At 50.4% G+C, this 70,719-nt stretch overlaps 1 protein-coding gene and 1 pseudogene across 1 annotated transcript; both read right to left on the minus strand.

The window, feature by feature from the left end:
- Positions 1-33,056: 33,056 nt before the first annotated feature.
- CCR7 (C-C motif chemokine receptor 7) lies at positions 33,057-46,841 on the minus strand. The gene is made up of 3 exons (XM_036081468.2): positions 46,781-46,841; positions 40,009-40,058; positions 33,057-37,230 (listed from the first exon to the last, which is right to left on the minus strand). The coding sequence occupies exons 1-3, from the start codon at positions 46,788-46,790 to the stop codon at positions 36,151-36,153; spliced, it is 1,140 nt and encodes a 379-aa protein (XP_035937361.1). The 5' UTR covers positions 46,791-46,841; the 3' UTR covers positions 33,057-36,150.
- An 11,336-nt stretch (positions 46,842-58,177) lies between these two features.
- LOC118528838 (nucleoside diphosphate kinase, mitochondrial pseudogene) lies at positions 58,178-58,521 on the minus strand (annotated as a pseudogene).
- Between the last annotated feature and the right edge of the window lie 12,198 nt (positions 58,522-70,719).

Here is a 70,719-nt window from a genome sequence, read left to right on the forward strand (position 1 = left end):
TATCTGTTGGTCTGGTCCTGCCTCTGGTCCTGAGAGAGTGTGAACGGCCCCGTGCACCCTGTCCTCACTAGCATGACAACTCCAGCTCCGGTCATCAGGCTTCAGGAGGGCAGTGCTGGTAGGGGAAGGCCTACTCTATGCTGTCTTGTCCTCAGAGGTGTATGTCACTTGTGTTGACTGCTTCCCAGCTCAGCTCAGCTACTGTCCGGAAGTGTCACACGGAGGGCTTCCTGGGAGCAGACTACACGCTAGGTGCTGGGGAAACAAAGATGAAATAATGTCCCTGCCCTCAAAGAGCTCATAGTCTGGTGGAGGGGGGCAGATCTTCGGTGAAGCAATGACTATTTCATGACATCCTTGTCCTACAGGAGGGCGTGTAGGCCCAGTGGGGGAGATCAGAGTGGGCTCTCCAGAGGACACAGGCCTGCGCTGAGACTAGAAGGGTCACTGGCCAGGTGGACAAAGCAGAGGCTACTGGGTTGAGAAAGTGGGAGCACAAGTGCAGAGGAATGGGTATGTGAGGTGGAATTAGGGATAATCTGAGTAGTTGGAGCAGATGAGGTGGGGCGGTGGTAATGATGGCGTGGGGACATGAGGAGGGCTGGGGCTGATGCCCTACATGGAAGCCTTTGTGCATAAGCAGGTGTCCTCGGGGCAGTGAGGAGGCATGAAAGATTTCGATCGAGGGACTGACACAACCAGATCTGTGTTTTGGAAGGCTGGTCTGGGATGGCCCAATGGGGGTGAGGAGGGCAGCCAGGGGGCCGATGTGACCTGGGTGAAAAGGGCGGAGGCGTCCTCAGGCTGGTCAGTGGTGGCATGGACAAGGGAGGGGCAGGACTGAGGGACTGTTGTCTGTTGGCTGGGGCAATGGGGAGAAGGGAGTATGTTTGTGGCTTGGGTGACAGGATAATTGGGGTACCGTTCATCCCAACTGGAGGTTTAGGTCTGATGGCGGGGATGGGGACTCATCTGAATTAAATTTAGGACTTGATGATTTGAGGTGCTCATGGGACATCTACAGGGGGAGGTCTGGGTGATGGTTGGTTGATATAAAGATTTGGAGACCAGGGGAAAAGTTAAGGCTGGTGTTAGAGATCTTGGGGTAATCCCTAAATCAAATGCAGATGAGTTAAGGGACCACAGAATGCTCTGGAAGCGGTACAGGATGACTTTGGCAGAAATGGTCAGTGCCCTGTCCGTATCCCTCTGGCACTGCAACTCCGAAACCCCGCCAGATGGCTTTCTCTGCAGCCGGAGCGGCCCAGCCTATGTGTAGCTATACCCCAGGAGTATGGAAGCCACAGCTCCCGCCCCTTAGGAAGTGCGCCCCTCGCCATCTCCCAGTGGTTCTCGGCAGGATGGAGCTGGTTGCCCAGGGCTGCAAGTCAGGCCCCACCCCCGCTATGGGCTTCTTCCCCTGCTCTCTGCCACTTCCATTTTCCTACCAGTGCTTCCTGGGCTCATCTCCCAAGTAAATGACTTGCATGCTCATTCTTGTCTTAGAGTCAGCTTCTGGGGGAACCCAACCTGAGACATCGGTTTACTGAAATAGGATGAGGGTCTGCTGGTTGGAGTAACCCCTCCCACCTACCAGCACCCTGACTCTCAGCGGACCTAGAGGTGGCTTGCGGGTGTGTTCACCTCTTGTGCCTGCAGCACCAGGACAGCCAGGTCGAGGGATTGCTCAGCAAGCTGTTGAGTGTAGGGACGGATAAACCCACGAGTGGCTTCTTGCTTTTAGGATCAAGAGCAAACTCTTCAACAAGTCGCAAAAGGGTCCTTCCTACCTCTCCATCCTCATGTCATGCCATCCTCCCCTCCGCTCGCCGAACTCCAGGCCCCTTCCCTCTCCTCGCCTTACATTTTCCACGCTCCTTCTCGCAGACGGTACATGCGGTTTTCTTGGCCTCCTCTGCTCCTTTGTCCCATCCGCCCTCTGCCCCAGGGAAGATGTCCCTGACCACCCCTCTCCAGCCCAGCCCAGTGGGGTCCTACTGTTCTATTCTCCCATAGCACTCTGTGTATCTCTGCATGCTCCCTAGCAGACACATTAGTTACAGGCTTCTGGAATTACTTAAATAATGTTTAGACTGGTATTTTTCAAATTTTTTGGTTGTGACCCACAGTGGGAAATATATTTTATGCTGGGACCCAGTTCACATAATACATAAATAACCAAAACAATGCTTTTCCTTACTATGTGGGATACACTGATACTTTCCATCCTGTTCCATCCCGTCTCATTCCATTCCATTCTGTATTTCATTTTTAAATGTGCTGGCTGTGACCCACTAAATGGACTGAGGTTCGCAGTTTGAAACTCATCTGGATGCTAAGCTGGATGCCTGTAAACTCAAGATAGTAGTGGCCAGATGCACTTAAAAAAAAAAAAGATTTATTTATTTATTTGAGAGAGAGAGAGAGAGAGAGCATGAGGTGGAGGGGCAGAGGGAGAGGGAGAGAGAGAGAGAAAGAGAGAGAGAATCTCGAAGCAGACTCCCAGAGGGAGCCCGATGCAGGGCTCCATCTCACGACCCTGAGATCAGGACCTGAGCCGAAACCAAGAGTCAGACGCCTAACTAACTAAGCCACCCAGGCGCCTCCAGATCCATTTTTACTCAGCACTGTATTTGCAGGGCATAGTACAGTGCCCGGCACAGAGAAAGGTCCTCTATCAATATTTGTTGAGTGACCGAATGATAATGTATGAATACATATGAATAAGTGAATGAATTGTCTACCCCACCCAGACAGGAAAGTGTGGCTTTGATCAGATTCTTCCGTTACTGAAAAAACCAGCCCACTTCCTGTGGCTTTGATCTGCAGCCTTCATTCTAAACTGCCTTGCCTCAGCCAACAACTCCCCACAGCTCATTTCCTGCTTTTCGGCCACTTATCTCTCTCTCTAAATACTGCGCAGCTTTCCCTTTCCGGGTGAGTGTGCACGCCCCACTGAGTTCCTTCTCCCCACACCTTGGGCACAGGGTGGGGCTGACCTCCTGGTTCAAGTACTTCCTGAATCCCAGCCCCCTGTGGTACAGGGCATTGCTAGGTCAGGTGCGTCCCTGGGTTGGGCTGGGCATTGGTCCACATGCTGCTGATGGTCTTTGGGGTAGGAGCGGCATGAGTACGGTGGATAGACATTGATGAAATTACAAACTGTGAAAAATACCCTGAAGGAAAAGCTGAGGTTGCCTTGAGGATATGTAACGGGAAACTTTCCACTGGGGGATCAGGAAGGGCTTCCCCACGAAAGAGACAGGTTAATCTGAGATCTGAAGATGACAGGATTTAGGCAGGTGAAGAGGAGAAAAGGGGGAGAAAGAGCTGGTAGGGAGGAGAATGTAAGTGCAAATGTCCTGAGGTAGGAGTGATAGCAGTTCACATGCAGTGCCAAAGGAAACTCAGTGCCACAAAGAATGAGGGGCTTACAGTGACAAAGCTGGAGAGGTAGCCAGGCATCAGGTCCTGGGGGCTAGGTTAGAGATTTTGGATTTCTCCCAAGAGCAGTAGGAAGCAACGGTGTTTGAAGAAGTATAATGACCCTGTGTTTTGCAAGATCCTTTGTCTATATTATGGCTGAAGGATGGAGGTGGTGGTCAAAGTGAGGAAGCCAGGAGACCAGTTTGGAGGCTGTGTCATCTCCGAGACGGAGTGGGGATGCAGGCACCTGCCCGGCCTTAAGAAATACTGTACTTAGTGGGTCATTTATTCATTCAACACTTTTAAACACCTACCAGGCATCTGCTCTGTACTAAGTGCCTTGAGCCAAAGTCAGGCTGGTCTCTGCCTTCAGGTAGCTCAGTCTTTCTGGGAGGAGAAGCTAGAGATATCTCAGCCAGGTTGAAAGTATAAAGTGCTCTGGGAGGTTCAGATGGCATGTGCCCCAAGGCACATGCCCAGAGGGAGAGTGGGCACCTGGAGTGGGTGCTCTCTGCAAATGGTGTCTGAGCTTCTGGCAGGGAGAAAGCAGGGTTCTGGCAGGGGAATCCATTAAGGTCTCCTCTCTACTCTGCCATCATCTGCAGGACTCTTGACCCCAGGAATCTACCTGGCACCCCTCCCTGAGGAGACCCTGGAGTAGGGGAGCCTGAGGGTATGAGAGGACAGGGGGTTTCCCCAAGTGCCCGGGGCAGCTGCGCCCACCAGGCCAGGTGAGGGCCCAGCCCAGTTCTCACTCTCTTCCTGCCTCTGAGTCACTTAGCTTGGAAGTGCTGTCCTTTGCAAACCTGCTTACTCACAGTCTCCACCCTCAGCCCTGCCCTTCCCTGAAGCAGGGAGTCTTGGAGGAGCCCTGAGATGTCTTAGCCGGCAAGCCTGACCTTCTACCCCAAGTCAGGCCTGGGTCTCCCCCTGGGAGTGGGAGCTCCCTGAGGGCAGGGATATTTCTTTGCCTTGAAACGGAGGCTCCTGCAAGGCCTCGAGGAGTGTCCTCTCCCAGAGGCCCTGTTGCCAGTAACTTTCCTGCCATCTCCATGCCCCTCAAAAGGCTCGGAGGGTCTCTCCCAAAGTCTGAATGGCAAGTGGTGGGATGGGTTTGTGGGGCTGCAGCTACTGCCTCCCTATCTGTCCTCTGGGTGCTGAGGACTGGACTGTTGGGGGGTTCCAGCAGGGCTCGGGGCTTGGGCTGTGGGAGCATTTGCCGCCTTCGAGGTGCTTCCCCACTCTGCCCATTTCATCCATAAATCCCCATGGCCCACTCCCTGCTGGGCTGGGAATGGAGCAGGATTTATGGGACTGCTGGGGATGCATGGTGTTCAGGCTTCTGATCTCAGGGTGGCTTTTATGTCTGCCTTGGGGTGCTGACAGCATGCACTCCCTCTCTACCTCCTGCCTGGCCTCAGGGGTCTACTTCTTAGACCAGGAAACAGACCTGCATGTGGAGAGGAAGAGCTACTTTCTGGAAGGTCAGAAGGAGAAGAGACTCTGCTGACCAGCACCAGGGCCTTGGGGCAGCCCCACCTTTGGCCTCCAGGGCTAAGAGCTCAAGGTCATCCAATCTAGCCCCCTACCTTCCTGCCAGGGAGGGATTCTCTCCAATGTGAGTTGTGGGCTGAAGCGCCCTCAAATTCTTGCTCTGGTCTTACTGCCTTTGGGTGTCTAGTCAAACCTCCTCAGACCACGGGGAGGGGTGCTTGGGAGAATAAGGTACCTGCTCCCCCTGCCCTTTCCCCCTGGCATTCTGCATCTCTGGATGGAGTATCATGGGGCCGTGGGACTTTCAAGAAGGTGATGGGTTTTACAGCCGTGCAGAGGTGATGAAGGGAAAAGGGAATTAATAGCCAACAAGCATTTACTGGATTCTTCTACAACTAGTGGGGCGGGAGACAGCTCCACAGGCTTCAATGTGCAGGTGAGTCCAGAAGACCATGTGGGACCAGGGAGGCACAAAGGGCTGTGAGAACATCTGAGGGCCCAGGCACAGCCTATGTCTTTGAAGGCCTCAGAAGTATCCCACACAAACTCCCTTCTTGAAGGACTGAGGGAAAAACTTGGGAATAGCACCCAAATTTGGCAGGGCAGCACCACAGGGAGTAAAACAGAGATGTTCAGGGGCGCCTGTGTGGCTGTCGGTTGAGCATCTGACTCTTGGTTTTGGCTCAGGTCATGGTCTCAGGGTCGTGGGATCGAGCCCTGCATCGAGCCCTGTATTGGGCCCCGCGCTCAGTGGGGAGTCTGCTTGAGATTCTCTCTTCCCCCACCCGCCCCTCCTCATGCTATCTCTCTCTCTCAAGTGAATAAATAAATCTTTAAAAAGAGAGGGATGTTCAGAAAGTTCAGATACTGAGGGGGGAGGTGTTTGGCGGAGATGGCCTCAAGGAGAAGCCACATTTTCAAGACTTCTGAGATCAACAGTGGGGGGAACTCAGGAGCAGCAAAGGTGAGAAAACTGCGCTGACCCATTCCAGACCCCGCCTGGGAACCTCCTAAATGGACAGGGGACTCCTGGTTTCAACACACACAACAGAAAGGATTGCAAACAAACCCTGTTCAAGGGTATTCCTAAGCAAGAAGGTAGGAGGCCAGACGCTTTCTTCAAACAGAGGCCTGCCAGTAAGTGTGGATGAGTAAAACAGTTAAGTCAAAGCTAATCCAGTTGAAGGGGGTGGGCATTGAAGAAAGGCATAGGCACCCCAACTGCTTGGCCTGCTCCGTCCTCCTGCCCATCCTCCCCCCTCTCATAGGTTCTGTACAGCATGATGTACTCCCACCTCCTCCTAGGCAGTGGCGGAAGGCTGTCCTGGGTGTTGGGTTGTGGCAGAGCAGGAAGAGGTCCCTATGGGCTCCTGCCCAGAGCTCTTCTCTTTATAGCGTCTGTCATCACTGCCCGCACCCCTCCATTCACTGAGTTCCTTCTCTTGCCAGATCCTGCAGGAAACCATGGAACCGCCCAACGAACCCATATCCAGAGTCACTTGGTGGCCCCCGAAAGAACAGACAGAAGTGTCAAAGCCCCGTCTGACCCACGGTTTTTGGGTGGGTTTGGGGACGTGGGAGTGAGCTGTAGAACTCTCTACTCCTCCTGGGCAGCCTGGGTTGGCTGCAGGGTGTGGTGGGGCTCAGAAGGTCTGGGTGTAAGCCTGGTCCCAAGTCCTCTGCAGTTGTGAAACTTCGATAGGCCCCAGTTTTCTTGCTTGTAAAATGTGGCAACCCTCCCTGCCCCACCAGCCTCTTGTTGTCAGAGACAGAGTCTCCACGTTCTGTGACAAGACACCCTGAGTAAATTCTACTCTCAGGAGTCCCCCTGGCCCACTCTGACCCTCAGTGAGCGTCCCTGTGCATCCTCCTCAGTGTGGGAGGTGTCCTCACAGCCCTCTCCCTGCATTTCCCCGGGATGAGTAGCTCTGCATGGAATGTCCTCCCACACCGTGAGCTGTAAGAAGTGGACCGTGGCTGAGTGGAACTCCCTGTGGTCACCTCACCTACCTCCCAGACACATACAGACACAAACACATCCATATCCTGAGGTCTTGAAGAGTTTGCCACACCCTGGGGAAGGCTCTCCACAAAGCATTCCCTCAAAGTCCTGAGTCACCCAACTCCTTCACTCTGGGCACCCTGCTAACAACTGGTATTTGTGCTTTTAGTGACCACATTTCCCTGTGCACGGGAGCCCGCAGTCATGGTGGGGGCAAGTCCCCGTTCTGCCACTCAGCAACGGCACGCCGCTGGTCACAGGTTATTTGCTAACTTCAGGTTTTTCCATCGATAGAGTAGAGATGATAGCACCAACCTTAGGAAGTGGCTGGGAGACTTAGACGAGACAATATGTGTGCGACAGGGTGGAAATTTTTAGGGCATGAGTGTTCCTTCCCAGGGGTTCCCTCCTCCCTGCGCATTGGAGCAGATTCGGCTTGGCTCACTCCTTTGCTTTGCCCCCCTCAGCCTCTAAGGACGGTGCCGACTTGTCAGAATAATCGTTGGGCAAATGTGATGTAGAATGGAGAGGAAAGTGGGTGGGGGCAGGGCTAAGAGAGGAGGTACGTTTGAAGGAGGAGAGGTGGGGAGAGCAAGGAGAGCTACACAGCATGGCTGTGGCTCATGAATCCCTTCTGTTGGGGTTCAGGCATTCAAATCAATGAGCTGAGTTATTTCAAAATTATCATTTTTTTGGGTTGCTTTCGTGGATGATAATACCGCTCGAGACTGGACCACTTGGGTGATGACCTTGAAAGTGATATATATGTCAAATGCTTGGCACATGGTAGGGACACAGGAGGCCCCAAGCCCCTCTGTTTTGGATGATGCCTGTGTGCATGTGCACTGTCTGCCACACTGGCCTGGGTGTTTCCTGGATGTGGGTGTGACCACATCAGCCTGGGAGCTATGCTTTGTCTCCCCACCCCATTAGACTGGGGGCTTTTATTTTTTAAGGGAGGGAGAAGGAGAGAGAGAATCTTTTTTTTTTTTTTTAAAGATTTTATTTATTTACTTGAGAGAGAGAGAGAGCAAGTGAGAGAGCAGGAGGGGGGGAGAGGGGAGGCAGAGGGAGAGGGAGAATCAGGGAGCTCGTCGCTGGGCTCAATCCCGGGACTCCAGGATCATGACCTGAGTCTGAAAGCAGACACTTAACTGACTGAGTCACTCAGGTGCCCTGAAGAGAGAGAATCTTAAGCACGCTCCACGCCCAGTGCTGAGCCTGATGTGGGGCTCCCTCTCACAACCATGAGATCATGACCTGAGCCAAAATCAAGAGTTGGACACTTAATTGAATGGGCCACGCAGTACCCCTAGACTGGGAGCTTCTTGAAGAGAGGGACTTTGTATTCTTCGTTAGGCCAGCAACTCCCAGTGTGGGCTGTGTTCTTCCATCCACCCCCAGGCTCTGTGTGAGGCCCTGGAACAGGGTCCTGCTTATAGATCGTGTCACATCTCTATTTTGCCTGACTAATGGCCTGACCCTGCCTGGGTGGGAGGTGAGGGTAGAGGGAAGGAGAGGGGAGAGGTCCAGGCCCAAGATGTTTTCTTCTGCCATGTGCTGCCTGGGAAGGTAAAGAGAAGAATAACAGGGAAAGCATCCCGCCCCAGCCCAGCCCCAGAGCAAAACATGTCATTCTTGAGAATGAAAAATCCTATCCGCACCCAGTAGGTTCCCATAAATCCAGGTGAGCTCTGTCTTGTCCTCCTGACTGTCTCACGGGGCAGGGCAAGGGCCAAGCCAAACCAAGGTTCGGTCTCGTGGAGTTGAACGTGTTTACTTGCGTTTGGCATAGTGGCAGGGCTGGAGGCACAGATCATTATGACAACAGCTCAGAAACTCCTGCAAGAAAGGAACGAGGTGTTTGCAACGTGGACAAGTCCGAATCTGTCTGTCTGGGTCATGGCTTGGTTTTTGTGTCTCAGCCTGGCTGTTGTTTAAGGCAGTCCACAATCCGGTTTAGTTTGTCGCAATTCAATTATTTATCTGTTGAAACATTTATTGAATGCCTACTATGTGCCAGCTACCATATTGGGTGCTAGGGAGGAATCTTAAGAACAAGATCAGGATGCTGCATTTAAGGAATCCTTCGCCAGAGGGACAGGGGTGTGCACAGCTCTTTCACTTGCAGAGAGATGGGAGCTACAACAGAGGTGCGAACAATGAATCTTCTGGTGGGTGGGAGAAGGCCCTGTCAATGTGGGAATGTCTGAGCTGAAGTTTGAAGACTGAGCAGGTTCTCAAGAGGTGGAGAAGGGGGAGGTGGGTATAGCTCGAACAAAGTGGGGCATGGTGAGTAGCTCAGCATGAGACGGGAAGGAGGAAGAATAGTTAGCATTTATGGGGCACCTACTAATCTCCAGGTTCTGTGCTAGGTGCTTTGCATGTGTATTATCTCATTTAATCCTCCCAGTAATCAAGGAGGTAGGTATTGATGAGGAAACTAACATTTGGGGAGAACAGATGATTGAACCAGGTCAGAACCTGGATTCAAGTTTGTGTGAATCCAAATAATCATGTTCTTTTTACTAGACCAGTGGTTTCTTGAACATATTCTATGAAACTTAGGATTCTGAAGAGGTGCTTTAGGGACATGTCTGATTTTAGTTTCATATTTAAAATATATTTTCATCAACACACACTCAAATGTTGTGTAATAAAAAAAAGTTTTCCTTCCATGTCTGTGCATATTTTTGAATTTCTTGTAAATGTGTCATTGATTAGGAAGACTGCACAGTCTGCTGAGGTCCATTTGTGTAAAATTGTGAAAGACAACACACTCCCATGCCCACCAGCCTTCATCACAAGGCAGATGGGACTTCTAGTCCATGATGGTCAGCTAAATGCACATCATCTTCTTTTTCTTCAGAAATATCTTAGAAGAATAATAAAAATATACACCTTTCCAAAGAAAAGGGTTAGGGGAAGGGTATCTGTGGACAAGAGAAACCTCAACACATTTCTGGAGGAGTGGTTTGATGGAGGAGTGGGGACTGAGGAAGCAGGATAGAGGGAGCTGAAGTCTGGAATGCACCTGTCAGGGTCTGCAGCCAAGCTGGGGGCTGACGTGCCCACAGAAGCCTGAAGAAGCTTGAGACTTGGATTTGCTGGGTGCAATGGAGGGTGGCAAGGGGGATATGTGGCTGAAGATGGGGGCTTAATTGAAAGTTTGTAAATGGGACAATCAACTTCCTTGACCCTTGTGTGCAAAGTGCTCAGCCAGGCATGCAGAGTGCTCAGCTCTACCCCGTACCCTTATATTACTCCTTCCCCCTAAAATGGAGAGTCTTCTTTAAAGAAATTGAACAGTTTGAGGAAGACTAGGAAAGCTGGATTTGAAGGTGGCATCCTCCAGTAAAGCACATCGCAGGCTGACATTTGGAAATCCCAAAGCATAAAGACCAGCTTACTCTGAAACAAAGCCTGACATTCATCTCTTCTTATCCATGTGCACAAAGCTTCCAGGAAACTTTTCTACTGCTTGATTCTTAAATATGAATGGACAACCACAAGCCAGAAGCTATTTAAGGAAGCCTGAAATATGAAATAGAAAGACAAAGATAAACAAACTGAAAATAAGACCTCTGAGGCAATCAAAACAATTTATAGGTAGAAGCTAAAAAGAGAATTCAAGAAGGCACTGAATTTATAAAACATGAGTAGTGTTAAAAAAAGGGAACAATTAGGGGAAAAAATAGTCCTGGAACATGAAAAATATAACTAGTATTCAGTAGAAGTATTGAAAGTTAAAGTCAGGGTAATCTCTCAGAAAATAAAGCATAAAGTAAAATAATCAAAATTTTATTAGAGAATAGATAAGAGAAAAAAAAAAAAAAACAATGCAGGAAGTCCACATTTGATGAGTAAGTATTTTAGGGAGAAGCAAGCAGGGGAGAGAATTTTCAAACAAATAATTGAACAGAATTTCCCAGGCCAAAAACACTGAAGTCTTCAGACGAACACAGCTCATCAAGCCTCCTGCGTAAAGAACACAAAAGATTTAGAAATTTCTGAATACTCAGGAAGATGAGAAGGCATCTCTTAAAAGTTTCCAGAGAGAGAAAAAAGTAACCTATGAAGGAATGAAAATCAGAAAAGCACCAGATTCTCACCAGTAGTGCTGGATGTCAGAAGACTGTGGAATAAGATCTTCAAAATTCTGAAGGAAAATGATTTTCACTTTAGAATTCAGTACCCAGCTAAACTGTTTATTAGGCACCAGGGCCAATCAAAGACATATGGAGACAGATAAGGACTGAGGAAGTTTACTTGCCACATGCTCTTTCTTAGGAAGTTATTTGAGGATGAGGATGGGCTGAAGTAAAAACAGGGGGAAACCAAGAAAGGGGAAAACATAGAATTTTTGTCAGCCTGCAAGTTAGCTTGGTATGTGGTTTTAATTAATTAGTTAGTTAATTAATTAATTAATTACTTTAGTATGTTTTTGTTAGGTTTAGGCATCAGGGTTATGCTAACTGTAAAATGAACTGTTTCCAATCTTTTTTAAGCTCTGACAGTGTTTGCACAGGGGATAATCTCTCTCTTGAATGTTTACCCCCCTTCCCAATAAGCCCAACCCATTTAGATTTTTATTTTTAAAAGTTTCCTTCCTTCCTTCATTCATTCATTTATTCATTCATTCAAGCAATCTCTACATCCAACGTGGGGCTCAAACTCATGACCCCAGGATCAAGAGTCACATGCTCCACCAACTGAACCAGCCAGGCGTCCCCAGATTTTTTTTTTTTTAAAGAAACAATTCTTTGACAATATTTTCTATGTTTTCTTTCATCATTGTTTGGTGACCTTTGTGGCAGGTCCATCCTCCGTACTGCTATCCAGTATTCGTTCTTAGTCTTCCTTTATTTGAAAGAACTCAATTTTGCCAAGTTAGAAATTAAATTTCAAAGGTCCCCTTGCAGAGAGGTAGGGCAAGTGACACAGTTCAGGCCAATGAGAAAACACATGTGTACTGAATGGATTTCCCAGGTAAGCTATCATTTTCCTGATAAAAGGGACAGACTCGCCTGTCCCTTTGTCCTTCTCCCTCCTGCCTGGAATATAGATGGCTTGCCTAGACGTGGAGTAGAAATCCTGTGAGCATGAGGACAAAAGCCACTTGCTAAGAAAGTGCAGCAGAAAGACAGAATGAGCGCTGGTCCGGGGTGCATCATGGAGCTTCACACCAACCCAGGACTGCCCACCTCTGCATTTCCTGTTGCATAGGAAAAATATATCCCTTATTAGTTAAGTTCAATTTTCTGTGCCTTTTTTTTTTTTTTTTTACCCCCCAGCAAATTCACCTTTCAATTGACACCATCTTTAACCTCAGAGCTGCTTTCTGGAACACAGAGGTGTTTAGGTTCTATGAAAAGGTATTGAGTGAATTGAAGGCTGTCATTAAAGAGGACAATTTTCTCTTCTCCCCATTCTCCCATCAGCCCATAAAATAGGAACTTACATCCTCTTGAAAGTATTGGGAAGAAACCTTTCGACTTTCTCGCCACCCCCTTCCTGGTTCCTCCGTGTGAGAGGGGGAATGACCTCTTGGGTTGGTGGGGCAGGGAAAAGGTATCAAGGGTGCATTGCTCAGCCTGTTCCTGGCTCTTGCTCTGGGACTGACCTACCTGCAAGTGACATGTTGCTCTCCCTGCTCCTGCCTCCTCCAGGCGATGAGCAGCAGGGCAGGCCCGGCCCTGGCCCGAGAGGGCTTCAATTGTCCAGCTGCTCTGCTGTGAGTGGGTGGGTAAGGTCAAATCACGGGAGAAGGAAAAGGAAGCCCATTTGGGTCTTGGGTCCAAGCCACATCCTCTAATCCATTTGGACCAGCAATAAAGCTGACATTTTAATCCCTACTTGTCTCCTGTGACTATTTCTCAATTGGATCAGAACTTGGAAAATTGAGGGGTGTGATTAACTAGCACCCGCAACACCCAACATCTGTTGAATAGTTAGCCCCAGTGGGAAAAGCCACAGTTAGATGAAAACAGTGGTTTAAAATTTTGATAATCATTACACAGTCCTTCTCTATACTTAATTGGTTATGTCTTTTGATCTCACTATAAAATGTGTATCACTTTTTTTTTTTTCAGGGTCAGAGGCTGGATTGAGAGCGACAGGCCTCTTCTAGGTGTTGCTACCACTTACTTGCTCTTACTTGACTTTTTGGGCCTTCAGTTTTGCCAGTTATAAAGTAAGTGTGTTAGACTAGGTGAAGGATAGGAGCCAACCCAAGCTTTAATATCCTTTCATTCATTCAACCTAGTTTTATTGAGTAGCTAATTAACGTGTGTTGAACATTGCGCTGGAGGCTGGTTATACAATATTGTACAAAAAAAATGATGACCCCGCCATCTTGGGGTTTAGAATCTAGTAGGAGAGACAGACATCAAATAAGCACATAAATAAATGTATAGTTGCAAGTATCTCACTCCTCATCAAAACAATTTGAATAAATGAATGACTGGATTGTATATAAACTTCCTCCTGGGTGTCACTTACCCACGCGCAGGGAAAGCCTTGCTGGCTGGTCCGACAGTCACACAAAGTGGGGCCCCAGACTGTGTCAGAAGCACTGTGCTCAGGAAGACATAGCAGAGAAGCTTCCAAAGGGCCGGCTTTTTGGATTAAAAAATGGCTAAGCACTTTTTTTTGAAAGTTATAAACTAATAACATGCTTGTTATAAAAATTCAAGCAGTACAGAAAAAATAAATTGCAGGGAAAACATCTTTCCTTCTCTCTCTCCAAGCTCACTTGGAAATAGAAACAATGGGTCAATGTGTTTCCTTCCAGCAAGCTGCACACCCAATCGTAGGCTCCTGGAAGGCAGGGACGGGACCTGCTTTATTCACTGCAGTATTCCTGGTGGGTGCTCAGTAAATATTAGTTGAATGAGTTAACACATAAGTAATAATTACACATAAAGGCTCAAATACAGGTTTTGTAGAAGATCAAAAAGGGGATCACGCGATGTATGCATGTTTCCTTGACCTTGTTTTTTTTTACACTCAAAAGTCTATAATGAGGGGCGCCTGGGTGGCTCAGTCGTTAAGCGTCTGCCTTCGGCTCAGGTCATGATCCCAGGGTCCTGGGATCGAGTCCTGCATTGGGCTCCCTGCTCCGCGGGAAGCCTGCTTCTCCCTCTCCCACTCCCCCTGCTTGTGTTCCCTCTCTCACTGTGTCTCTCTCTGTCAAATAAATAAATATCTTAAAAAAAAAAAAGTCTATAATGAATCTCCTTCTATGCATTGATTCCTAGTTACACATTCTCTTTGTTATGGGTGGAATTGTGACACCCCCCCCCGCCCCGCAAAAGGTATGTTGAAGTTCTAATCCCTGGTACCTGGGAATAGGACCTTATTGGGAAATAGGATCTTTACAGATGTGATTGAGTTCAGATGAAGCCACACTTGATTAGGATGGACCCTCATCCAATATGACTGGTATCCTTATAAGAAGACAAGAGACAGAGCTGCTTTCTGGAACACAGAGGGAGAACGTCATGGGACGACAGAGACAGAGACTGGTGTGATGCAGCCCCAAGCCAGGGAGCGCCAAGGATTGACAGCCACCCTTGGAAGTTAGGAATAGCAAGGAAGGATTCTGCCCAGAGTCCCAGAGGAAGCAGGACCCTTCTGACACCTTGATTTTGGACTTCTAGCTTTCAGAATTCTGAGGCGATGAATCTCTCTTATTTTAAGCCACTCTGTGGTATTTGTTACAGCAGCCCTAGGAAACGAATACACTCCTCTTGAAGGATATTTAGGTTGCTTCTAATGTTGTGTTGTAATTGTGCCATTTTCTGAGCAGTATGGCTGGGCCCTGGTCCTGTTTGGAGAGGGGAGCCCTAGAATTCGTTCTTTTCTCCAGAAACCCCTCGGAATAATCATAGAATCCAGCCTCGGGGTCCTCAGACTTAATTCATACCTTGGCAGGGTTGCCAGATAAAATACAAGATGTTTGTGTCATATTTGAGACAGACCTATTCTAAAAAGTTATTTGTTGCCTGCCTGAAATTCAAATTTAACGGGGCGTCTGTATTTTTATTTGCTGAATCTGGCAACCCTAAATCTTGGGGCTGTGGGCAACCCACGCTATACCTGAAGGAACCCAAAGATCCTGATTTTCTGCAGGAATTCTGGAAGATTTTGTCTTCCAGATCTCTGACTTAGATCAGAGATTAGATTAGATCCCTTTGTCTTAGATCTCTGATTCTCCCCTAGCATTCTGCAAGTTCTTAGTGGAACCCAGATGTCCTGCAGGGCCCGCCTCTCCCAGAACCAAGCTGAGCCTCCCTCCTGCCCACATCAGAGAGATCAGTGCTCCTTTGCTCCTCTTCTCCCCCGGCTTTTCTCCCTCTGGCCTGCCCCCTCTCTTCCCCATTCACCCCCACTGGGCTTGGGCAAGACAGACATGGACCCGGCCCTCAGGGAATTAACTGATCAGTCTCCCGTGTGCCCAGTGAGATGAAGAAGGAAATGCTGTGGGTGCATGTGACAGCAGTGGGCAGGGTCTCCCAAACCTGTACTACTTAACAAATCCCCCAGGGCTTGTTGGAAATGCTCTTCTGAGTCAGCATCAGAGATCTCCAGGGAGGGGACCTGGCCTAGTGTGGATGCTCAGGGGACGCCCCTGCCAGGAGATGACATCCAGGCAGAGGCTGAAGTTTCGGTAGGGGTTAGGCAGGTGAGGCTTTGGGGCAGTTAGGGGGTCCAGGAGAGGCAAGAGCACAAGCTCATGCAGGGAGGAAGGCAGGTCTGGCCTGTCTGAGACCAGGGAGGAGCCGCTGTGGCTGGAGTGCACAGGGCTGACGAGGAAGGGGGAGTCGAGCCTGAGAGCGATGAGGCCACTCCCGGCCAGGCCTCGTTGGCTTCCGCAAGTGTCTGGTTGCCCCATCTTCACATGGCTACCCTGCCCCTGCTCAAGTCTGGAATGTACTCTCTAGGCTGGGCCTCTCTGCTAGGTGAGGTGGGAATCAGATTCCACGACAGCATGGACCTTAGCTCCGTGGGGGCAGGGGACGTTGGACGGCGGCCTGTGAGAAACGGGTGTGGGAGTTTGTTGGCAGATTTAGAAAATCTCCATATTAGACAAGTAATGTCGAAAATACTGTTTTTGTTATTGAGAAGATGCTCAAAGTGCTGAAGTATGTGGTAGGTATACCATGTGTCCTTGTGTAGTCCCCTCCCTCTGAGTGTGGGCTGGACCCGGTGACTTGCTTCTAATGAATAAAATATGGCAAAAGTGAAAGAATGTTACTTCTGAGGTTAGGTCAGTAAGGCCCGTAACTTCCACTGTGCTCGAAGCCCCTCTCTGTGACTGTCTCACTTGTGCGGCTGAAGCAAGCTGCGGTCTTAGGAGGGGGCCATGTGCAGAGGAGCCCCCCCACCAACAGGCGGTGAGGAAATCAAGGCCTTCGGTCCAGCAGCCCACGAAGAACTGAGTTCAGCCAACAACCACGTGAGTGAGCTTGGCGCTTTCCCAGTGGAGCTTTGAGCTGACCCACCTTGGTGGCCGCCTGAGAGAGACCCTGAAACAGAGGACTCAGCTAAGCTTCCCCTGGATTCATGACCTTCAGAAGCTGTGCGATAATAGAAGTTGGCTAAAGACACTTAAACTTTAGGGTAATTTGCAGCAATAGGTCACTAATACCAAGTATGATTTGGAAAAGGCCAGCCACACTTGTCACCATCCTAACATATATGCTCATGTAATTTGAACTCATGGTGGGCACACTAATTTTGAAATCTTCTTTTTTTCCCCCCACTTATTAATAAGGGAGAGATATCGTACATCAGGGTCCACGGTCTGTGTATGCGTCCACCAGGGTCCAGCCAGAAAACAGAAACCGCCCCAATTACCTTTGCAGAATTTATTTTATTTTATTTTATTTTTTTTACCTTCACAGAATTTAATATGAAGAATCACATCACTTAATTCTATCCCAACACAGTGTGAAAAATGAAAATCACCTATAACCAATAATCAAAATCACTCTGTGAAATTCCTCTATGTCATCAGGATCTGGGGCCTCGGAAACTCAAAAGCCACGAATCATTTAGCTTGATATTGTTGCTGCATTTCAGCTTCTCTGCCATTTCCTCGGGGGCGGTGGAGGCTAAGAATCTATTTTGAACACGAGCAGAGATTTCTCTCCCTCTCTGTGTCTCTGATCAGCGTGATTAGTTGAATTCGCTAGTGGGGAGGGGGGTATGATGGTGACAGCGTACAGTAAAAGCATTCCCCATTTCCGTCACAGGCAACCAGCTGCAGTTTTCCAGGCCTGATTGCCCATTGTGTTGATGTCCCAGTTTACTAAACCACTTCCCTACTCTGGTTCCCAGTTTTTGACCTTTAAAGAAAAGACTCCAGTGCACACATTTATGCAGATAACACTGGGCTTCCTTTGGAATTATTTCCTTGGAATAAAGTCCTAAGGATGAGATTATTGGGTCAAAGGGAGAGAAACAGCTTTATGGGTGTTGCTCTGAGATGTTTATTGCTTTCAAAGGAACTATGCCAACCAATGTCAACAGTTTAGAACATATGAGGGGGTAGCTTCAGGGCAACAAGCTATTCATTCCTGGGAAATCAACTTCCAGGACCTTCGAAAACTACCTCACAGACGAGGCCAGGGTGGGGTCCTGTGCTGAGAAGTAGGAGGTCTGCAGGTCTCATGCCAAGGGGGCAGAGCAGTTAACAGTGTCAACCGTGGGCAACAGGTCCTGAGTTCAAACTCTGACTGTGCTCTTTAATCTTTCTGAGACATTTTTGTCACTTATCACACAGGAATTATAGCAATACTGAACCTCGCAGAGGTGAGATGAGGATTAAATGAGTTATGACATGTTAGGTGATCAGGTCAGTGCGTGGGACAGCACATGGTAAACACTGAATAAATATTATTATTTATCCCTCATATTCATCATTATTACCATTTCTATTATCTAGTGACTGAGGCGCGGACTTCATCCTTTGGTCCTGTTTCTCTAGTGACTGACCACCTCTTCCTCTGGGCTTCTGCACGAGACCCCACCAGGCTCTTGCGTTGTCCCCGAGGGTTTCCTTGTCTCATCTTGGCTTTGAGACCTTGAGTGCAATGGTCTCTGGATGCCCCCTTGTGGACAGCTGGCTTTCTCTTGTTCTCCCCCCCACCCCCCCAAAGGGGAAAACCAGCCCTGCATGTGTGAGGGACCAGATACCTGTGTGTGTGTGTGTTTGCATGTTTGTGTGTCTCAGGGTGGGGGAGGCCTCCATTTCTGCAGATAAACCAGGAAATAGCACGTCATGACATCCTCCTCACTGGCTAAAAAGGTGATGGGTCTCTATCTACTTATACTTATACACCAATGGGAGCTGCTTGTCCTGGTTTGCATTGTGTGTACGTGTGCATATGGGCGTATGCTCAATACCACTCTCTTTGTCACAGGGGTCTCAGGGGTTCCGTTGAGACTATCTGGTTTGAGAAGTGAAAGCACTGTGTAGACATGAGGCCATTATTATGTATAAGAGCACATATAATCACTCAGTTTATCCATTTGCTCATTTGGCCTTTCAGTTCCACGGATACTTACTGAGCGCCTACTATGTGCCAGGTCTCCCGAGGTGTGGGGACACAACAGAGACAAAGACAGAATCTGTGTCTGCCCTCTCCCAGTCTAGTGGGTGAGACATGAGTAAACCACTGCAGTACAGGGAAGAGGTAGAGATGCCAAGGAAGACTGCCTGGAGGAGGTGACGTGAGCTGAGCCACGAAACTGGGGATGCCATAGCCCCTCCCCAAGCTTTGCGGCAGAGGGGTTTGTGCAAAGAGCACTTGCGGGGTTTTAGAAGTGCAGATTTTAACCCCAACTCACTGAGCTAGTCCTTTTCTTTAGGCCTGTTTCCTCCTGGGGTAAGCCAAGGGTAAGTTGGCCATGATATCTACAGTGTCTGTCGGCCTTGATGTTTTCTGATCTTTTATTCCCTCAGCCTGAGGAATGCTCTTTCCTTCTACTCTTCTGTCAGACTCCACCCCCTTCCTCACCAGACTGAGTGATAGAGGTTGATATACCCACGTAGGCTGTGTGCACACACACCCACATGTGTGCATGTGTGCCTTCATTTCCCACCCCTGCCTTGCTAGAAACCCCCGGGAGGGTCAGAAGTGACCTGACAAGGGCGAGGTGGAATGAAGGTGAGGTTTTCTCCTGGGGGCAGAGTGGAGGTGAGAGCTCCTTCTACTTGGCCAGGTCACTTAACTTCCTGGAGCCTCCTTCCAGATCAGCCCAGGTTTCTGGGGTGATTCGAGTTGGCATATGTGCAGTGCCCCCCACTCTGTGTAGGACCTAGCAGGCTTTTGGAAAATAGGAACTAAAAAGCATTTATATTTAAGTATATCTAGTGTGGCTCAGACACCTGTCTCTGCGGGGGGGTGGGGGGGGGAGATGTGACTAGAACACCACCCTAAACCTTCCAGTGACAGTATCCTGGGGTGGGGGGTATCGGACATGTATCAAACTCACTGTAGGTGACTCTGCTGTCTGGTTCCAGTTAGAATGAAGCTTATTACCTGGGTAACTTGGGCCAAGTTACTTAATCTTTCTAAGTTTTAGTTTCCTCATCTATAAAATGGGGACTCACCAGCAGCTCCCTCATAGAGGTGATGTGAGGATTAACTGAGATAATGAATGTGAGAGCACTCGAGAAGGTTGCTGGCATATAGTGGGTGCTCAATACATTGGTAGCTCCTTGTATTGGTCAGGATAGGCTAACTGGTGTAACAAATAGGCCCAAGAATGTGTCAGGGCTGAGAGATGATAGAAGTTTGGTTTTTGCTCCTGTAATGGTCTCAGGAAATCCCAGGTTGGCAGTGGGGCTCGTGTGGAGACCGGGTGCTGACAACTCTGCCAAGGTTGCTTTGGTCATGGGCATCTAGGCAGTGGGTGCGGAAGAGAGTGTAGAGAAGGCCCATCACCTACTTACCCGCCTTGGCCCCGGAGTGCATTTCTGCTCACGTTTTATTGGTGAGTCACATGGCCTCATCTTTTAATTTTTTTTTTTTTTTTTTAAGATTTTTATTTATTTATTTGACAGAGAGAGAGAGTACAGGTACGCAGAGAGGCAGGCAGAGGGAGAGGGAGAAGCAGGCTCCCTACTGAGCAGGGAGCCCGATGCGGGACTCGATCCCAGGACCCTGGGATCATGACCTGAGCCGAAGGCAGCCGCTTAACCGACTGAGCCACCCAGGCGCCCCACATGGCCTCATCTTAATGCCACGGGGGTTGGGAAATGTCATCCTGGGCTGGGAGCCACTCCCCAGTGTTGACTCTGTGTACGACCGAAGGGGAGGCAGACTCTGGTAAACAAAGATTTCTATTACTGTTATTATTATTATTCCCATCCAGGGTAGAGTGTAGTAAGCATTGGGTGGGAGTGAAAGCCCAGTGGGAGCCTAGCAAAAGGGGTGATGTATTCTGACTTGTGTGTGTGTGTGTGGCAGTGAACTCTGAAGGGTCTTGAAGGAGAGGCAGGACAGCCACAGGGGGAGATGCAGAGAGCTCATTGCAGCCGACAGGAATCCCATGGACAGAGTCAGGAGGGAGGAAAGCTCAGGGAGAGGAGAGTCGGGGGCGGAAAGGGGTGGAGAGGTGTGTTGGCAGCCCACTAGGAAGGTCTGGAATGTCAAGATAAGGGGGTGGAAATGCAGAGCCATGCATGGTCTTTCTGCAGTGGAGTCCAGGGGAGTAGGTGGTCATGGAGACAAGAGGGAGAGATAGGGGAGGAGGTGAGGAAGGAGAAAGACAAAGGAGGTGGGGGAGGAAAGTCTGGGCTTCCCAGAAGAGAGGCTGGAAGGAACAGAGGAAAAGGGGTCTTGGGCTGACCCAATCCCCACCCTTCTCCCAGGGGCCTCTCAGGTCCCCCGACTGTCACCTGGCAGCCTTCTTTCTTGGAGATCTGCCCACTTGGGGCCTAGTCCTCCATACCCTCCATGCAGGGGGAGGTTTTATCTCCTCTTTCTGCTTTGTTCTCCTTCCAGGAAGGAAGTGGCTCCAGATGCCGTGGGTGGGACATTCCTTGGCTCTACTCACTGTTCCCGGATTTCTCATGATTCCTGGTGACAGAGCTAGCACCTCTAACCAGCCTCAGAGAGGGGTAGAGCCTTGCTCAGGAACACCCCGCACCCCAGGAAATCCGAGTCTTGTTTTGAGCCCCCCCGGCCCTCTGGAGATGCCATGGTCATTCTGGTCCACCCAGGCCTGCTAGGCACCTGCCCTAGGAGCTCACAACAGACCGGGGGAATGCGATATTCTCTAGAGAACTGTAAACCTGTGAAGTAGACGCCCGGGGAGCTACGGCAAGGGGGATTCACATTAATGTGTGCGTTGGAGGAAGAGGCATTTGTAATGGGTCACGAAGGAGATACAGGACTCTGACGGGTGAAGATGCCTGGGCGGGGATTTCAGGCGGGAAGAAAGAGCCCAGCAAAGGAGGAGAGGAAGGGAAATGCAGGCCTCGGTGGGGGGACACAGGCCAGTCCAGTTTCGCCGAAACAGAAGGGGTGATGGGGAGTCAGGGGGACACCGAGGAGGGTGGGGTTAGACAGAGGAGCGCTCGAATGTGAAGGCTGTGTTTCACTGAGAGGTAGTGGGACCCTCGCGAGGTTTCTGAGCAGAGGAAGGATGGTGAGGGAACTGGCGGCCCACTCTTTATGTGGGAGGCACCTTTCCAGCTGCCCTGGCCCCGTGCTGGGATGCTCCACCAGCCTGCAGGGCAGTGCATAAGTCAGGCCTGCCGTGGCGCTGACCACACTGAGGGAGCCGGAAGACTCTGCAGCGGGAGATGCTGCTTCTGGTCTCAAGGATCAAGTCCAGCTCACTTTTAAAGGACTGAGCTCCACGGGGCGCCTGGGTGGCTCAGATGGTTAAGCGTCTGCCTTCGGCTCAGGTCTTGATCTCAGGGTCCTGGGATTGAGCCCCGCATCGGGCTCCCTGCTCAGCGGGGAGCCTGCTTGTCTCTTTCCCTCTGCCCCTCCTCCTGCTTGTGCAAGCTGGCTCTTGCATGCTCTCTCTCTCTGTCAAATAAATAAATAATATCTTTAAAAAAAAAAAAAAAGGATTGAGGTCCTGGAGGAAGTATTAGCCTGGAGTGGAGAGCGAGAGCCAGAGAAGCCTGGGTTTGCCTCTTGGCTTCTGCACCCCCCAGCTGTGGGACTTTCGGCACTTGGGTAAACCCCTCTGGGCCTCAGTTTCCTCAAAGTGATATGAACATAATAGCACCTATTGCTCATGGGTAAAAGAAGACAAGCACCCTGGCTTACTTCAATAAATATTAGTTTCCTAAATATTGGGATTGGCAAGGGTGGGGGAAGGGGAGGATCTGTTATTCGGTGCTGCGGGCAGGCCAGCCTGGTGAAACTGCCCCTGCTCCTTTTCACCGTGTGCCTGCCGTGGTTGCGGCAAGGAAGCCCGCAGCTGAGGCCCTCGCTGGCTCCTTCACCGGCCCTCCTGCCAGGACCCTGGGACCTGTGCCGTTCTGGCCATTGTGACGTCTGGCCACTAGGAGCTCTGCAGCACCAGGGGCTTGTGATCTCCTGGGCATGAGGCCACGGGGTGGGGGCGCTGGAATCTCTGGGCCCTAAGCTCATGCTGGCTCAGCCACTGGGCCCAAGGCCCCAGCAGGTGCTACTCAGGCTGCCTTGCCATCTCTTCTCCAGGAAGACTGTTAGAGCAGGGAGGGGGCTTCAGGATGGAGGTTCATTTTGCCAGTTTTGGTCCAAAGTCCATGAGGAGGGACATGTTTGAGCTGCCACCTCCTTTGGCTGGTCTCAGGGTGAGAGCGAACGGACTCATGACCCCGCCTCGCTAGCCCTGGCAGGTAGTGGGGGAATCAGACGGAACTTGGTTCTCATCCTGGCTCTGCCATTGATCAGCTGGGTGACTCTGTGCACAGTATTAACTGCCTCCAGCCTCAGCTTCCTTGACTGCAAAATGGGAATATAACAGTACCAACTCGCGGTGCTGTGAGAACCGCATGAGCTCGTGGTTACACGGTCAGCGCGGTGGTTAACACATATCAATTTTCCTTCCTTCCTTCCATTCTGGGGAATATGATGGCTGCCTTGAAGGCAGAGCACTGAGGCAGGAGACCCGTGGGTAGACAGAGGTAGCCCCCCTCCTCATAACAACCCCTCGAAATCCTCGGTTGGGAGAGAGGGGCAAACAGGAAACTGGTGACTTCACCCCCCCGGCACAGACCCCTGGGTGGAGGTTCCTCCTGCGTCCTTTGCCCTAGCAGGAGGGGTTGGCTGGAGGAGGGCGGGGGGGTGGGGGGTGGCGACAAGCCAGACCTGTGCTTTCCCCTTCCTGAGACCAGGTCTCCTAACACGTCACAGGCCAGATGTCCCATCCCACCTCTGCCAGTAGCTAATTCACAAGAAGATGTTACTAACAATAAAGGAATCAATGATATTCACACTCTCGGGGCCTCCATAGCTGTTAAGGGCCTTCCGGTTCAGTCAAACGGCCTTCTTACCGACCGAACTCCCCTCCCTGAAGTCGGCTGGAGCTCGGCAGGAGTGCTGATTGCCAGCAGGAAGTGGAGGCCTGCGTTTTGGCTCTCACCTGGGCTTAGGGAGCCAACCAAGGGGGTCCAGAATAGGGCTAACCAGGGGACACACGCCAAAGGACAAGGGTAGGCACAGCTGGAGCACGGGGTCACCTTTGTGACCATCGACTGCCAGCAAGTGGGTGAGCTAGAAGAACTTCAAAGGTTTGGTCCGACCAGATGAGACCCTGCATGTGGCCCACTGCCCACCACCGCTCCATGCTTCCAGAAGGGTAGAGTCTGGAAGGTGGAGAGAGGGGTGGGGTGAGAGGCAGGATAGGGCATTGGACTTCTCCTGCTCATCTTCAACAGAGGCAGCTAGGACCCTCTGAGGTTATGACTACATCCACCTCGGCTGACTTTTCTCTGGGGAAAGAAGGCAGTGGTGACTGAGGTGGGCTGGTTGCAGTCTCTCTTGGGCAGAACACAACTCCTAGGAGGTGTAGGCCTGGGCTGGGAAGTCAACGAAGGATCTTGTCAAAAGTGCAGATTTTGATTCCAAAGGTCTGGGCCTGAGCATCTGCATTCCCTATAAGCTCCCAGGCGCTGCTGGTGTTGCTGGCTCAGGACCACATTTGCGTGGCAAGGGTAGATAACTGGGAGCAGGGTGCTGGGGCTGCTCCAGGCCTGCGGATGTCCCTATGGTGCTGGCCGGTGACCTCTGGTGTTCCTTCTCCTTCTGACACTGTGCGTCTCTAAGACCGCGTGGTGGTGGGTGGCCAAAGGGCTGAACTCACCTACTCAGCTGCTCCCCTGGGTGCCATTCCAGGCAGGCTGGGGGAAGGCAAATGCCCTTTGATGGTGATTCAGAATAATAAGTTACCCAGCCCTGCAAACTTAACCATGAGGAGACCTCATCACTTCTAAGTGGGGGAATCTGGCCCCAGGATATTTTTGTTTGGGTCCTTGGGACTCTGGGTTTAGAGAAAGTGCGGGGATGGAAACATTTTCTTCTTTGACAAGTATTTCTACCCAGGACCTCTCTGGGGCGGGGCAGGGGGCTGGGATCTCTGGGCGCTATGCCCATGAGGACCCTCTGGGGCCCTATACCCCCTTTTGGGGGTTGGGGATCTTATTCATCCCTTTGATGGGCCCTAGCACGGTGCCAGAGCTTGGGGCATGGCCCACGGCCCCACCCTGCCCGAGCTCAGTGTCCTGGCAGAACAGCCCACACCCCCAGAGACTCAGGTCATGTTGGAGGCACGGTCTACCGCGGGGGAGGCCCGCCAAACCCGCCCTGCTCATGCGGGAGGGCTCTGGGAACTCAGGCCTCTCACCGCAGGTAAACACTGAGCTTTGTACTCCAGGAAGCTCCGGGTACACAGACTTCAGTCTCTCCCTTTCTCTCTCAGGGCTGGGTTCCTGTCAAGGAGACAGAGAAAGTTTCCATTGTGCGTGTGTGAATGCGCGAGCGCGTGTGTGCGCCACCGCCCACGTGGAAGTGCCCTATTATCTTTTCGTTTTTGCAGAAAATCAGGTCAGTGGTTTGACTGTTGTCGTTAACCACACGGTGCAGTGGGGCGGTGGCATGAGCGGCCGTGGCCTCCAAGTGCTGGTGTGTGAGGGCAGGAGGGTGAGGCCAGGGTCTGGGGCCCCCAGGCCTCCACCGCTTGGCTCTCCAGGCCTCGGGGTCGCCAGAAAGCAGCGGCATGGCTGCCAGTCTGAGGAGAGGACACGCTGGCCACATCCCCGTTCCCTTTCAGCATTCCTCCCCCCTTTCCTCGGGGCCGCAACCACCTTCCCTGGGGGTGAGGCCTGCCTGGTAGACGCTGCTGAGGAATTGGGGAACTGGGCCGGCAGGGAGGCAGGCAGTCACCCTGTCTTGTGGCCAGGGCTCCGCAGGAGGGGCGGGCAGTGTGGACAGCTCTGGGGTTGAAGCAGGGTGGCGTGGGGCTCCCCCCACAAGTAATAATGGCAGCCACGGAGGGCATGGAGCACTTTCACACCAGCTTCTTCACCTTGCCCATGACAGCCCTTGGAGCCCTGAGTTGCTGAGGAGGGTGCTCAGAGAGAGAGAGAGGGTGAGGTCAAGGACCTAGTTCAAAGGCATCTAAACTCCTGCCCTGGCCTCACACTCCCGTTTCGGGGCCCCTGAGGGGGCCTGGGCCATGCACCTGCCGCCCTTTTGGGTGGGAGCTGCGTAGGAAGCAGAGCCTCAGCCACCCTGGGCCATGGCTGGGTCAGGCGGGCTTCACTGGGTCCTTCGGCTCTGGGTCTTTCCCGAGCTCTGGTCATCTCAGGGCTTGACTTGGGAAGGACCTGCCACCCAGGCCCTCAGCCCGAATGGCCGGGGGACAGAAAGCAGACCATCTTCCGGCAAGCCACCATTCCCCCCACCCCATATACTTAGCATCTTGGCCTTTAAGATCATCACTGCCTCGTCCACCAATCACACCCCCTCTAGCTCCCACGTCCTCCACTCTGCTTTTGCTTCCTGGCAGCTTCCTCAGAGGCTCAGACAATAGAAGTTGATGATCCAACCGCTGAGAGCACAACCTCCCCTCCCCCTGCAGCCAGAAATCATCTGTTACCCATCGCTGGGGCCCAAGCTTCCAGACTGAGACCTTGTGCATCCCTCCTACTTCTTACTGGAAATGAGCCCCCGTCCAGCCCCCTCCGCCCCGCCCCCCCCAGCCGCCCAGGGGAGTTCCCGGGACTCATCTCTGGCTCTACCCCCCTGCTGGGCACCGTTGTGCCCTGGGGAGGCAGGCAGAGATTGGCGCCCGCCGCCCCTAGAGACCCTTCTGGGAGAGGAGCCTCGCTGTGGTCTTTCCGGGTCCGCTCAGCTGCCCTGCTCTGGACTCACACGCAGAGGAGCAGCTTGCCGTGAGCTTACGAAGCTGACGTTGCACAGAAATGTGCTGGAAATTACAGAGTGCCTTGGAGGGAAAAACAAACTGGGGTTTCAGTTCCCATGGAAACGGCATCTATTTGCGGAGGACCCTGCGTCAGAGTCTGGACCCCGTGCTGGTGGGGGGTGGGGGCAGGCATTAGAGGGCAAGGTCATCTGTTTACCGTCTGGAACCCTTCCAGGATGGCATGTCTGAAAGGGCCCCCTTACCTTTAGCCTTGACTAATGGCTTTTCCCACAGAGGGGCCCGCCTGCTGGGCATATCTCTGCAGTGCAGGGGATTTCTGGTAGATTTTAAAACTTATGAGTCAAGGGTGTGGGAAGACCCCAAATTCACCATTCATACATTTATTCCACACACGTTTTTGACCTATTCTGTGCCAGATACTGGGCTAGGCCAGCCAATCAGGAATTGGCCTGTACCTGCTAAGTTTGGTGGCTGGAGCTTCCCTTTCAGGAAGGAGTTGTGGTCATGAGCGGGGCACAGAGAGGACCCGCTGAGGACCACGTGACACAGGAACAGCACAGGTTCGCCAATGTAGCTGCCCTTGCTCTGTAACCAAAGCAAGGGACTTCTGTTCTCATGGGGCAAGGGAGCTAGTTTCCACATCTCTTGGGGGAAAAATTACCCCTAACTGGTCAAGGCATGTGCCCACCCAAGAGGGGACTATTCCCGTCGTCGTGATGGGAAGGGCATCTTTGTGAGCTGCCCCAAAGGTGTTGTCTGGGCAGGAAGGCTTTTTGTCCATCATCACCAAGTCAAGGCCCTTCTTCTACCTTCATGTCCCAGTTAGATATCATTAAGCAAGCCAATAAAAAAGTCTTTATTTTCACCTCACTGAACTGGTACAAAGAGCTCCTGCATCCCCTCTCTCATTGAATGTAGTTCTCCCAACAGCTGTAGGAAAGTTGTTGGAACATCACGCCCACTTTCCGAGGGAGAAACCGAGGCTGTGGAGGATCAGGCACTTGTCAGGGTTCCATAGACGGTAAATGGTGAAATAGAATGGGAATCGCGTGCCAGATCCCTTGCTTTGCCCCCTCCTCCCTGTCAAGGGGCACCTGGTGACCAGCCTGCACCCCCCGCTCCCTGGCTGGCCTCCAACCTGCTTGAGGAATGGGAACCCGCTGTGTGCAGGAGAGCTGGGGCTGGTGGGGAAGGACGCTCTGTATTTTGTTTCACGGGGGCTGCGTGGCAGAAAGACCACAGGCCCCTGTCCCCCGTCATTTTACTCATCAGTGCCTCAGTTTCCTTCTCTGTAAACCAAGGGAGTGTGTGTGGTGACCTGAGGGACCTACACCCGTGTCCGAATTCTAATGAAATCCAGGTTCTTGGTGGCAGCCACTCAGGCAGCCCTTCCTCCCTCCGCGCGGGTGGGTGTAAGGGGGACAGGGCCACTGCCCTCACTCTGCAACCAAAGCAAGGGACTTCTGTTCTCCTGAGTCAAGGGAGCTAGTTCCTACATCTCTTAGGGAAAAAGAGACACTGCTTGGAGCGGATTTGTTTCCCGGTTAACTCCTTAATGCCTGGTACCACCTAACAGATTTTTGGGCCCTCGGGGAAGTGGCAGAGCCTGGAACAATTTTTAATAGGGAAGGTGAGGATTGGGGGCAGAAAGTAGAGGAGGAAGAAAAGGTTCAAGGCCTTGAGGTCCTGCTTGGTTTGAGGATGTGTGTGCAATGGGATCCAAAGGGGCCTCAGGACGCTGAAGGTCCTTGAAGGGATGGTGGGCGATGGACCATGTCTACCTGTCACGTCTGTATCTGGCCAGGAGAGGAGGGGAAGAGAAGACAGAAAACAAACACGTCTGAACATCTGCCGTTAATGAGGGGTCTGGAGTTTCTGGAACCAAGGATCAGATTCCTAGGCTTGACAAGGAGACAAGATGTTGAAGGCTGGGGAGAATCCAGGCGGCGAGGCCACGGTATCTGGGCATAACTCATAGCCCTCCAATGCGGCTGTTCTCCCCGTTTGGAGAAGGAAGCTGAAGCTGGGAAGTTGAGTGGATTCCCCGGGGCCACGGGGCCATGTAGCTGGTGAGAAGAGGGGGTGGGGTTCCTGTGACTGCCTCCCTAGGGTCGGGTGGGCGTGCTTTCAGGGGAGGACAGGGCTATTAGTTTTTTGAGACCAAGGCCTTTTAAATTCTTAGGGGACCGCTGGTCTGGCTCACTCAGTCTGGAGACTCCATTACCGTTCTCATTCTTTCTAGCTGTCTGTCTCCCTCTCTACCCCATGCTCTGCTCCCTTCCCACTGACCTCTCCACTTCCCAAGCTCTCCCTTTCTTCTGGTCCCAGCTGCTGGTCTCCGGCCAATGAGAGAAGCCAGCTGTAGGTTTGGGAACTCTAGGGGACAGAGGAAACGAGCTGCTTTCCCATCCTGCCCCTTACCCAGAGCTTTGTTCTGCTGCCCCCCAATGTAGAGGTAATCGAACTGTGCCCACAGGCTGTGGGCGAACTGCAGGGGTGTGAGGGGTACTGGTGAGTGGTCACGGTCCTTCGGGTCATGTGTGCTGCAGTGAGGGTGCAGGACGGATGAGGGGACTATTGCTGTATATGGGGGTGTGTGCACATATTTGTACTTGTGTGTGTGTGTGCAGTGTACACACTCTTGTATAGAAGTGCTTAATGTGAGTGTACATACTGATGAATGTACACCAGCAGGGCTAGGTGCAGAACTTGTAGGGTCCAGTGCAAAATGAAAATGCTGAGCCTCTTGTTCACAAATTATTAAGAATTTCAAGACAGGGGCACCTGGGTGGCTCAGTCGTTGAGCATCTGCCTTCGGCTCAGGTCATGGTCCCAGGGTCCTGGGATCGGGCCCCACATCGAGCTCCCTGCTCAGCGGGAAGCCTGCTTCTCCCTCCCCCACTCCCCCTGCTTGTGTTCCTGCTCTTGCTGTCTCTCTCTGTCAAATAAATAAATGAAATCTTAAAAAAAAAAAGAAGAAGAAGTTCAAGAGAGAGACAGCGGAGCATTAAATCAAGCCTGGGCCCTTCTGAGTGCAGGCTCCGTGTGACCGCACAGGTCTGGGGACCGTGACGCTGGCTGTGTATATGAGCGTGTGTAACTTGTACGTGTGCTGCTTGTGTGGTGCGTGTCAGTGTGTGGGGGCATGAAATCTGGGCCCTTTCCTCACCACCCCCGGGCCAGGCCCCTCGGCAGCTGCTGGTGTCAATCAAAGGGAAGGTGTGTTTTATTTTTGGCGTTTTTGGCGCCTTTGTTGCCGGCTCCCATAGGGCCCTGGGAGGCTTTTGTTTTAGTGCTTTGTTGGAAGGGTGACAAACACTTCCCTCCACCTGCGGCCAGGGTGGCCCCACCAGAAACCACAGCTGGGGGTGGGACAGCTTCCTCGGCCCCTCACCCCGCACCCTGTACCCTTCCAGGCATCAGCGTGCCCGGAGCCCTGCCTGGCTGACCCCACCCAGACGAGGTACCCGCAGCACATCACAGCTGGAAGCAGGGGTAGAAATCATTTGGCCCAGCTCCCCCACCTCACAGTTAAGGAGCTGGAGGCCCAGAGAGGGAAAGCCGCTGGCCCGTGTCACCCAGTATGTCTGTGGCAGAGCCAAGACACTTGCCTCCCAGGGCCTGCAGCCCTGCAGGGCCTGGAGGAGAGAAGGGGAGACCAAGCTCTCAAGGAGCAGCAAAGTCCTGGTTGCTGCGGGGCTGTGGGGTCCCATCCCCCTGGCGGGTGGGGGCTGTATCTTTGTTATTTGATTCTCCCTCCTCCCAGGTCAGAGCTTTGTGTCCAGTCGGTCTTGCAAAATGTTGGCTGGTACATTTTGAGAATGTTGGCACAATGCCTGGCACAGAGTAGGGGCTCCATGCATATTTAGTAATGAATGAAGAGCTATTTAGTTGGCTTGCGTAGTCGAGTGGCAAGAGCGTGGGCTTTGGAGGAGCTAGAACTGATCCAAAGCACTTAGTAGATTTATCATGGAGTAGCTGTGTGTTTTGGTGAAGTTACTTAACCTCTCTGAGCCTTAGCTTCCCATCTGTAAAATGGGACTCTAGCAGGGTTGGTGTGAGGATGAAATGAGTTAAGATGTCGCTCCACACGGCGTGGAGTACATAATACAATTGTGGTAAGGTCGTAGTTATTCTCCCTAGCTGTGTCACCTCAGGGAAGTCACACAAACTTCCTAAACCTCAGTTTCTTCACCTGCTGTCACGAGAATTCAGCGGGAGGTGCTGTGCCCAGCACAGTCCCCGGCACATCATAGGCGCTCGGTAAGTGTGCGCCTGTCTCCCCTTCTAGGCTGGGTCTCTTCTACCCCGAGGCTCTGTGATTCCTGCAGTCACTTCGGTGACAGCCCCCCGCCACCACCCCCCGCCCCCGGCTGTCACCCAGCCTTGGACTCTCCGGCCATGAAATCTCACAAGCTCCTGGCTGTCCACAGTCTGCCCGAGTTAGGGGGTAGGGAGATGTGGCTGCAGGTGGGGTAACTGAGAAGGAGGCAGAGCAGGTGTAGTTCTTGGACAAAAATCCATGTTCTGCCTTTGACAGGCACTGAAGTCTTCCAGGTAAGTCTAGGCCTGTGTCCTGATCTGAAGATGAAGATGAAGGCAGAGGGGTGTCTCCCTGAACCCCCCCCCAACCGGCGGCTCAGAGCTTTGCATTGTTCTTCCTGCTCCCCTTTCCCTGGATTCCCAAGGCCGGAGGTTGCCGGCCGCACCCCTTGGCAGCTGAGCATCCCTGTGGCAGGTGGCGGAAAGAGGTGTTAGTGCAGGCAGGATGGCGGTGTCCAGGGAGTTAGCTACCGGGGACAGAGCCCAAGCCTCCGGGCAAGAGACAGAACTGGTGCCACCGTGGGTGACTCCTGGCCCCTGGCTTGGCCGCAGAAAACACCTCCTGGGCCTGGGAAGAATGCACCACTTGGCCTTCGCATGCAACCGTGTTCCTGTTTCCGTTACTCGAGTACAGTTTGCATAAACCAGAAAAGATAAATGTGCGTGCATTTCCAGGCCTCCTTTTAAACGCTGGGAAAAGATTTGGGGCATTTCATCTGTGGCGTCCGTGGAACTTCACAACGTCAGCTGTTTACTTGGAACAAACAGAAACTCTGCTGCCCTAAGCAAACTGACACAGGCACGAGAGGGCTCGGGGGCAAGAGGTGTTTCTTCCCTTGCCCTCTTGCTAAGGGGATGGACATCTGACCTGGGGACCTACCGCACCAGGAGGGAGTGGAGATGGCCAGAACCGGGCCAAGCCTGCCCCCGCCCTGCTCGTGCACGCCCGTGTTTATTTACACGGAGATGAGAACCCGGAGGCCACATTGTGCGGTGGTTACTATGACACATGGAACAACCCAGCAAGTGAAATCCCTGGGGTTAGGGAACAATAGACAAAAATAAGGTGATATCCATCCTCACAGTACAGGCAGGACGAAGAGCAGTCTGAACTGGGCCACACACACACATACACACACACACACACACACACACACACACACGAGTCCGTGGGAGTATTCACGTGTCCTCATTTCTGATTTTGGAGGAGATTAGTTGAGATGTGTTAGTCTAGAGCTGCTCTGGCAAAGCAAGGGGCTTTGCAGCCTTTTCTGCAGCAGATTCCTTGTCTGTATCTCCTTCTACGCCCCTGACAAGACAAAGGACGGAGCTTGGAGGTGGTGGGTGTAAGCACACATGTGTGTTTGTGTGTGTGTATGTTTGTGTCATGAGGCTTCTACTCCCTGCAGTGCCCCTCAAACATCTGCTCTCACGGAGTGGAGGCTGGAGGGCTCGCCGGGTTGTTCTTTTGAGTTCAGGGAGAACCACCCCCTCTTTTACTCCCTGGGGTTTTTCTAGGGGCTCAAACCAGGCAAACTGGGCCATTTCTAACCCCCTTCTGGCAAAGAAGGCCATGAGCCCCCCTGTCTCTAAGACTAATATAGCTCCTTTCTCCCCACCTGTGATTTGTTCTACCTACTGACAATATTCTCCAAGTCGGGCCCCTAGCTGTGTCGTCCCTAGAATGCACCCCTGCCCCACCTTCCCCTCCTTCTGTTCCCCACTCAGAATTACTCCCTTCCGCTCCCCATCTCATTTGCCTCAACTCCTACCCCTGCCCCCAAAGGCCTGTTTCTTCTCCCTCCAACTATTTACCTTCACTATAGAAATAAATCTGACTCTCAGAGGGGATTCTTTCTTAAAAAGATCAGTCGCCTGAATTCCTTTGGGCCTGCTGCCATATTTCTTTGTACCTCATTCTCCTGGACTCAGTGACAAGGACAGGGACTATTTATGGGGGCGAGGGGAGATGCTCCTTAAGGGCCTGGCCACAGGACAGGAGGGATGGTGCTTGCCAGAGCAGAGTTAGATGGTCTGGGATGGGGGTGGTGTAGGCCAGGGTGGACGCATAGGGGAGGGCAGGGGGAGTGCAGGAGATCTGCAGGAAGAGCTCTGGATGGAGCTCGGGAACCTGGGTTCAAGTTCTAGCATGGCCAAGAGCTCCTAAGAGACCTCAGGTGAGTAATTGACCTCTCTGAGCCTCAGTTGACTTACCCATACAATTGGTGGGAAGGACAGACTGACTAATCTTCAGGCTGTCCTCCAGCTTGATTTATAAGTTGTGGGGGATGGAAATGGGGCTAAGGAATTGAATTTGGTTTCCCTGTGGTTAGCAATTTTTTTTTTCTTTTTTAGCTACCATGTATTAAACATTTCTTAATAATGATCAACAATACTTCCAGAAGGATTTCTAAGCATTTTACGTATATGAATTTATTTGCTCCTCACAACAATCCTAGAGGTAGGTGCTATGATTTTCCCCATCACACAAATTAGGAAACCGAAACACAGAGAGACTACGTAAGGAGCCCGAGTAGCGCAGCTGAGATTCAAACCAGGCAGTCTGGCAAATCCCATTCTCCTCATCACCACATTCAACATTCCAGGCACCGTGTGAAATGTTTGCCAAATCCTCTCCATTTTGCAGTTGAGAAATCTGAGCCTCAGAGCAGTTGAGCAACAGTTGAAGGTCACACAGCTGGGAAACAATAGAGATGAGGTTCCCAGTCAGCCTGGCTTCAGAGCTTCTGCTTCCCCCCATCCACCTCCCACAATCCTGCAGATCCTCAGGCCCCCAAAGCAAGTTTACCCGGTATCCTTATATTGCAAAGTCTCTTTAAGCAAGTCAGTTCCTCCTTCTGGGCCTCAGTTTCCCCAGCTAGAGGATGATTGGGTTGGACCAGCTGATCTTTGAGGTCCCTTGCAGCCCTGTGAATCCATGATTCTGGAGGTGTGGTGCTTCTGGCTGGAAGGGCAGATTTGGGCCCTTTGGGCCCTGGGGTTGCAGCCAGGGAGGCTGGGGATGGAAAGAAGGGGGAGCTGCAGGAGACGGGGAGGGGCCATGGGGGCCAGTTGTATGAAGCAGAGGAGAGACACAGAGAGAGAAGCCCTGGGTACTGGGGGGGTGGCTCCCCAGTGAATTTGTTCCTTCTTCCTACGGGTCCCCCAAAGTTCAGGGTAGGCCCATGAGAGCGCTGGGCAAGGGAGTAGGGGCCAGGCCAGCAATGAGCTGAGATAGAGCAGTTTGGGGAGTTAACATTGCTGGGGTTTTGTTGTCTTTGTAAATACTCGGAGATGTCCAGTTATTTTAGAAAAATGTATTTGAAGCTGAGATGGAGTGTTTGTGCGGTTGGCCAGGCTTCCTGCTCATGAGCGTTCCTTTGAATTCCTCCCTTCAGGAACTGAGGATCGGTTTCCTGCCTGTACCCTCATGAGGATGTACACACCAGTGGTCTCCATGCTCTTCTCGGGGGCCCCACAGGCACTCTGGGGTGCCCCCTCTCACCCCACTCATGCACACACATCTGCTGCTGCACCTTTTAATACTCAATGCGGCCGTGGCAAGCACCGCTCCCCACTGGCTGTGCCCGGGCCGCTTCATTTTCCCCAGGGCGTGCTGGCTGAAAAATGGTGCCCAGTGCATCCTGCGGTGGAGGGGAATGTCATGTGCTGATGACATTAGGGAATGGGCTTCATTACCAGGAAGGCTCTCTTCACTTTGGAAAATTGATGGAATCACCTTTGCCCCAGTGTCACCTCCCCGTCTCCCCCTGCCAGGCCCCCAGCTGTCGCTGTGCTGGGCCCTTCAGAAGCCTCCTCACGCATCACAGCTTTGGGCTAACCTCCTTTCTGGCTTGGAGGAGTCAGGGTTCTGGGCAGGCATCAGGGCACCCAGGGACATGGATCTATGTGGAGGGCAGTGGTTGGTCCCTGATCCCTGCCCCTCCATGATGGGTCACCGGACATCGGCTATTGCTGCAATGGTGGTCTGGGTCGTGGATGAACCTGGCTTTCAAGCATCCAGCAAAGGGTGCAGCCTATCACATGGGTGCCATCCCAAGCCTTCTTAATCCAGCATGCTGTGGTCTGCGTGCCCAGGGGGAGGCCCTCCCTCTAAACACCACTGTGGGGAGCTTGAACGGACTGACAAAGGGTTATGGGATCTAGTTCCAGACCGAGCAGGGACAGATGAGCCGACCAGTGAGCAAATGTTGCTAAAGGTGAGGTTACAGGGACAACTTTGTTCTTTCCAAAGCTGAGCTCAGGCCATGTCTCTGGGTCATGCTGATGGCACAGGCTTGGGTCCTCTCCCACGAGTTCTGGAAGGGCATTTGCAAGATGGGCACCCTGGGCTTCCCCTCCCCCTACCTCTTTCAGCCTCCTGGGCCTGTGTCATTGGATGGTCTCAGAGCATAGCTAGGCAGACCTCATGGCTCGGATCATCTCTAAGAAATGAAGGCCATGGAAAGGAGAGAAGAGGGCGTGGTCAGGTGGGAAGTGGGGGCTTGCAAAACAGGAACACACCCGTTTGCCATTTACCAAAAATTTTCCCCATTTCTTTTAAAGCTGCTGTTTCCGCAAGGGAAAATTTGTATTTGTATGTGAGTAAACTGCGCTGTCTTAATGAACTGAAAGCAGGACAGGATGAGAGTTTTTTGTCCTCACGACTAAGAACAAAGAGCAGCTCATTGCTCTTTGGCAGCTAGCACGGGCACCACCCCCTGGACCCTAACCTCTCTCGCTGCCCTCTCCTCCATCGGAGCAGAGCTGAGACCCGAGAAGGGCTCGCCGCACGTCATCCTCGCCCCAGAGTCCTGGCCGGGAGCATGGCTTTGGCCGGGCAGAGGCAGCTGGCCTGGCCTGCAGGAAGCACCACACTCTTCCCCGAGGCCGGGCAGCAGCCTGATGAGAGGGGGCAGGCGAGGGGCAAGTGTGCTTTCAGGGAGGCCTGGAGGCTGCCATTTCTTGGCGGCTCAGATGACAGTGGAAAAAGAGATGGAGGGAGGAATTCAGAGACTCTGACCCACTGGCATCCCCTTTCCCTGCCAAGCCAAGAAGTCTCCCCACCATCTCCGGCCTCGGAGACAAAGCCTTGTTTTCTGGAAGGCCTTGCCTCAGCCCTCGAATCTCAGGGAGGATGTCTTGCTAGGTCCGAAAGAGTCTCATTCAGAGGACTCGCCAGGCCCCCTCCACCGGTCTACCTGTCACCGACTCTCCTTCACTCCAAGTGTGGACTGTTTCCTGACTTCCACTTTCGGTTTTAGGTCTGGGGGACAACAGCCTTGGTTTTGAAGTGTTGCAGGATTTGGTGTGGCTCATCGGTCACAACGCTTTGCAACCTGGGTGGAGGTAGCTAGGGCCACGGGGGAGGCCCGGGCTGCCGCACGGGCTCTCCCCATGAGATAGAGCTTCAAGGCCGGGACTGCCTTTCCCTCTGCAGCTTCTGGAGCCCAGTCATCTGCTGCCTGTCCCCGGCCCTCTAGTCCCGGCGGAGGAGCCTCCTACGGGGAGAAGGTGGTGGTGGTCTCGGCCTCCACGCTCATGGAGGAGCGCCGGGTGTGACGGCAGCTGGACCACTGCCGGAGCCGCTCCTGGCTCAGGCAGCCCAGGTCCTTGAAGAGCTTGAAGAGGTCGCTTCGGAACTTGACGCCAATGAAGGCATATAAGAAAGGGTTGACGCAGCAGCGGACGCAGGCCAGGCTGTAGGTGACGTCGTAGGCGATGTTGAGCTGCTTGCTGAGCTCACAGCTGCCGCTGCCAGTGATATTGAAGTTGGCCACCGTCTGGGCCAGGACCACCCCATTGTAGGGCAGCTGGAAGGCGATGAAGACCACGACCACAGCGATGATGACCTTGATAGCCTTGTTGCGCTCGAAGTTGCGGGCCTGGAGCAGGGTGCGGATGATGACGAGGTAGCAGAAGCTCATGGCCCCCAGGGGGATCAGAAAGCCCACCACCATCTGGGCCACCTGGATGGTGATCAAGTCTTCCACGTGCTCGGTGATGAGGGAGCACCGCAGTGCTTGCTCACTGCTGCTCTTCTGGAGGCCGCTGTACAGCAGCTCTGGGGTGGAGAGCACCATGGCCAGCATCCAGATGCCCACGCAGGAGAGCTTGCTGATGAAAAGGACGCGGGCACGGTGGCGGTGGGCCGAGACGGCCTGGACAATGGCCACATAGCGGTCGATGCTGATGCAAAGAAGCAGCAGCATGCCACTGAAGAAGCTTATCTTGTAGATGCCAAAGATGATCTTGCAAACGTGCACGCCGAAGGTCCAGGACTTGGCCGCGCTGTACGCCCAGAAGGGAAGGGTCAGGAGGAAGAGGATGTCCGCCATGGCCAGGTTGAGCAGGTAGGTGTCAGTCATGGTCTTGAGCCTCTTGAAATAGATGTAGGTCAGCACGACCAGCCCGTTGCCCAGCAGGCCCATGAAGCAAATGATGGTGTACATGATTGGCAGGAACCAGGCTTTAAAGTTCCGCACGTCCTTCTTGAAGCATACGGACTCATAAAGTGTGTAGTCCACCGTGGTATTGTCTCCAATGTAATCATCTGTGACCTCATCTTGGCACAAGCACACCTGCAGGGAAGGGAACAGGGCAACGCGATCCAGCTTAGCTGAGTGCGATCCAGCTCAGCTCAGCTAATCTTGCTGCCCTGGGATTGCCCAGAGCAGTGGTTTCAACATGTGGTCCCCATCATGGGCATCATCAGCATCACCTGCAAATTCTCGGACCCCACCTGAGACCTATGAACCAGAATCTCGGGGCGGGGGGAGGGGGGGCTCTGGAATCTGTTTTTCTAAACTTTCCAGGTGGTTCTTTGGTTTGAAACCAGTGTTTCCCAAATTTTAACATGCATATGAATTACCTGGAGATCTTGTCAAAATGCATGTCCTGATTGACTAGGCTGGGACCTGAGATTCTGGGCTTCTAATAAGTAGCAAGGGTCTGTTTTTGCCAACTCAGAGAGGCTCGACATTACGTGCCCTGACAGTAGACTGGAAATTGTCTGGGCTTTGAGGTCACATGAGCCTTGGGCCGGATAAACACACTTTATCTCTGAGCCTCAGTTTCCTCATCTATGAATGGACATGACTACTATCTCCCTCACGTGGCTGGGGTGAGGTGCTTAACCTCGATTCTGGCACCCAGAAACTCCAGGAGAGTAGGAATGTGAGTCTCTCATCTTGAGTCTCCTTTTAGAATCTGCTAGAAAGAGTTTTCCAGGGAGCCTACAAAATACTTCAGCTTTTGAGGGAAAATCCACGTCGGGGTTAAGGTGGAGGAGGGCCTGGGGCCAGAAGAGAGGAAGGCAGATGCTCTGTTAAGAAGCCTGGAAGCCCTGGTTTGGGGCGAGCTGCTGTGACACCGGGTGGTGAGTGACTTGCAGAATTCTACGGATCCCTAGGGCCCGAGGCACGGTGCCGGGCATGCGGCAGGGGCTCCGGCAACTTGTGCCCGAGTGCACTGAACTGCACAGCTATGACAGGGGTGGAGGATGCACCTCTGGGCCACAGCCTCCTCAGCTGTGACGGAGTCCTCCCTGCATCCCCAGGAAGAGCAGGTGGCTCCATCTCCCACTCTCCCTCTGCACTCCCACCCTCTCCCCCTACCTCTCTGTCTCTCTTTTCCTCGCAGTCTCTTTCGGCAGATCCCAATCAGCCGGGCTCAGCTGCTCAGGGCCCTTTTTTGGCCTGTCTGCAGGGCAGGGTGAAGGTTCAGGCAGCCTGCTGTGATTTTATCAAGCAAGGAGGGCACGTGCCCCAGTGCCGCTGTGCACAGTGACAGCTGAACCTCTGCAGACTGGCAGCTGGGCTGCAAGACTGCCTGGGGAAGCTCACGGCCCCTCCTCTGGGAACTGGGCTCTGGGCAGCTCACCGTGATGGGTTTTCACGCAACTGGGCTGCTGGAGGGACTTTAGAGATGAGGAAAGGCAGGCTTTTGGAGAACTTCGCTCAAGGTCACACAGCCGGAGTGGAACCTAGTCTCTTCCCCACATCCCGTCTCTGTCTTTCTCACTTTCAAACCCTGACTTTCTCACTGTCACAGAACGAGAACAAAATAATATCCAGGAGCCTTTTCTCTGGGCACTGCTATCTTGAGAAAAGTCAGTGGCACTCCCCTTTCCCTCATCTGGGCGTGACTGCAGCCTGGGGGTCCTGGGGAGGCTGGCTGCTCTCGGCCACCCGTGGTAAGTCCCAGGGTTTTAAGTCCAGGGTCCCTGGACATAAGGGGGTACACCCAGCCTCTATGAAGTGTGCTCTCCACCACCCTGTCCTGCTTCTTTTTCTACCCTTTACTACTTCCGGACTCCGGGCCACTAGGCATGATGCCTCTGCAGCCCACAGCCCCACCACATCCTGCCCCATCTGAGCCACCCCCACTCCCCCAAGTAAAGAGAATGAGCCCCAGCTGTCCCTCATCCCCTCCCCAACCTTCCAGCTTCCACTTCTAGCAGTACAGCCCCTCCAGAGTCCTGAAACGGGAAGGAAAGAAGGGAGGGAGTGGTGATGGGGAAGGGGGCCAAGCTGTGGGCTGCAGCCCAAGCTCCGGGGGGCCTCTGGGATGGGGTTTTGGGAACAGTGCCCAGCTTGGGGCCTGCCTCTGGCCGGAGCTCCTGGAAACCTGCCCCTCTGGCCTCCAGACTTGGGGAAGAGCCAAATTCTGAAGGACTGCCTCTCCAGCTCTGGCCTTGGCCCCCCCCCCCCTCCTGAGAGCTCCCACCCCCAAGAAATGGAAGAGAGTAGACTATGAGTTACAGTTTCTTCTAACTCCAGCCCTTGGTGGGGCCAGCTTTCCTGTCCCATTTTTGGGACTGAGAAGCAGAACAGTGTAAATCGGGGGACTTTGCTCCTGCAGAGTCTGGGCCCTCTAAAGTATGTGCACTCCCCCCACCCCCAGTGTCCTGGGCCCCATGCTTTCTTCCCTCCCCACTAAGTGGGGCTCAAATGGTCCTCTTTATTTCACAGAAGGGACTGGGGCCTCCAGGGGAGGCTTTGACTGGACACTGGGGGAGGGAGACAGCTTTGTGCAGTTCCTCTCCACAGACTCAGATGGAGCCCACATTTCTATATCCTGGATGGGGACAGTGGAAGTGGGGTGGCGGAGAGGGTGGTATCTTATTTTCCTCTGTGTTTTAATTTAAATGGTGTCAAGGACGTTCAGAGACCACATGTGGCTTTGTAGGGTCACTCAGAGGATGGAGCAGGGCAGCCATCAGCTTAAGGAATGGCGGGTCGGTTTGTGTCTGGGTCTCTTTCCTTCCAGCAAGTGCCCACCTCCTCCACCAGGACCCTGGGGCTGGGAAAGGGTGGCCTTGGGGAGAGAACAGAGCTTTTGTTGGCCGCAGATCTCACCTGGAAAATGACAAGGAGAGCCACCACCAGCAGGCTTTTCATTGGTTTCCCTGCAGGAGACAAGGTGAGAAAGTTACTGCTTGGCAGGGACAGCTCTTTGTTAGGAAAGAAAGCCTCAGGGAGGGGTGGGGGCACTGTTGGGAACTTCCATCACAAGCTCCAGGCACCACGTTTGCCTGGAACATCAGAACCAGATTGTGCCTTGAAGCACCTGGCAGGCTGCCCAGCCTTGCCCGCCCTCACCTCCTCTTCCTCCACTCCGATGTCCTGGAAAGGAGTGGGATCCGAATGCAGGGCAGCCCCCGCGCCCCACCCCCTTCTTGGCTCTTCAGGGCATCTTCTGGAGTTGGAAAGCCCACCCTAGCCCACACCACCCCTCAAGGCTGAGTTTCGACTGACCCTGACTCCTGGGTCTGAGTGGCCCCTCCCACTCCAACTTGTGTGGGAAGCAAGGCCCTGAGGGGGTGGTGGTAACGTGTGTGTGTGTGTGTGTGTGTGTGTGCGCGTGTCCTGCACTGCTCCATCTTTCCTGCATCCTGGTGAGTGGGCAGCCCCATCTGTAGCCCGGAGTGTCCTCTGGAGGAGGCCAGCTGAGGAGATAGGCTGATGCCACAGGGCTAGGTGGAGGAGTGAGGTTGTCTCCTGGCATCTCAAGGATGGGAAGGTGCTTCAGGGACCCATCTGCTCCCCATAACCCCCCCATTCGACTGGCATTCATTAAGGCCAACTGGTGGTTTACTTGGCCTACTCCCTCAGCCTGTCTGTGGAGCAGGGACCTCTTCCCTTTTACCCAGTGCAGGCCCAGAATCAAGAAGGCATCCAGGGAGGCGCCTGGGTAGCTCAGTCATTAAGCGCCTGCCTTCGGCTCAGGTCATGATCCCAGGGTCCTGGGATCGAGCCCCTCGTCGGGCTCCCTGCTCGGCGGGAAGCCTGCTTCTCCCTCTCCCACTTCCCCTGCTTGTGTTCCTGCTCTTGCTCTCTCTCTCTCTCTGTCAAATAAATAAATAAAATCTTAAAAAAAAAAAAGAAGGCATCCAGGAACCATGTGTTGATGGATGAATGGATGAATGAGTGAGTGATTGAATGCCCCGCTTCCCCTTCTTCCAGGGGAGAGAGCACCAGGGTGGCCTGAGGGGACACTGTGGTACAATAGAGACTTTTCTCTGAGGTAACTACTTTTTTTGCCTGCCTGAAGTGTGTGTGTATGTTTGCTCCTTAACTTGTTTCTAATCTGGGGCCTCTCGAGATGTGGGAAAAGGGAAGACACTCAGCTATGGGAAGGGGCCCTGCCCCGGCCTGCGCAGAGCAGGGTCGGAACCTGGGCACATTCTGGAAGTCGGGAGGCTCTCTTGAGTCTGAGCAGCAAGTTGAGACCCCAGGTTAGCACAGGCCTGGTGTGCTGGGGACAGAGGATGGGCCCTTGGCCGCTCAGTTCTGCTTTGTGGCTGAGCTGAGGGCTGGAGTGGGAGACTATTTCCTCTGAGGCCTGAGCAGGGAGGACAGTGCACAGGGTAATTTATCTCACCTAACCATCTGGGAGCACCCGGCGCACCAGAGTTGTGCTTTCTTGCCTTTGTAGCCCCCTCCCTGTAACCTGACCCTCAGGCGCTCCCAGCCAGGGCCTGGCCCATAGGACAGTCAGTAACTGGGATGCCACAAATGAATGCCAAGGCAGGACTCGCAGGCCGGTCACGCCTCCAGTCTCAACAGGAACAGGGAAATGCTTGGGAATCTGCTTCAGGCACCTTCTGGAAGCTGGGGGCCCTCCTCCTGCCTGCGAGGGGTTCTGCTTCCCAAGAGGGAGCAGATTGCCTGTGATTCTCTGTCCTTGGCTACAGCGCCACCTGCTGGAAGTCTCTCTGCATGACACCCAGTTTACTGCCTGCTCCAGGTGGAGGGTCTACGGCTGGGGATTCTGGGCTTGGCGGTTCCTGGGCCAAGGAGGAAGAGCTTCAAGCCACATAAATAAATAGGTATTTCTCCCACCTCAAGCAAGTTATACTGCACACCACTGCTAGACACGTCTTTCTAAGGCAGCGCTTTGATGCCAGCTCCCACCAGGCCTCCTAAATGCTGAGGACCTCTCTATCCAGCCCTAAGGAGGAAGGTCCTGAAGCTCAGTATGGCAGTCAAGCCCCTCACTGTCTACCTGCACCTGCCTTCCTGGTGTGTCTTCTCTTTCTGAGGACAGGCACCCACTGTCCCGTTGTCCCCTGCTTGTGCCTGAGTTTCCACAGTCCTGGGTGGGAATAGATGATTGTGCAATATCCTAGCTCCCCTCTCCCATCCCCCTTCCTCGCTGAATTACCGTGGGAGGCCCCACTCAATCCCACATCTCTATCTTCAACACGCTCTTGTCAGGGTCCAATGCACCACCCATCCTCCACTGACTCATCTTAGTGTGAAGTGCTCGAGGTTTCTTTAAACATGTACAAATCTTTCGTTACTTTAGAGAAAGCCTGCTTTGACTGTCAGTGAGAACTGAGAAACCTCAAAGTTTTGATAAGTCACAACGGGTAGATACAAGGAGTAAGAACTGTTTCTATTTCACTCCATCAACCCCTTCCCCTGGGCCCTGTCCCATTTCTTTGTCCCTGGTGGAGGGGAGGGGAAAGGAGGTGCGACTAGGGTGTGTGTGCGTGTGTAGATGATTTCTCATTCCAGGTGTATTGGAAATGGTGGATGAATAAGGATTTGTAGAGCCAAGAAAGGCCATTTTCAAGAAAGGTAACCAAATGGGAACTTAGGGGAACTCTGGTGTGTGGCAGGAGCCTGGTCAGCGGCCATGAGTCAGAACATTTCTGTCTGTTACAAAGTCATAAAGCAACAGGCCTTGGGCAGCAGCTTGGGTGAGGCCACTGAAGTTGGGAATCTCAGGGGTTGGGAAGTGGATGACTTATATGTTGGGTATTTTCTGAGTTCTTGAGTTTCTAGTAATAATCGTAATGAAAAGAAAATTCCCTAGAAGTCCAACCTGAGCCCCCAGCAAGGGAAACTGCTTTCCTGTCTGGGAGGAGAGGATTGCTCGTTGGTTGCTCTCCCAAATCCCAAACTTTCATCCCCACATTTTCCAGGCCCCCTAGGGAATCATGGCTGCCCATTAGCTGGCCCCAAAAGCCACCCCAAACTTTTTCCTCTCTGGAATTCCTCACCTGCCAACACAACTTTTTTAAGGGGGCAGAAGAGAGGGGGAGGGAAAAAGCAGGGAGGCGGTAAGGAAATTTGGAGAGAAGGTGAGAAGCCTGGGGGTCCCCCTTTCAGACAGGCAGGGATGGATGACAGCTGGTGGAACCTTGTAGTCCCTATGATATCAACTGTTTTACCCAGTGATATAATTCAAATTCATTGAGCTTTCATTATGCACCAAACCGTTCCATGTACGATCATTTTCATCATCACAAAAGCTCTGAGGTAGGTGCTACTGTAATCCCCATCCAGTACTGAGGAAACCGAAGCACAGTGAGATTAGCAACTTTCCCAGACTCACACCATTGGCTCATAGTGGAGCTGGGCTTTGAATACTTCAGTCTCCAGAAGCCACACTCTTAACCTGTATTTTGTGCTGCCTCTTAGTCTTTGTGTAGCTCTCCCTCATAACATCCTGTGAGCGATGCCTTGTGATTCTCATGCTATATTCCAAAATATAGAGGCCCAGAGAGATTAAACCACTTGCCTGGGGTCACACAGCTGCCAAGAGATGGATCTGAGATTTGAATGGAACTCTCACTGCTATGTTCCCTTACATTTCCAATGAGTCCTCTGTGTATAGGGACCTCCGTGGAGCGTGACAAGAATCCTCACTTTCCCACATCCCGTGGGTCATCCAGCTCTGTTGCTTCTATCCCCTAACACCTCAGAGCTGGCCCCACCTCTGCCCTGACATAAGACTTCAGAGCTCCTTCTGAAATGCAACTCACATCCCTTAACTCACCTGACTGAAAAAGAAAAATCTTCACTGGCTCCCCATTGCTTTCAGGACAAACCTCTCAGTGATGCCACACAAAATCTTAAAGACTGGTCCTGCCTGGGCCTCTTGCCTCCCTTCTTACCTTCCTCCTTGGCATGACCACATTCTTTACACCCCCCTCAACTTGCTCCTACCCTGTTTCTGTTAGCTTTTGTCAGAGCTGACTGGCGGGGAGTCCAAAGGCTGAGTCCCCAGGATGTTGGCTACATTGGATTTTCAAGAAATTGGATTTGGATGCCTTTAGGTGGGGCTTGCACCCACTGGTTCACTCTGCTCCCCTCCACTTACCACGTCTTACACCCCTTCCCTCATTTGCCTTGTTGGCCTCTGATGGAAATCGAGTCTGCTCTCCCTGCCACATCCTGACTCCCTTGTTCCTCCTTGTCTGGTTTGGTAACTTGTACATGCCTTTCAAAACGCAACTTAAATGCTCCCCCGACCCATGTTCACTATTTTTCTTTGAGCTTCCCACGTGCCTCGCCGTTATCCCATGAGCACTGTTTCCCTCTGTCTCAGTGGCTTATTGACAGAAGTATCTCTCTCCCCACAAGACTGGTCATGCCCGAATTCCCCCATCAATGATAGTTGACCAGAAGAAGGTACCAAAGCAACCAAAGAAGGTTCCAACAGCTCCCTGAGGCTGCAGCGTTCCCCTCCTCCCCAGCCATGCTCCCAGGCCAGGAGGCTTTGGCCCTGCATTCCTTCAGCTTCCCTCTGCCACCATTTCAGGCCAAGCTATGAGACCTAAGTCTCTCACAGGCTCATTTTTTCTCTTTTCTCTGTTTTGGAGAAGTCTGAACTCTTAAGACTCTTCTCTCTCGAAGGTGGGGAGGGCGCCTCGGGCTGCTCATTCAAATCATGAAAGAGACCAACTCAGCTCGGCTTTCGTGTTTTCATTTTGTGTAACAGAAACTCTGCCTCTTCACCCACCTCTTGCTCCCTGCTGGGCAGACAAGAGAGAAAAACAGATCGTTCATGGCCCATCCATCCGCCCTACCAACGGCCCCGAGTCCATTCTGAGCAAAGCTTCTCTCAGTGGCTTCCCTTCCTACCCGAATTTCAGGCTTGGCCGTTGGGGTTCTCTCTCAAGTTGAGTGAAGCAGCCGAGAACATCCCTTTCTCCTAAACCAGAGATTGCCCTCCCTCCCCGCATCAAAGCCTGTGAGGCTAGCACCCCAAACCTAGGTCTGGGGGAAGACCCTCAGTGGTGGACTGGGGCTGGTTCTCAGAGGCCCGTGGAACCAGTGAGCACATCCCTCCCTGACTCTCTGCTCAGTCATTTCAAGCCCTGAAATAGTCTGAGGCTTGAAATCAACCCTTGGGGGGAGAATTTACACTATGGAAATTGGCAAGAACTGCCAATCAGCGCCCTTCCCCCTCTGGGGGAGCAGGTTTTCCAACATTTCCCAGCACCCCACGGGGACGCACAGAGGCCACAGAGGTTTCCTTCACAGAGGTCACACAGAGAGTCAGAAACCAGTCCTCAGTGGGTGATGGCCTGCATTCTGCGACTGTGGTAAGTGGGGTGGGGGTCTGGGGAGTGGGATTAGGGAGCAGGCTGGGAGGAGAGGAAGTTGGAAGAGATTTTTAAAAACTAAAATCAACTCAGAGTTCTTGATGTCATTCATTCATTCATTCATTCATTCCACAAACTTTCTGCTCACACCCCCAAAGCATCAGAGATGGAGGTGCGAGGATCAGGCCGCACCTTCCAGGCATTCCAGTGGTGGTCTGGGTGGCTACTTTAACCCCTCTACCGCGGATCGCTGGGTCTGCCCAGGGTTCTGGGTAGGCTGGGTTGGCGGGGGGAGGCAGAGTAAAGGCAAGAGGCTGTGGTGTGGTGGGAGGAGTGTGAGGACAGGGCGCACCAGTGAACCTTCACTTTTTAAAGGCAACCTCTTGTGGCTTTGAGGCTGCCGTGGTGCTTCGCTTGCTGGTGAGAATGAACCATCCAGGAACTTGGCCTTTGTAGCCTCAGCCGGGCCTGACTTCATAGCTGAGATTTACACATGGGGGTGTCTGGAGCTGGACGTACCCCTCAGAACCCTCTCAGAGCTTCTTTTGTAATCCCTCTAGTTAAGCCTGAGGTTGGACCAGAGGACAGACTTTTCAAAGGGAAGAGTCATCTGCCAGGGCAGAACAAGTGAAGAAGTGAGGCAGGGGCCATGCTGGAGGCCTGGGCTATGACTTCTCCAGGCTGTCCCGTTTCCTGTGGCCCACCCAGCCTTTAACCTGCAAGTGGCGGCAGCAAAGCCAGGGGGACATGGAGCCGGCTTGCGTTTTGCCTCGCAAGTACCGCTGGTACAAGGCGGCACCTTCCATTTGCTCCTAAGAGCACAAGCTTCTGATTCCCACTTAGCAGATGAGAAAGGTAGAAAGCAGAGAGAGGACGAGGAATGGAGGGCCCGGAGCCCTCTGAGGACTTTGCCTCTGATGAAACAGGTCCCATCACCCCTAGCTGAGATGAAGACAGGTGCCGTCCGGGTCACCACCAACCCCAGCCCTGTAGCCTTCTCCAGTCCCTACTGTTCTAGAAAGACACCACCTTGCCTCCCCAGCCCCCATCTTCCCTGGTGCCAATGGTTACCTCTTCCCCCAGGTCTGAAAGGTGCATCCGTTTGTACCTGGGAGAACAGGGTGGCATTCTCTGGAAGCAGATACTGATTGCCACCAAAGTAGAACCTGATTTCTCCGGGAGGCTCCCCCATGCCTTCCATCCCCCTCCCCCGCCTCCATTCCACAGAGTCAGGCTGGATGTCAGAGTGACCCAGTGCTGCTCTTTCCCACACAGGGAGGCTCACTCACCCAGGTCCATGACACTCTCTGGGCAGCTGAAACCACACAGGAAGGCTGTGCCGGGTCTCGAGCTCCCACTGTCTGGGGAGGAAGTGCTTTTAAGTTGTGAGAGGAGCCACCCTCTTCTCTGCCCCTCCTACCTCAGCTCCTTCCTCCAATCCGACCTCAACCATGGCCCCTACGGTGTCTTCTAAAACCAAGGGGTATGAGGACGTGAGAGTGATAGCCCACTCAGTGGTCATAGGATCATGAATCATCAGGTTATTAATATTCAGAAATACCCCTGTGTAGCCCAGCAGACAAGGATCCCAGCCCCAGGCAGGAGAATATGGGCCAGTTATTGATTTGACACACGTTTAAGCCTGACTACCATGGGCCAGGGAGTCAGAGGTGAAGGAGGGATTATCCCCATCCCTCCCTTGCCCTGCTCAGTGTCACAGAAAACTACAATTTCCCAAATGACTTTGCCCCCCAGCTTCTTGGGTAGGTTTGGCCAATGGGAGGCACTGACAGATGATGAAAGGTAGAGGAGAAGGGGTATGTCAGAATGTTTCTGACACCTTTATTGAGATATAACTCATATATATATATATATATACATATATATATACATATATATATATATATATATATATATATATATATATATATATATATAATGCACCCTTTTAAAGTGTACCAGTCAATCGTTTTGTACATTCACAGAGTTGTGCAACCATCACCACCATCAATTTTAGAAGATTTTTTATCACCTCCCCCTATTCATTAACAATGACTCCCCATCTCCCCTCCAACCCTGCCCCCAGCCCCTGGTCGCCACCACCAATCTTTCTATCTCTATAGATTTGCCTCTCATGAACACTTCACATAAACAGATTTATATATGTGGCCTTGATGTCTGGCTTCTTTCACTTAGCATCATGTTTTAAAGGTTCATCCACGTTATAGCACGTCTCATATCCTCATTGCTTTTCATGGCCCAATATTTCATCGTATGGATATACCACATTTGGTCTGTGATCAGTTCAACATTTGGATGGTTTCTACTTTTTGGCTCTTATGAATAATGCTGCTATGAACATTCATGTACAAGTTTTTGTGCGGACAAATGTTTTTATTTCTCTTGGGTACATACCTAGGAGTGGAATTGCCGGGTCATATGGCAATTCCATGTTTAACATTTTTAAAAAAGATTTATTTATTTATGAGAGAGAGAGAGAGAGAGAGTATGCGCAAGGTTGGGGGGAGGGGCAGAGGCAGAGGGAGAGAGAGAGAATCTCAAGCAGACTCCACGCTGAGCGCAGAGCCCAACATAGGGCTTGATCTCATGACCCCGAGATCATGACCTGAGCAGAAATCAAGAGTTAGATGCTTAACTGACTGAGCCACCCAGGGGTGCCCCGTGTTTAACATTTTGAAGAACCTTCAAACTATTTCCCAAAGTGGCCTCACGATTTTGTATTCCCATACAACATATGTGAAGGTTCCTCATATGGTTCAATATATGAAGGATCCTTGACAAAACCTGTTATTGTCTTTTTGATTCTAGTCTTCTGGTGGTTATGAGATGGTATCTCATTGTGGTTTTGATTTGCATTACCCTAATGATGTTGCGCACCTTTTCATGTGCTTATTGACCATTTTTATATTTTCTTTGGAGAAACATCTATTTAAATCATTTGCCCAAGGGCACCTGGGTGGCTAAGTTGGTTAAGCATCTGCCTTCAGCTCAAGTCATGATCCTGGAGTCCCAGGATCGAGTCCTGCATCAGGCTACCTGCTCAGCGGGGAGTCTGCTTCTCCCTCTGCCCTTCACCCCACTCGTGCTCTCTCTCAAATAATAAAAATAAATAAAATCTTTAAAAATAAATAAATAAATCATTTGCCCATTTTTAAATTGAGTTGTTTTTTATTGTGAGTTGTTAAGAGTTCCTTATTTATTCTAGATACAAGTCCTTTATTAGCTACAGTACTTGCAAATCTTTTCTTCCATTCTGTGGAATATCTTTTCACCTTCTTGATGGTGTCCTTTGAAGCATACAACTTTAAAATTTTAGGGCTCAGGGGCGCCTGGGTGGCTCAGTCGTTAAGCGTCTGCCTTCGGCTCAGGTCATGGTCCCAGGGTCCTGGGATCGAGCCCTGCATCGGGTTCCCTGCTCCGCGGGAAGTCTGCTTCTCCCTCTTCCACTCCCCCTGCTTGTGTTCCCTCTCTCGCTGTGTCTCTCTCTGTCAAATAAATAAAGAAAATCTTTAAAAAAAATAAATAAAATTTTAGGGCCCAATTCATTTATTTTCTTTCATCACTTCTGCTTTTGGCATTCTATCTAAAAATCTATTGCCTAATTCAAGTTCAAGAAGATTTAATTAATTCCTATGTTTTCTTCTGAGAGTTTTATACTTCTAGTTTTGACATTTAGCTCTGATCCATTTTGAGTTAATTTCTAGATATCATGTACCCTTCTATTCCCAGTATGGAGTGTGTTAAATGTTTTTTCTGTGTCCACTTTAGTTTTTTTGTCCTTTGTTCTATTAAATATGGAAAATATGTGGATTGATTTTTATATGTTGGACTAACCTTGAATTCCTGGGATAAATCACTGGGACATGGTGTATAATCTTTTTTTATATGTTGCTGGATTGAGGTGTTAATATTTTGTTGAGGATTTTTGCTTCTATACTTATAAGCGATAATGCTCTGTAGTTTTTTTAACTTTTTAAAAAAGATTTTATTTATTTATTTGAGAGAGAGAGAGAAGCAGACTCCCCACTGAGCAGAGAGAGAGAGAGAGAGAAGCAGACTCCCCGCTGAGCAGGGAAGCTCAATCCTAGGACCCTGGGATCATGACCTGAGCCAAAGGCAGCGGCTTAACTGACTGAGCCACCCAGGTGCCCCTGTAGTTTTATTTTCTTGTGATGTCTTTGTGCGGTTTGGGTCTCAGGGTTAAGTGTAATTAAAGATCTGTCAATTTTGTAAATCTTTTCAACATACTAATTTTTGGTTTTATTGATTTACCCTACTTTTTCCTATTCTCTATTTCATTTGGTTGCATTCTCGTCTTTATTATTTCTTTCCTTCTGCTTGATTCAGGTTTAGTTTTGTCTTTTTTTTCTGATTTCTTAAGGTGAAAGGTTAGGTTCTTTACATGAGATCTTCTTTTTTTTTTTTTCCCCTAATATAGGCATTTATAGCTATAAATTTCCAAGTACTCACTTAACTGCATCCCATAGGTGTTGATATGTTGTGTTTTCATTTTCATTCATCTCAAAGTATTTTCTAATTTCCCTTGTGAGTTCTTAGGCCCATTGATGATTTAGGAGTATGCTGTTTAATTTCCACATATCTGTGGATTCTTAAAATTTCCTTCTCTTATTGATTGTGGTCAGAGACTGTAATTTGTATGATCTCAATTCTTTTAAATTTACTGAGATTCATTTTATATCCTAACATGAGGTCTGTCTTGGAGAATGTTCCATGTGCACCTGGGAAGAATATGTATTCTGCTCTTGTTGGGTGAGGTAGTCTGTAGTATCTGTCAGGTCCAGTTGATTTACAGTGTTGTTCACATTTTCTCTTTCCTTATTGATCGACTGCCTGGTTGTTATATCCATTATTGAAAGTAGGATATTGAAGTCTCCAACCATGATTGCTGAATTGCGTATTTCTCCCTTCAGTTCTGTCAGTGTTTGTGTCATGTGTCTTTGGGCTCTGTGTTTGAGGTGCATATATGTTTATTTGTTAGGTCTTCTTGATGGATTGACTATTTTATCATTATAAAATGGTCTTTGTCTCTATAATCAATTTCTGTCTTAAAGTCTATTTTGTCTGATGTGGGTATAGCCTTTCAAACTCATCTTTGGGTGTTGTTTGCATGGACTAGCTTTTTCCATCACCAGGATGTTTCCTTCTCTGCTCCCGGAGGCATCCCCAGCAGTGGCTCCGTCTGTGATCCTAGAGCCCATCAGTCAGCCCCTGATGAGTACCCCCACCTTGGCTCCAGCTCCTGCCCTAGTTTCTGGGCTCTGGTAATACCACCTTCTCCCTACGTCCCTCCAGTTCTGGGGATACTGGCAACTTCCTGCTGTTATTAATCTCTGGGAGGCCTCACCATGCCTTGTTTGACTTCTCAGCCCTTCCATCACCTGGATAACTGACTCCCTATATTAAATTGCTTTTGTTTCAAATACCTAGAGTGGCTCTTGTTTGCTTCAACCCTGACTGATACAGGGTGATTCCTGTCCCCAAAGAGTTTAAGGTACAGAAGAAATTAAGGTTAGATTATACCCTTGTTCCCTACAGTTATGACCAAGACCAAGCATGACATGATGCTTTACTTAAAAGAAGGGAAAGAAATCCCAGATCGCACAGGGCAGGAAGGCAGTTGGACAAGTAGATAGAATAGGGTTTCTTCTCCCCAGACTGATGAACATTCTGTTGGGATGTAGTGCAGTAAGCTTAGCTCCCTGTATGATCTTGGGCAAGTTGCTTCCCTCTCTGGGCCTCAGTTTTCTCAAGTGTAGAGTGGGGAGACTGGGCTGCCTAACAGACACCTAAGCTTTGGCATCTAAGACTGAAGTGCAGGACTTGCTTGTGGTGTCCTGCTTATGGCTTAACCACTTCCTTTATCCCAAATCCCCCAAGTGGAAGCGTGGAAGCCCTCACTGAACCTTCCCTCCAGCCCAAAGATTTTGACTACTCTCATCATTGGCATTTGGAGCCCATTTGCCTTTAGGGATATAGGAAATCTCTTGAACTAGGTGGAAAGGACTCTCAGGGGTTATATCTGGGCAGGGTGTTGGTAAGGAGGGCAGGGCAACTTCAGTTTGGAATTCTTCCAGAAGCTTCCTCCTGCAACCCTTTTCCACGTGCCAGATGCTTCTAAGAAAAAAATAAACTTAGAGGCAGACGACCTGTGTTCCAGCCTTGCCTCTACTCTAACTCACTATGTGACTTTGGGCAAGTCACTTCTTCTCTCTGGTTCTTGGCCACCCACTGAAAATCATGGGATTGGACCACATAAGGTCCAGGCTCTCTTTTCAGGATATTTCTTGTTATCCTCAGGGATTTTCTTTGGTTCTCTAGCTGGTATAGGCCCCCATAGAAGGTCCATAAGTATACTGGGAAGGACGGGAGAATTTTGTGGCGGATGCAGCATGTTGTCAGGGTAGAGGGATAAGGGGCTGCTGATTCTGGTCTCCTTAGCAACCTCTGCCTGATGCTAAGTGGTGGTGCTCACTCCAAACCCTTTTCCTCCTCTCACTGTTCTGCCCAGCGCCCCCCCCCCCACCTCTGGCTCTATGGACATTGCATGTTGTGGCCTGGGAGCCTTCAGGTTCAGTTTCCTAGCTGGTCTTTGAGCAAAACCATGGGGATTCCCTAGTATTTTTCAACACTGATTGTGAGCTCTCCTTCTTCATGATAGCATGCAATCAGTGACTATTCACTGTGAGCACATTCTTTATGGGAGGTACGGTATAGGATGAACCCAGTGTGACTTTCCAAGTCCTTTCCCATCCATGGAGACCCAGGTTGGCCCACTTCCACTGCCCTTTCTTCTCTGAACTTCCATAGCACTTTACTCTGGGGACACCTAAATTGGCATGTGAACTATTTTCTATTCTGGAATAGACTTTATGCTTCTTGAAAACAAAATTGTGCTGTGTGCTTTTCTGGGTTGTCTGCATTGCTTCAAACAATGCCATGATAAAAAAACACAAATTTTGAATGTAGTTTGGTATAGGTTAATAATAGTTCAACAATGGGTCCCCTGGGTGATGTCCTCTTTCATGGGAGGTTCTGCCCCATCCCACTTGTTATAGAGCATGTGTTGCATGTCTAGCAAGAGACTTGAAGCCAGCTTCTGGAGACTGCTGACTCTTTCCTTCTGGAGAATCTTTTTTTTTTTTTCTAAAGAGTGATTTATTTATTTGAGAGAGAGAGGCAGGGGATGGGGAGAACACAACAGGAAGAGGGGCAGAGGGTGAGAGAGAATCTCCAGCAGACTCCCTGCTGAGCACAGAGCCCGACGTGGGACTTCATCTCAAGACCCTGAGATCATGACCCGAGCTGAAATCAAGCGTCGGATGCTTAACTGACTGAGCCACCCAGGTGCCCCTCCCCTCTTTTTCCTTCTGGAGAATCTTAAAAGTCAAAGCAGGGACTTCAGGAGTGAAGCCCCTTACTGATGCTCAGGGGCTCATGGGAGTGGGCTCCATTGTGTCCAAGCCGTGCCAGGGATGTGCTCAGTCTTATTAGTAAAGGTGAGTTCTTCGAGTCTGTGTTCTCCGTTTGGAGTGCCGGGAATACTCCAAAGTGTCCGTACAAAGGACACGTTCATAAGAGAAGCAGATGCACTGTGCTTGCTTATATCCAGAGCATCTTTGCCCCATTAGGTCTTTGGTCTTTTAAAGACTGATCGCCTTACAGAAATGGAGACTGTTCAACACTGAATAGCTGATAAGCAGGTGCCTAATAAACATTTAATTGATTAATGAAGTGACTTTCCTGAGATGCCAGTGCTCCCTCCACCTCTTCCTTGGGAGCTCCTTTCTTCCTTTTAAATTGACTTTGGTGGGAGTTGACTGCTGACACGTCTCAGCAGCAGCTTGAATAGGACCTGTATTATGGCAGAGGAGAGAACACTTTGCTCCCAGGGAATAGGCCCCAGAACATCTGTTTTGGTTCTGCAGTGACTTCACTCATCCCTTTTACAAATATATTTGACAAGCACTTATGTGTCAGGCATGGCTCTGGACTCGACAAATACAAGGATGAGCATCCATGGTCCCTGGCCTTACCTAGCTCACTTGGGGCATAGTGGGTGTATTAGTCAGCTCAGGCTGACAACATACTGTAGATTGGGTGGCTTAAACAATAGAAATGTATTTCATCGTCACACTTCTGGAGCCTGGGAGCTGCAGATCAGGGTCCAACAGAGTCAGCCTCTCTTTTTGGCTTATAGATGGCTACCTTCTTGCTATGTCCTCACATGGCCTTTTCCCAGTGTGTGCAAGGGGCGAGGAGAGAGGAGAAGAGGGAGAGGGAGAGAGGCCTCTGATATCTCTTCTTATAAGGACATTAATCCTATTGGATCAGGGCCCTACTCTTATGACCTTATTTAACCTTAATTATTGCCTTTAGAGGCTCCAACTCCAAATGTTGCCACCCTGGGGGTTAGGGCTTCAACAAATGGATTTTGGAGAGACACAAACAGTTACACCATAACAGTGGGGAAGATGGAAAAATAAAGAGGCAGTTAAAAGTATAAACACTAAAAGTATAAAAACATTCATGAAAAGGCTACATTCAACTCAACATGGGAAGGGAAGAGGATGCAAATAGAAAGGTATCCAGGAATATCATGATATTATTCTTTATACCTTCATGCATTAAACATTTCATAATATTTAAACAAATAATGGAGGACAGAATATAGTACAATGTAGTGAGAACTAACGGGTGGGGGATGGGGCAAACCCAAGACGCCGCAGGAGCACGTAGGGGAGGCCATGAGGAAAAGTGCCATCTCAGAGCAGTAGGAGTGACCCAGGGGAAGAAAGGAGGATGGTGGCAAGTGGTCAGGAACAAGTACCAAGGCCAGAAGTGTTGCCCAGCAGACCTTGAACGGGTTGCTTACTTCCTCAGAATTGCTCGATTCGGGAGTTCAGGACACCGGGAGAGTCCCACTGTTGAACTTGGCCTTCTTGCAAGGAAGATGTAGAGTGTGGGCCAGATTTCTAGCCTGAGCAGTGGGAGGTTGCGTTTGGCACATGAGACATCTTTTGCTTTTGCTATGTCTTTGGAACGAATCTCTCTTTGCCATTGTGATGTGTCAACGGATGGTGTGCAAAGCATTTCCTAGAACTGACTGTTCTCCACTAGTCTGCTTGTCCATTTGTCCATCCATCCACTCATCCAGCATCCATTTACGGAGCTCCCTCTCTGCCAGGTATTGGGTCAAGTGCTAGGACCTGAAGGCCCAGTAAGTCATGGCCAACTAATGACCACAGAGCATGCCAACTAGTGGGAAATAATAAGCTTCCACATTTGCATAGGGCTTCCATATTTCTAAACCCATTCTTATATCTTATCCATGTAACCGTCAGGGTTGCTCTGTTTGCTAGGTTTCAGTTTTCTGATTGAGGAAACTGAGATTTCAAACAAAAGAAGTGACTTGACCTTTGACTCTAAGCTCAGGGGCTTTTCCCACCGTGCCACGCTGACACTAGGCATGACCTGAAGGACTCAGGCCATGGCTGTCCCCTCCTTGCCTGGAAAACATGCCCTCAGACAAGGTTTCCTGCACCCTGTCCCGCTCTCTGAGAATGTGTGCTCTGCTTTTGGGGAAGTCCTACCCATGAACGAAGGTTTCTGAGAAGGAGCAAGGAAGAAGATCTGGAAGAAACCTTCCTAGTTATTAAGTTCAACCACCCACTGATGACTTGGTGGCCTAGAGGGTAAAGAATAACGTAGCTGAACTGTTTCTGTCTGTAAAGCCCTGATCATGGTCTTATTGTTTCTTAACAATTTTTGGACCCACCTCGTATCCTTTTAACGAACTCCTTTTTCTGAATCAATTAGCTAGGGTTGTGTTTCCCAACCAAGAACTTAGGCTGCTAGAATTTGTAAAGAGTGATGTACTATTTATTGATGTGCCCCATCCAGTCTTCTCAAGTGAAATGGGGTCCATATGCAAATTCTGTCAATAAACTGGAAAAATACTGATTTTTCAAGATAGGCTCCTAAAGGTCTACATTAGACGAACTGGTCTTATCATGTATATTAAATAAGACATGCAGAATGGATGATATTGACTGAAGACAGAATCCAGAAGAAATAAAAAAAACAAAGGCATGTCTGAAAATAGTATTAAAAAGTCTGGATTTCCCTCTCTCCTGGCTGAAATCTCTCAAAAATGTTAAAAGCTCATTTATCTTTGTCAAACTTTGGCATGAGCTGAGACATCAGACCACAAAATAAGGTGGGAAGAGTGCAGAAGCAAGGAAGACTGAGCAGGAGTGTGGTGGGAGACATGGTCAGTGTAGGTGACACTAACGGATAGTATATTTGAAAGTCCCTAAGAGAGTAAATTTTAAGAGTTCTTATCACCAGAAAAAAAATTTTTTTTTGTATCTATGAGATGATAGATGTTAACTAATTGTGGTAATCAATTCACATTTCTAATATGTATAAATCAAGTCATGATGCTATGCACCTTGAACTTAATACAGGGCTGTATATCCATTATATCTCAGTAAAACTGGAAAAAATGTAAAAAAAAAAAAAAAAGGAATAACTACCTACCGTTGTTATAAAAGCCTACCGTAAACTCATCCCCCTGCTACCATAAGAAAGAACAGGGCAAGTCTTGAACAGGGCAAGAAAGAACAGAGATCTTTTCTGGAAGGTGTGATCTGGAGAGATCCAACAGAAGGAAGCACACCCCTGAGGCCCCTGAAGGGAGCCAGATCTGCAGAATCTCAGTCCTGCCTTGCTTGCAGTTGGAGGCCTGGTCAAAGTACCCATTTCTTGGCTCTCCCCAGAGTGTCCTACAGCTTCCAGTCCCTCTGCGCAAGTAGATCAAGTCCAAGATGGTACCTCTTATGCCTCCCTCCACCTCCAATCCCTGTTTTCTTCTACTTGGGAACAATCTATTCCCATGTGGAAGCCAATGGGAGTGGGCCTCCATCAGTGCTGCGTAACTTGGTATGGGTTTAGGGGTCCAGCCAGACAGGGACACCCCAAATTTGAGAAATGTTCTGCTTTGAACTTACCTAGAATTTTGTAATCTGAACATCTAAAGAAGGAGCTCTTTTAATTCCAGCGTATGTGTGTATTTTGTGTTGGTTGCTCAGTATTAAGAATTCTATTTGGAGAGAGGCTATCATCTTTTTAGGGCGTAGGGCCTTTGAAGGTCTTTATTAGGCCTTGGGCCACCATGAGGGAAAGTAGCAACAGGGTGAGGTGAGGAGCTGTCAGGTGGCAGGGGGAAGGAGGCAGCTCTCCAGGAGGAAGAAAAGGGAAGGAGGGACAGGCACAGACTAGCATGAGGCCTCAGGTCACCCTGACACCTGTTGCCACGGACCGGTGGTGGTTTCCTGCCACTTGTCAGGACACGAGTGCACAGAGAACACAATGGGTTTGCCTTAACAAGAAGATGCTTCCTGTTTTGCCACCTGGGTTCAGTGCCGAGAAGAAGAGTTTATGGGTCTGTGTTTTGAGAAACAAAGCCAAGCTCTGTGAGGGAAGGAGTGGGGACAGGTGAGGATGGGGTCTGGGGAAATGTGAAAGGGAAAGCAGGGGAGCCATTTGTTCTTCTAGAACGGCTCAGAGAAACCTCATACCATTCTAGTCTCAGCCAGTGGGGGGGAAGGGATGGTCACACTGTCCTCCTGTCCCAACAGCTCCATGCCAGAGCCCCTGTGCGTGCCTGACGGTTGCCCAGAATCTCCTTGGCTTTTTTTGTCCCTTAGTGAGAGACTTTTGCAGTGACCTTTACCTTGGTGAGGTGGCAAGAGCAGCTGGAAACTTGGACTGAAATAGCCTCGTGGTGAAAGCAGAGGCAGGAAAAGGTGATGCTGATCTCAGGGCAAGTGATGAATGAGAAATCCCGCGTGCCTGCGCCCCACCCCCCCAGATGGAGCTCACCACTGGGTCAGCCCTACAATTTTCACAGTAGTGTGTACATTTTATTTTAATTAAGTTTAATCAATTCATTAATTTTAATTAAGTTTAATCAATTAATTTTTAAAAGATTTTATTTATTAGAGAGAGCATGCGCAAGAGTGAGAGAGAGAGAGAGAACACATGAATGGGGGGGAGGGACAAAGAGAGAGGGAGAAGCAGACTCCCCGCTGAGCAGGGAGCCCGACGTGGGGCTCAATCCCAGGATCCCGGGATCATGACCTGAGTCGAAGGCAGACACTTAACGGACTGAGCCACCCAGGTGCCCCTAATTAATTTTAATTAATTAATTAAGGTGTGTGAGAGGGTAAGCTTTATTTCTACTCTCAAACTCTTCCAACTTTGCATAAAGTCTTCATCTCTGCCTCAGAGATGGCAGAAATTGTAATAAGCAATGCACCGCCATGCACAACACAGTGAATTTTAATGTCCCCCCCCCACCACTTTGGGGGAAGGGAGGTCACACTATACACTTTTGGAGACACCCCAAAGGTTGTCTGGCACTTTGGTCTAGAAAGGATTTGGTACAATTTCTTGCTGGCTTAGGATACTAAAAGGCACATAAAATTTGGTTGCTCAACCAACCTGTGCTGGGGTGGGGCAAAAGGTGGACAGGGAGGTGGTCTGGGACAGAGGGGCAGACCGTGGGTGTGGGCTCAGGTTCCTGTCGACAGAGGTAGTTGATCCTGGCTGGCTGCTGGGGTGGCTGAGGGCTGCCAGAGTGCTCAGGCTGGGTGGATGCTGCCTTGGTGGCCTTCGTTGGCCCAATCCACCAGCTCACTGCTCCGGAACCATAGTTGGATCTCCCTCTGGGCCCCCTCCATGGAGTCGCTGGCATCGATGCTGTTCTTGCTAATGTGGATGCTGAAGTCCCCCTGATGGTGCCGGGGGCAGCCTCAGCGGAGTTGGGGTGGCCTAGTCCTATCATGGCCTTTGAGGAGCAGACCGCATTGCGGCCATGGCTGCTGCTGGCCAGAGCTCATGTAGGTGATGAGGGCCGGGTAGAAGGGCTTCCTCTGCAGGTCATGGTAGTGCTTGGCAAGGACTCTGGTGCCTGCAGCATCTTCATCCCCACCAGCCTGAAGTCCCTCCTCTCAGAGCACTGGATCCCATCCCCAACAAGCCACTGCTCCACCCCATTTGGCTTCACTGCAGCCAGGGTCTGCTCCCTGGTCTGGGAGGACCCTCCCGAGTTGGGGCATGTGAGCAGGCTCAGGCCCGGGGCCGAGAGCCACTCCGCAGCCCAGGCTCCATCATGCCTGGTGCGTGAGAAGGTAAGATTTCTGGCCTCACTCTCTGACTCCCACCTGTACCCAGCCATTCTGGGCCAAGTTTGAGTTCCCCCAAAGCGCTGTGCACATTCATTCTTCTGGGTTCTTCCAATGCTCTTCTCTCAAGGAGAGAAGGCTCTTTCTTCCCCTGTTAGACTCCAGCTCGTCATTTAAGAACCAGCTCCCGTAGCCCTCCATGGTGTGTTCCAAGGGGCTGCCCATGATCTCCCTCTCAAGGGCTGTTGGCTGAGCGCCTGGAGTTTGTACATTTTGGTTATTAGAAAGCCTAGTGTCTTTATGCTTGTTTAGCTCGAGCCCATCTGTTGCGGTGGAAGAGGATGGGGTTCCAGTATCTGCTTGGCCAGCCAAGTTTCCAGGAGCCCCTCTCTTGTTTCCTCCTCTGGGGATTGAACCAGATGAACTTGGATGTCCTCTCTGGTCTCACAACTGGGGGATTCCATTGATCATCTCCAGGAGGGGCGGTGAGGTTCAGAGAAGCTTAGTTTATGCACATTTAGGAAATCGTAGTAGAGCTTTGGTCAGAAAGAAAACACAGGAAGAGTCTTGAAACCATCCTTCCCACACAGTTGTTTAAGGGGAACATGTCTCCTTCCTCCTCCTCTTGTGCCCTCTCCATGGCATGCAAAGCCCTTCTCAACAAGGCTCATTCACCACCTCTGGCCTCACTCTCTGACTCCCACCTGTACCCAGCCATTCTGGGCCAACTTCGAGTTCCCCCAAAGCACTGTGCACATTCATTCTTCTGGGTTCTTCCAATGCTCTTCTCTCAAGGAGAGAAGGCTCTTTCTTCCCCTGTTAGACTCCAGCTCATCCTTTAAGAACCAGCTCCAGTAGCCCCCAGCTCCTGAAGAATTTCTGATGCCACAAGCCCAGAGCATGCCGTTTATACCCGATGCCCACAGCATGCTGTTCACACTGCTGTGATAACACCTCTCAGTCTAATATTTATCCTAGGCACGTGTGCATCTTTCTCTCTCCACCAGTTACGACGAAGTGGCACCTTGTTTGTTTCTTAGATGCTTAACCCAGCACCTGGCATATTCTTGGTGCTCAGACCAGTGGATATTAAATCAAACTGAAGTATTTTTCTGTTGATTTGACCTCACACAGGATTCACCTAGAGCTCATGAAATAGTGGCCGCTCGTTGGTACAGCTAGGGAGGAGATGGGCAGAGGAGGGAAGCTTAATGGGCCTGCCTTGACCTAACTGCATGGCCACCTGCCCCCTGCTCAACGGTCAGTGTCAGCTTTGGCTTCTGAGTAAAACTCATGGGGTCCGTACTCTGGGAAGGCTCCCAGACTGCTAAGGCAGGTCTGCAATTTTTAGGCTCTTACCTACTGTTTGAGGAAGGAAGGGAGCTGATACTTATTCATAGTCTGCCTCGTGCCAGACCCGGCATCACCGCATTTAATCTCCCAACAATCCTGTAAGTACTCTGGGATGCCCATTCTACAGCTGAGGAAATAGAAACTCCGAGAAGTTAAGGACTTTCCCAAAGGGGACTGATAGCCTGCAGCAGAGAGCAAGGAGTGGAACTCCCCCATCCATCCTCTTTCCCTTAAGCAACACTAGCTGGGTAACCAGGAACCCAACTTCATAACCACCGAAAGCCCCGAAGTCGAATGCCTCTGAGGCCAACACACCAGCAGAAGAGGAATCCCCTTACAGACTGGGTGGCCGCGCTGGACTCACTGACGAAGCCGTCTTCACTAGCGTTTCTGATTGGTGGACGGTAGGTCACGTGCTCGTGTCCTAGCTTCAAGGGAGCCTGGGAGTCGGAGTTCTTGAGTTCTTGGGGGAAGGCAGGACCGTAAGGGAATTTCCTCCAGAAAGGTTATTCGTAAGATGATGGGCATCTACGAATATGACAGATGTTCAGGACACTGACTCACCCTAAATGTCACAGAAAAAGAAGTTATTTTAGATGCCCAAACAAATGTCTCTTTCAAATCCTGCTCCTTTCTTAAAATGTCGTTTGAAGGAAGAATTTTTATTACATAATTTTGGGGGATATAACTTACATATAGTAAAGTTCACCTAGTTTAGGGTACGCGTCTAGGGGTTTTTATAAATGCAGACAGATACGTAACCACTACCACAAGCAAGATCCAGTGTACAACAGTTTCATCGCCCCCTATAGTTTTTGAAGCAAAGGCTTTTAAAGCAAAGAACAAAAATAGCACTGAAGAGATCCTATGTGTAAATATCAACATATGCAGGCAGAGAGGCTCCCCCTCTTTGGCTCCTGTCCCAGGGGTAGAGAGACAAAGATTACCGCAAAAAGACTGAAATGGTTCAAAGTACCATCTCTTTTCAAATGTCAGGTTTAGGGTTTAATGCAAGAAGATGGATGAGGTTAACTGCTGTGGTTCTAGCTCACTGCATGGATTCCTGCTTAGTTTGACAGGCAAACAACACCTTGAACAAATGCATAGCTTCGCACAGATCCGGGCGGAGGGAGGCCCGTCTCTGACCTTCTGAGTGCGCTCCTCGTCAGGCAATGGTGGGTCTGTGCTCCTGCTTCTGCGTCATGCTCCAGGTCACAGGATCCAGAAACCCCTGGGTTGAAGAGGTGGCCAAAGACTGGCATTGTGTAGGGGTGGTGGTGTAGACATAGCTTAGGTGTGCAGGCAGAGTAGGAGGAGGAGGGAGGGGGAGTGAACTGCAGGCCTGGGCTGGGGGGCTGGAGGGAAGTTCTCCATGGAGTCTAAGAATTCTAAATTTGAGCATGGCCTTTTAGGTCATCATAAAATATACTGTTCATTATGCAAACATAGATTCTCAGAATAGGATAGAACCTATTTTATTTGACAGTTTATTAGCTTCACTTAGAGCAGGAATATCTGGGCATGTGGCATGTAGGCCTCTATTGGTTGGTGCGCTTGCCCAGGCCCTGCAGCTGTTCGAAGCAAGCCTAAATGAATGCGCTGAGCTTCCTCAGAGATAGTTACCAAAGCTTCCTGCAGGCCAGGCTCCCTGATGGTAGCCCTGTACCCCTCTCCCAGGGAGCTGAGGGAGGAAGAGAATGAGCGGACATTTTTAGATGTTAACCATGTGCTTGAATCTGACAGGGACCCAACTACCCTGACCACCGGGTTTATCATCCCCAGTTTAAGATAAAGAAATGGAGGCTCAGTGACGTGTAAGTGCCTCCAGTGCCCAAGCTGGGATTCCAACTCAGGTCCGTGGAGCTGCAAATCCTGCAGAGCATGCCCCCCTCCCCATGTTGCTACTAGGGAGTTACAACTCGCTTCTGCTTTCCTCCTTACCGGGATTTGTATGGGGCAAGGAGTCAGTCACTTAGACGGGTTAGAATGAGGCCGGTGCCACTGTTTTGCAGGGGAGGGTGGGGGGGGAGCCCTTATATGTTTCCAGAACCTTCTCTGGGTTGACCCTATATTTGTTCCCAAGCAGAAAAAGGCAAGGTACATGTAGCTAGGGTAGGGAGAGGGCAAACACTCAGGTTAAGGAGGTACGTGGGAATTGGCTGTGGAGCAAGGGAAAGAAAGGGAGGTGGGGAGGGTTCTGCGCAAAACCTTTGGCTTTGAGTTGTTCCCGATTTCAAATCCAGGTCCCACTATGAGCTGATTGTTTGATTCTGACAGAGTTGTATGACTACCTGAAACCTCAGTTTCAATACCTGTGAAGGTAGGATCACTCACAGAGTTTCTTCTGAGTCTCTGGGAGGAGGACCCGAAGCAGAACCAGTAAGGCACCTGGCCTGGAGCAGGTTCTCCACAGCGCTCCGTTCCCTTTCTCCTTCCTCTTGTTGACTGAATCACTGAGCCCATTTTGGCATTCTGTAGATCTCTACAGCTGAGAAATCTAAAAATAAACTTGAATTATGGTGGGTTTAGCCTTGAGGTCTCTGACAAGCACTTCTGTGTAAATAGCAGAAGTGAAAAAAAAAAAAAAAGCCATTTCATTTCTAGTATTTGAAACCCAAGTTAAAGAACTCTCATCATGTGGGCGACTCATAGTGGAGGGACGGGGGTGGTAAGGGCGCAGATTTGGTATTTTTTCATGTTGTTTTTGTTTTTGTTCTGTGATGATGTGTGGGACTCTCCAGAGACATGTGTCACAGGGCTATAAGGAGAAGGGGGAGGTGAAGGCGCAGCAAGTGGGAAATTTGATTCTGGTCTGACGTTATAGGACAGAACAGGGGAAAGGGGGAGTGTAGGTCAATGGGTGGAAAAGGGGATCTCACACTCAAAGGTCCTGTGGCTATCATGCCCTTCATACCTCTGGCTTCAGGTCACGATTGAGCAAGTTTCTTAATTCCTTTTTCAGTGAGCTTCTGAAGAAAGGCCATCTTTGGGGACTTGCCTTATTCCTAAAATGCCAGTATGTCTAAACTTAAAGTGGACAGGTGTGGGTGCCTGGGTGGCTCAGTCGGTTGAGTGTTCTGACTCTTGGTTTTGACTCAGGTCATGATCTCAGTGTCGTTGAGATTAAGCCTGGTGTTGGGCTCCACACTCAGCGGGGGGGGGGAGGGGGTCTGCTTCTCTCTCTCTCTCTCCTTCTTCCCTTCCCCCCCACTCACACATATTTTCTCTCTCTTAAATAAATAAATAAATAAATAAATAAATAAATAAATCTTAAAAAAGAAAAAAGTGTGTGCTTGTGAGTCACAGAGACTCATGAAAAGAGAAAGCAAGAGGCTGGCTTACTTGACCATGGCCCACATTGATGGGAATCACAGGTTCTTTGTCTTATTGTTATTTTTAACAAAATGCCTTCCCACCCCTCAGCTCTAATGTTCACTCTTCCTACAATCCATGTTTTATAGGCTCAGAGAGATGCAGTGGATTCTCCCACGGTCCTAAGAGAGAGAGCCAGGACTTGGACTGGCTGCCTCCTTCTTTATACAGGGCTGGTATTGGCCATCCCGAGAATGGTGTGCAAGTTGGGCTCAGGACCTGAGACCTGGGGAATCCGGGTCACCCAGACTTCTGCCCTATGACCTTGACTTCTGCAGCTCTTTTTAAAAAATGGACATAGTGACATTCTATGTCAATGTTGTCTTTTTAAAAAAGGAGTGAGGGCGCCTGGGTGGCTCAGTTGGTTAAGCGACTGCCTTCGGCTCAGGTCATGATCCTGGAGTCCTGGGATCGAGTCCCACATTGGGCTCCCTGCTCAGCAGGGAGTCTGCTTCTCCCTCTGCCCTCTTCCCTCTCGGGCTCTCTGTCTCTCATTCTCTCTCTCTCAAATAAATAAATAAAATCTTTAAAAAAAAAAAAAAGGAGTGAGTAACCCAAGTAAAAACTTACCATACCGTGCTTGATATTGCATTGATCTAGAACTCTCTGAAGGTGACAGTGGACAACCACATGATCTCCTGTTCCCACTGCAAATAACCAGAGGGAGGGGATTTAAGTGTCAATAAGGGGCTGTGGGATAGATCCAAGGGGGAGCTTCCTGATTGTAAGGGGTTGTAAGAGCCACCGAAGAATGGCAGTGACACCTTTCTAGTCCCTGAGCCTCCAGCACCTGTCGGTACCATCACCTCAAATACCATCACCCCTCCCCGCTTGCTGGTATCTGTATTCATCCTTCTGGAGCCAGCTCAAATGCCCCCACTCCCCACACCAGACTTCCCAGCATCCCCATGAAGAATTACGAGCTTTTCTTGCCTGCTCCGCAGTGTGACTCTGGTACTTCTCTTTAGCACCCATGTTGTTCACCATGACTTAAAGCCAAGCCCTTGAATTCCTCCCGCCCTGAGTGCTCAGATGGCAGGGATGTGTTCCATTCATCCCGATCACCAATATCTATTAGCGCCTGGCACATAGTCAGTCCTCACCAAAGGAATGCTGAACTTCACCGTGAGTTGCCTATTGGTGATTTTTGATTGTTTTTAAATTTTGTTAAATTTGAAAACTCAATCCCCAGTGCCAGCATGCATATAAAAATAAGGACTCTCATGCTCTGTTGGTAGGAATGTAAACAGGTGTGACTTTTCTGGACAGTAATTTGAATTACTTTAAATTTGTATGCCTTTTGACCATATAATTTTCTCTTCCCTTCCCTCCCCGTCTCCTCTCCTGTCTTCTGAAGGGGTTAGTGAATGGCTTTTCACAAAGATATTGCTATTATTATATTCCTGGCAATGTTTTTTAAACAATAGCAAAAATGGGACCAGTGTTAATATGGATTTGGGTAAATCAACTATGGTTTATATCTATGAGAGAATACCATGTAGCCATGACAATCGATGGTACATGAGTGTGTATTAATCAAGTAAGCAAAGTGACAAAAACCCATCACAAAATAAGAAGCATGGTATGGTTCCAATTTTAAAGAAAACATAAGGATAGATCCATGGGAAAGTGTCCGGGAGGGTTTACATCCAAATGTTTTAACCCTTTTTTGGGGTGGTGGGATTTTAGGGGATTTTAATTTTCTTTCTATTTTTCTGAATTTCCTCAATTTCCTACAATGAACATGTATTACCTTCAGAACATGGAAAAACATCTTCACGTGTCTTTAGTTGATCCTCTAAGTAAACTCCTTGGTCCTCAAATTCTGAAAACCGCAGAAACGAAATCAAAACATAGGCAGTCGAGGTTGGAGGCGCTGTTGGAAGTTCTCTGGGCCAAGAGGTTCTCAGACTTGGTTGCACGTTTGAGTTACCCATGGAGCCTTCAAAACTCTGCTGTTCAGTCCACACCCTATGCCAATAAATCAGAATCCCCGGGGGGGGAGCCGGGCATCACAGTGTGTTATATCTGCCCAGGTGATTCTGATGGGCAGCCAACTCTGAGAACCCCTGCCGTTGAGTCGCACTGCTCAACACAGCAGTCACAAGCCACATGTAGCTATTTACATTTAATTAAAATTAAGTAAAACGAAATAAAAGTTAAAAATCAGTTCCTTAGTCACAGTAGCCACATTTTAAGTGCTCAGTAGCCACATGCGGTTAGTCGCTACCACACTGGATAGCACAGTTACAGAGCTACCCCTTAATTTTCAGGACAGGAGACCAGAAGGGCCTCCTTCTAGCAAGGCCTGATGCTCGTGGAAGGAGAAGGTCCCTATTCTTGCCTGCTCCAGGGACTGCAGAATAGATCTGCTTGGGCCATCAATCATTGTGTGCCTAGAAAGTTCCTTCTGCTTTCTTGTGTCTACCCCATCCTCCACCTCGAGCATGGGGAAATTTTATGCCACATGTTTATTTTCAAGGGCTCGACAGGCCCAGGCCCTTCTGATCTGTTCAGCTTGGTCAGGCCAGCAGCCAAGCTGTTTACATGGTATCCAAGTGCTCAGTGGAGAGTAGAACAGTACTGTGTTTTCCACGGCTGCTGAGAAAGGTGAGTGAGCCGAGGCAGAATAACAAAAAGCCACTTCAAAAACACACCAGAAAAAGTCAGAAAGCAGAGACAATTAGAAGTTTGAGAGACACACACTCCCCCCCCCAAAAAAAACCCTGACAAAAGAGCAAAAACAAGTCACGGGGGAGCCTGTCGCCCTGATGGTTTCAAGACTGTCGCGGTTGCTGACTTGAGAATGGGCCTGTCCCCATGGTTCTGCGAGGGGCCGGGAGCTGAGGCTGTGGGGACTCAGAAACTTCACCTGAGTTCTGAGAACCTTGCAGCCGGGGAGGTGGGACAGTCCCTGAGAGCCTGAGACGCTGGGAAGACAGGGGTGTGTGGGAATGGCAGGGCCAGGCTGGCTGGGGAAGAGTGTTTTAGCTCAGAGACTGGCCACCTATTAGGCAGCCGAATCCCACCTGGCCCTGGGCTTCGGAGACCTACCACCTGGGAGGGAGAGGCCTGCTTGGACATAGTTCGTTGTGGAATTCGAGGCCAAAGGCCACCCAGGTCCAGGAAGCCCTCCTTCAGGACCTGACATGAGGAGCCAACCACAGAGACGCCAAGCCAGAGAGGGAAACCTGGTGCTCCCCTCCCTGCCCCCATTTCCCAAACTGCTATATGACAGTGAAGTATATAGTGAAGGAAGCCCTGGAGTTGGTGGATTTGGGTTTCAGTCCCGGGCACTGTCACTCACTTGCTGTGTGACCTTGGGCAGGTCAGTTTACCTCTTGAACCTTAGTTCCTTGACTTGTAAATTGTAGTGTTGGCATAGACTAATGGTTCTCAGGCTGGGCTGCATATTGGAATAACCTGATGAGTTGTAAAAAGAAATGAGATCCTAACTGTTCTGGGATATAGCCTGGCCTCAGGAATTTTCAGAGCTCCTTGGATGATTCCAGTGTGTAGCCAAGATTGAGAACCACTGGTCTATCCAGTGCGTCTCAAGTATAACATAGGAGAGCATAGGGGCCATCTTGTTAAAATTCAGATTCTAATTTTATCGGTCTGGCATAGGGTACGAGACTCTGCATTTTTAACCAGCTCACAAGGGATGCCCATGGCCACACTTGAAGTAGCAGCAAGTCTATCTTTAATGTCCACTTCTCTCTGACTAGCAGCAACTCAATCTGGGTTTTATTTTTGGAACTGGCATGGGTCGCATATTTCTGCCAATAGACACCATCACTTCTAAAATCTTTCTTTTCCCTCCCTCTCTCACAAGAATCACTTAAATTCTCACTTGTCATTTGAATTCTGACAGATTTGAGTCAAATTTCCCTTCGAGGGCAGAAAATGAAAGATAAAGCCAGACTGTGATGTGAGTTCCAGGTGGGGCGGGGGCTGTTTTACTGGGGGGAGGGGTAGAAAGACTCCATGAAGCTGATAATAACAGGTATTGAGCCCCCACTTCTGCTGGGCACTGTTCAAGTGCTTTATATAAGTTGTCTCATTTACTCCTCACAACAACTTCATGGTAAGTACTGATAATGCCCCTGTTTACACATGAGGAAGCTGCAGCTTAGAGAATCAAAGACTTTTCCAAGCAAGGAGCAGTCTGGGACTTGAACTCAGGTGTTTGTGTTGACTACTAGTCCACGTAGGGCAGGGGTAGAATCTGAGCTATATGCCTGGTCAGACCTAACCAGACCCAACCAGATCCAACTAGATCCAACCAGATTCTACCAGACTCAACCAGACCTGACCAGACCTGGCCAGACCTGACCAGACCTGACCAGATCCAACCAGACCCAACCAGACTCAACCAGACCTGGCCAGTCCTGACCGGACCTGACCAGATCCAACCAGACCCAGCCTCTTGGCACCAAGTTGTTGGCAGGGAGAGGGGTGGGATGGGGTTTGCATGAGTTTAGTCTAGTCAAGCAACCTCTCCACTCACCTTCCATACCTCTCCAACCGGAAAAGGGGAGGTGGTAACAGTTTTTCACCCCAGCTGCTGGGGCCAGGCCTCAGGGCTCTTGCATGGAGTTTAGCAGCTGGATTCACACTTTTCTCCACTTGGCTGTCTGTCCCTGCATAAATCTCTGCTGCCTGCATCTTTTTCTACTTGTATCATTTTCTTTTCTCCAGGGGAACAGGCAGTGTATCTAGCTTTGTGACTGTTTTATCTTCCTTTTGTAGGCTTGTCTAGGAGCCTAGAGTAAGGCTTACCTTCACCGCATCTCCCAAATAGTGCCACATAGAAGCTCGTCTGAGGCTACCAAGATTGCTACAAAGTCTAAACATCTCAGATTCTACTGAGTTCTTAGCCAAAATGGTAGTCCATAGGCCAACGCAGTAGTTTTTCCAACTTGACTCAACCCAATTTGTCTTACTTCTTGATATCAGGAATATGGGCCTGGAGTGGGGGTAAGGGGGTGAGAAAGAAAGAATGAAGATGTTCTTATTCCTTTACTAGATCTTGAGATCCTGGAGGCAAGGATTTTGCCTTTTCATTTTTGTATCCCCAGTACAGAATATGGTGCTGGCCAGACAGGTGCATAGTATTTGTCAGATGAGTGAATGAAGGTGACTAGGGCAACATTCCTTCTTGCACCGAATGACTGGCAGCACTGATAGCTTGTCCTGCTTGGCAGGAGAATCAGCACAGACTGAGCTTACAAGGTCCCCGGAACCCTGCGGGCACAGTTACTGGGAAATCTTTCTCTTTCACCACATCTGCTCAGGTTCTGCTGCAACTCAGGAAGGTGAGGTTTCCTTACAGAGCCCCAGCCCCCTGATAGGCCGGGTACATTATAGAATGCTAACATTGACAGCGATCAGGAGGGGCCCGGCCGGCACTACTTAGGCAGCTCCGGGCTTATAGAATGTGGGAATGAGGAGACCCTTCTCTCTTTACCTTCCAAGAAGGAGGGTCAGCATATTCTCAAAAATGGGTTTGGATATCTAACCTTGGAGGCTGGGATGAGAAAGGTAGAGGGTTCAATCTACATGGAAGAGTTTTCCTCTGCAGATAGTTTTTCTCCCAACAGAAAGAAAGAAAGAAAGAAAGAAAGAAGGAAAGAAAGAAAGAAAGAAAGAAATAAGGAAAGAAAGAAAGAAAGAAAAAAAGAAAGAAAGAAAGAAAGAAAAAAAAGAAATCAAATATATGCCCTACCTACACCTATTACAGGTGCAAAATGTGCCTCAGAATCTAAAGTGACTGCATTGGTCATTTGGGCCCCAGCCAGGGAAATGTTCCCATTTATTCAATTTGTGTAAGAAAATGTTCTTGAGCCAACTCCTTAAGGCTCTGTCTTGTGTCTTGAGTCGTACAAGAAATAAGCCAATGAGAAGTATGCTGCCACTGCAGAGGCCCCTGTCACTGCAGAGGCCCCTGTTCTGGTGGGAGTGGGCCCAGCAAGAAGGGCAAAAGTTAGGAGAGGTCTCTAAACAAGACCATCTGGATTCAGATGGGTGCTACTGTTGGGGTCACGTGATTGCCGTAGACCCAACTCTCTTCCTCTGCCTTTCCCGGGGGGCCTGTGAGGTTAATCCACTTACACCATCTCTTCTGCAAGCATCAGCCAGTCCAAGGGAATGAAAACTGGTGATTGGTGCTATTTCTATACCCTCCTTCCATAAACAGCTGCTTTTCTTAATTTTAATTGCTGGCGTGTAGAACCGTGAGGTGGGCCCAGGAGAGTGGATTAATTAATCTTTCATTTAACAAACATCTCTCCTGGACTATCCATCTGCTCCCATGACTTTTATTTATATGCTGCTGACTTTTAAACCTATCTCTTTGTTTTGACCTCTCTCCTTAACATGAAATTCACATTTCTAACAAAAGAAAAAAAAAAAAAAGGAGAAAGAAAGAGACAAAGAATGGATATTGCATGTAAATGATTGCTGTTAGCTTACGGAAGTCATTCTGCAGTACATATGCAGTGACCCCATTTCCAGGTGCAGAAGCTGAGTCCATGAGATGGGCTAGATTTGCCTAAAATCTCGATAGAAAATTCATGGCAGTGCCACCACCCTGAGATTCACCTGCGTCAGAAATAAACCAGGTACTCCAAAGGGAAAAAAAAGAAAAAGAAAAAGAAAATTCGTGTCAGAATTGGAACCAGGGCTTCCCCCGCTCAAAGCCGCGGAGAGAGCCTTAAAACCATGGCAGTGGAATCGATGCTTGTCCTCTTGGGCCCTTCTTGTTAGGCACACACAGTCTGCCTTCCCCAAGGGAATGAGCTCTGCTTCATCCTCCTCTTCCCTGCACCTCCCAGCCCAGTGGATGGCACAGACCGGGGGCTCAACAGGGATGGGGGGGGGTTGAATCTGGTGGTTGAAGCTGACTTGTGAAACTCGTGGTCGTAAACAGCATTAAGTGAGGCCCCCTGGCCCCTCCCGTCCTCACCACTCAACTGTGTCTGAAAGGCTTGGCTCAGATCTCACCATTTCTAAGAAGACTTTCCAGATGAATGCAGTCTCTGATATTTGGAGCAATTCCTATCTGCTCCCCTCATTTAGCGCCTTCTCTCTGTACTAACTTATGTGGGGAGGGGGCAGCGTGGCATATGGGTTGCAAGTGTGGGCTGTGGACATGAATCCCATGTTTAAGCCCCAACTCCACCATTTTCTAGTGGCATGATCTCAGGTAGCTCCTCTGAGCCTCAGTTTCCTTATCCGTGAAGTAGGTGGAGTAATAATTCCTCTCTTATAGG

The sequence above is a fragment of the Halichoerus grypus genome, chromosome 2 (assembly GCF_964656455.1).
Source record: "Halichoerus grypus chromosome 2, mHalGry1.hap1.1, whole genome shotgun sequence".
Classification (NCBI taxonomy): domain Eukaryota; kingdom Metazoa; phylum Chordata; class Mammalia; order Carnivora; family Phocidae; genus Halichoerus; species Halichoerus grypus.

Bases quoted from the DNA above. Each gene is read 5' to 3' on its own strand.
- CCR7 (XM_036081468.2), bottom strand. The intron at 37,231-40,008 runs GTGAGATCTGCG...CCTTCCCTGCAG, and splicing joins CTCTCCTTGTCATTTTCCAG to GTGTGCTTGTGCCAAGATGA.